This window comes from Meriones unguiculatus, chromosome 1 (assembly GCF_030254825.1).
Source record: "Meriones unguiculatus strain TT.TT164.6M chromosome 1, Bangor_MerUng_6.1, whole genome shotgun sequence".
Taxonomy (NCBI): Eukaryota; Metazoa; Chordata; class Mammalia; order Rodentia; family Muridae; genus Meriones; species Meriones unguiculatus.
In genome coordinates this window covers 28,278,037-28,342,491 of record NC_083349.1, presented here as the reverse complement: position 1 = coordinate 28,342,491, position 64,455 = coordinate 28,278,037, and the positions used below count along the sequence as shown (strand labels likewise).

General features: G+C 48.6%; 2 protein-coding genes across 2 annotated transcripts in view; one reads left to right on the top strand and one right to left on the bottom strand.

The window, feature by feature from the left end:
- Nucleotides 1-13,062: 13,062 nt before the first annotated feature.
- Fads2 (fatty acid desaturase 2) lies at nt 13,063-48,849 on the top strand. The gene is made up of 12 exons (XM_021636097.2): nt 13,063-13,615; nt 23,315-23,425; nt 26,247-26,444; nt 26,549-26,650; nt 32,556-32,681; nt 41,046-41,106; nt 41,357-41,433; nt 45,087-45,184; nt 45,358-45,454; nt 45,947-46,026; nt 46,841-46,966; nt 47,306-48,849. The coding sequence occupies exons 1-12, from the start codon at nt 13,409-13,411 to the stop codon at nt 47,355-47,357; spliced, it is 1,335 nt and encodes a 444-aa protein (XP_021491772.1). The 5' UTR covers nt 13,063-13,408; the 3' UTR covers nt 47,358-48,849.
- Nucleotides 48,850-51,443: 2,594 nt separating this feature from the next.
- Nucleotides 51,444-64,455, bottom strand: part of Fads3 (fatty acid desaturase 3) — an 18,665-nt gene continuing 5,653 nt past the window's right edge. The window contains exons 2-12 of the mRNA XM_021636084.2: nt 59,811-59,921; nt 59,119-59,316; nt 58,036-58,137; nt 57,788-57,910; nt 57,471-57,531; nt 56,935-57,011; nt 56,350-56,447; nt 55,827-55,923; nt 55,605-55,684; nt 55,317-55,442; nt 51,444-54,039 (exon numbers count right to left, since the gene is read on the bottom strand). Coding sequence (XP_021491759.1) covers nt 53,988-54,039; nt 55,317-55,442; nt 55,605-55,684; nt 55,827-55,923; nt 56,350-56,447; nt 56,935-57,011; nt 57,471-57,531; nt 57,788-57,910; nt 58,036-58,137; nt 59,119-59,316; nt 59,811-59,921 — 1,125 coding nt within the window. The 3' untranslated portion in view covers nt 51,444-53,987. The remainder of the gene's footprint in view (nt 54,040-55,316; nt 55,443-55,604; nt 55,685-55,826; nt 55,924-56,349; nt 56,448-56,934; nt 57,012-57,470; nt 57,532-57,787; nt 57,911-58,035; nt 58,138-59,118; nt 59,317-59,810; nt 59,922-64,455) is intronic.

The window sequence follows — 64,455 nt, the reverse complement described above, 5'->3', positions numbered from 1 at the left end:
TGAGCAGGGGGACTGTCAGGAAGCTCCTAAAGAGTGGGCCAGCCCAGGTCAGGGTGGGCTTGAGATGGGGAGGAAGGGCATGTTTAAAGGGGGTAGGGTGGGGAGGGAGGGAAACCATCAGGGTGCAGCTGCCACTAGAGTCTCTAGTGCCATTGGGTGAGATTGGATCCAGAGGCAAGAAGGAAAGAATTCCTCCATTCAACTAATGGATCCAGAACAGCCATTGGGTTGAGGCCCTGTCTTGGAGCTGTTACAGGAAAGGGGCTGGCTTTCGTGGACCAACCACAGCCTGCCCTAGACCTCCCAAGCTTCCTCATTCAGTGCCCAGCGTATGCTGGCAGCTTCTTACCTCAGCTCTGAGATCACAGTGAGCCAAGGAACAACATGTGGGCAGATCAGGGCCCATCAGCCTAGGGTGCCAGTGATTCACAGCGGCAAGTGGGAACAAACTTTTTGCGGCACCCACCTACATACGGGCAGGATCAGAGAGCCCCTAGTTCGCATGTCTCAGGCTGCTTTCATTATTACAGCCTGGAGGAACCATTGTAAAGATAGCCCCCTCTTTCATCATAAGCCTGTTCACATACGCAGCCAAAGCCCCTTATCTTTGGAGAATACACGCCAAACCTTCAGATGCCTGAAGCCACCGATAGTGCCGGACCCTATTAATGTTTATTCTCTTATGTATATACTCTAGTAAATTTTAATTTATTAATTGAGCTCAGTAAGAGGCTAACAGTGATAATTAGTACTAAAATGGAATGAGTCACAGCACCCTGCCATAAAGTGTCTTTTAAAACGTATGGATTGTTTATTTCTGGAGTTTTCCAGTTAGTATTTTCTGACTGAAACTGTGGTGAGTGGAGTATCAGAGAAGGGGAAGGAAGTACTGGGTCTGCTTGCACAGTGAACCCACATAGTGCTTTATTTATAAACAGGACACTTTTTGTTCCCCCTGGGGTTTAGAAATGCACTCAGGAGATAAAATTCTCCTCATGTGACAATAAGGACCCTCATAAAGTCTCTTCACTGTGCTCAAACACATCCACTCTTCAGTAGACATGATGGCCCAGGTGATAAAGATGCTTGTTGCAAAGCCTGAGGCCCTGAGTTCAATCCCCAGATCCCATGCGGTGGAAGGAGAGAACTGACTCTTGAGAGCTGTCCTCTGACTCCCGTTGCATGCTGTGGCGCGAGCCCTACGCTAAATAAATAAACAAATGTTTGTTTTAATCCACTTTTGCTTTTTTTTTTTTAACCAAACACAGCACAGCATTGCCCCTGCTCTTGAGCACTTCAGAAGACCGTACATTTCCTGAGGGTACAGACCTAGCCCTGACCCTGTCCCAGAGGCCTTGAGAGACTTAAAGGCCCTGTGTTTCCTACTACCTCACTGCCTCTGGCCTGCAGTATGCCTCACAGCAAACAGACCTCTGTCTGTCTCCCTCTGTGTCCCGGTCTCTAGGTCCAGAATCAGCATGGGTGTTCTTTCTTCAGGTCACATAGACCTCAGGAGTCCTGAGGCTGGGCACCACCAACTCTGCCTCTGTTCTCACATGGCCAAAATGATCTGCTTGACAAGTCTTCTTTCCAGGAGCCACAGGCAGATCCCCACTGGGCAGAAGCACACCTGGGAAAGCACTGACAGTCTGCTTCATTCAGACTGTCTAACTGTCCTGCCAGCGCTCCATCCCACAGATGGAAAGCCCGAGCCTTGGAGAGGCCTGATCTGGAAGCAGAGTTACTAAGTGAGGGGCTCACAGGCTTCTTCTCTTTGTTCTGCACCAAAAGAGGCAGGAGCCTCCGTGGCAATGCCTAAAGAGCGGGCTGAAGGGAGAGGCCCAGGCCTTGGGTGGCCGCATGGGCAGGTGTCCTCAACGTGTGGTCTGCAAACTACACCTCCCATAAATTGCCAGTTAGTCTGAGACTAGAAAAGTGCAGAATCTGAGAAGCATTTAGGAATGCTTCTAGCAATGTGGTGACATCACCTTACATCTATGAATGTGAATGAAAAACTCTGGGCTCAGATACTGGGCTGTTTTTACATTTCATTAACAAAACAAAACAACAAAACCCCATCTTAACTGAAGAGGTCAGTGCACCTCTTTAATCCCAGTACTCAGTAAATAAAGATAGGAGGATCGGGAGTTCAAGGCCATCTTTGGCTGCGTATCAGGTTTGAGGCCAGCCTGGGCTATGAGACAACCTGTCCCCAAAACACCAACAAAAAGAAAAAATTAATGCAGTATTAATTATATTATAAAAATTGATGCAATATTTGCATATATTTATGATGTGTAGTATGAGGGTGTGATATAATAATTTTATTATTACTGTATATGTGTTCATGTGGTATGTGTGTTAGTGTAAGCAGGCTTGTGCCGTGGAATGCTTGTGGAGGCCAGAGGATTACTTGTGGGGGAGTTGGTTCTCTCCTTGACCGTAAGTTCTGAAGATTGAACTCAAGCCATTAGGCTTGGTGGCAAGTGCCTTTCCATGCTGAGTCTTCTTGTGGCCCTTTGTTTAGTTATTTTGATGTATATCATATATCACTGGCTATAGTCATTTCACACTTCTGGCTCTGGAGAGAATTCCCCCTCATTAGCTATTCTTTTTTCCTAAATATTTATCTGTGTATGGGTGCTTTGGCTATGTATGTTTGTGTACCATGAGCATGCCTGGTATCCAAAGATGCCAGAAGAGAATGTCAGATGTCCTGGGTCTGGAGTTACAGGTGGCTGTGAACTGCCGTGTGTGTGTGTGTGTGTGTGTGTGTGTGTATCTGTTTCACACACATAAGCATACATGCTGAGAATTGAACCCCAGTCCTCTGGAAGAGCAGGCAAGTGCTCTTAATGCCGAGCCATCTCTCTAGTCCTCTCACTGTGCTCTAATCTCTGTGTCACCCCAATCCACTTTTGAAGTCTCTGCCTGACATTTTCCTATTTTATTTTCTAAAGCTCTAGTCAGTATCCTGAAAACAGACGTGGCATCGGGGGTCACCGGACCTCTTAATCTTCCTCTTCCTGGTGTAGTTATATTGGAGAAATCTCCTTTCTCTGATTTCACTATTGCTTGTCTCTTTAATTGGTTCCTTGAAGATGGGTGGCTGAATCTGGCTTTGGGAGGCTGCTACAGCTTAGGTTTTGACCCTAAAAGTTGTAGTAACACATCTGGCTCCAGAGCCTGCAATCTCAGTAATTTAGATGACCTATGAGGTAAATTTGTCCCTTACTCCAGAGCCTAGCTACCTGACCCTGGAGCTAGGAGACTTGTAGGCCAAGAAGATGCCCCAGGGCAGCACAGAAGGCAGCAGGACATTCCGAGAACTATAGATCACTTCACCTAAAGTGACATACCGTGGAATCACCATACTGCCTCTCAAATACTGTATGAATGAGTAAGAGTGGAGGAAGTACCTTGTCTATGGGCGTGCAAGAAGGGCTGAAGCCGGGGAGACAGCTCAGATCCCCCAAACCCACATATGTGGGCCAGGCACACAGAGTGGCCCACATATAATCCCAGCACTTAAGAGGCTGAGACATGGGATCCTCCAATTTGTTCTGTACCTCATCAGCCCAGCTGACCTTGGGCCCAACAGACACGAGACAAGCCTTTCTATAGACTGAGTAGCCATCACCCACCTTTGAGGTGACCTGGCTATGTGATAAAGGCTTTGTTCTACAGTGGCTCACACGTGGGCAGAATAAATGAGCTCTGGGTTCAAGTAAGAGACCCTGTGTCAGTATATAAGGTAGGAACCAATCTAGGGACACTTATGACATCAACACCTGACACATGGGTACCAGTGAACATACATACATGTGGGTAAATGTGCCCGTACACATGCCAACACACATAAACATTGTGCCGGATGCATGATTTCACCTTCTTTCCCAGAGTTTTCTTTAGCACCGAATTCTACAAATGTTTGACAAGCATCCTCATCAAGAATTTAACTCTGAGTCAGACTTAAGTCTCTTCCCTCTCGGAACTTACAAGTGGGTGGCGAAGATGTCTGAGCTATCTTGAATACTACACACAGAAAGATTTTGTTATCCCAGGGCTGGGGACACGATTCAGCTGGCAAAGCGCCTATCATTCAATGTGAGGACCTGAGTTTAATTCCTAACACCCATATAAAAGCCAGATGCTGCACAGGGTGTCTGCAACCTCAGCTCTGGCAGGGGCAGCCTGGAAGGTGGTGATAGACCTTGTCTCAAAAAAATAAGATGGAGATAGATAGATAGATATGCAAATACGTGAATGTGGACTCTACAATACATTTTTAATTATACTGCACACACACACACACACACACACACACACACACACTCACACAGTGTTTGGGCATCCCAAGGAGGAAGCTCTGGACTTAGCAGAGTGGAGGCAGCTTCCCAATGGGGTCTTCAGGCGGAGTAGGAACTTCAGGCCAGCAATTCAGAGCCCTAGACCTAGGGTATGAACTGGATTTCGAAGACAGGAGGAGTAAGACCAAGGACTAAGAGGTCACTGACATATCTGGGGACTGTAAAAAGCTACATGTGCTTGGAGGGTAACATTGGAAAAGAGAGAGAAAAAAAAAGCCGTGGAAGTGAGGTGGGCACCAGGCTGTGGGCCTTAAACACAGGATTATAAGGAAGGCAGGGAGGGTACCGGTGCTGGGGGAGGGAAGGGCCTCGAAGTTAAAGAGAAGAAATGCACTTCAGAGCCTGTTAGAGCTGAAGTTGTATCTCTTTGGGATTGTGAGCGAGTTCGGTTCTGCCTGAAGGGTTTAACAGAAATGATAAATGGATGAAGACATGTCCCTAGTGTCAACACCCAGAGTCATGGCCTAAGCAGGATCAAGGAGATGTGAGTCCCTCTGTCTGTAGATCCAAAGCAGGTTCTACTACAGGGAGGCAGGCCCTCAGCATCTGCCAGCCTGCTGGGACCAGACAGGACTCCCAGTGTGCCTGCACCTGGGATGGTTTGGCCCCTGAACACACTAACTGCAGCCTCAACCAGCCATCTTGAAATAGGATAGGTGATGACTTGAATTTAAAACCACCAGTAGACTTAGAGGTAAGAAAGGAGATTAGCAGTGACCCGCTCAACACCATCATCTTTACAAGAAGGAAAGAACCAAGAGAGGCACAGTGAAGGTGAGGAGCTTGGAGGGAGACTACCTCCATTTTGTGCCCTTAAAACAGCACACTGGTCTCCTGCCAGTAGCTCCACTTGGCTTCCAGATGAAAATGGTCAAGGATATTAAATGATTGGGTTGGACAGGATGCTGTCAACTCTAGGGGTAGGATCTGAAGCTGAGCAGTGCAGCTGGCTTTGTGGGGATCTGGACAGGTCATGGCCTTTGTGCCATGGAAGAAGTTGGTGCCTGATGCATGTTGGAGCATTTGTATATTTTACTCAGGATCTGTATGTTTCTTCAGTAAGAGAGTGGTGGGTACAGGTGCCTAGACCATTCCGTTCCTATTTGCTGTTAGCTTCAGAACAGACCATCCTGTTATTAGGCATGAAAAACCTCTTAGATTTTCTAACTACTATAGACACTAGATCCCTGATCTACCTGTCTGTCTCTCTGTCTCTTTCTCTCTCTCTCTTTCTCTGTGTGTGTGTGTTTGAGGACCTTGTCTTTTTTGGCCCTGCCAAGGCCATGTGCCCTTGCAGGCTCTTGTCCTGCCCCTGTGGCTCCCTTTCCTCAGCAGTACTTCTGAGCTTCTCAAAGTTGTGTATCAGAGCTCATCTGTTTCATAGCACATATAGAAAGAGAGAACCACTGAAGCATGGGAGTGACATGTGTGCCTAGCTGTTTGCTTTCCTGAAAGCTTCCCTGGGAAATGAGCACTGGCATAGAAGTCAAAGACACACATCCTGGTTTTCATTCTGCAGCCACCCAGCTTCATGAGACCAGGTTTCTATCTAATCAACCAAATGATTAGATTAGATGCTAACATGCTTCTAGCTCCAACAAGTTGGCTGTGTGCACAGGTCATATCTCTATCTAGATGTGCACGCACAATGTACTTTGCATAACTGTACATTGAATCACACAGTTGTCACGAAAGCCCTTGGAAGCACCAGAACACATCAGCAACTCCTATTAAACCAGCAATTTTCAACCTGGGGGCCAAAACTCCTGGGTATCAGATATTTTATGATTCACAGTGGTGGTGAAATTACAGCTATGAAGTAGCAAGCAGATTGCTACTCCAGAGTTGGGGGTCACTACAACATAAGGGACTGTATTGAAGGGTCACAGCGTCTTTTGAGAAGGTTGAGAACAATTAGACTATGACTGAACTATTACCAGAATTAAGCGGCTTCCTTGAAGTCAGGCCAGCTCAGAAGTAAACTGTTCATTGGAGTCATACCTGTGAGTCAAATCTCAGCTTTGCCAAATTCCTCACTGAGCTTCAGTTTATCCAAACATAAACTGAAGTTGATAAAGCGGTGCTCAGTCTCTGTGTGGCCCCTCTTTTAGTTGTCACAGGCTTGGGCACCAGGGGCCATAGCTGTGTGAGAAAACAAGCAAGAAACCTGACACCTACCTCTGGCCTTCGCATATTCATGCCTGTGCACCCACCCACACCCACACCCACCCACCCACCCACCCACACACACACACACACACACACACACACACACAAACCCTCCACCCTCAGGACTTAACAGTTCACGCAAATCCTTTTTCTAAGGACATTAGAACCCCAACAGAGTTCTAGCTCGCTCAACAGAGTCCAAAGGTACAGTACATGAGCAAGGTAGCCGAGTCTCCTGACTCCAGATCCTGACTCTAGATCCTGACACTAGATCCTGGCTCTAGTGTACACGCATGCTTTGTGGTGTCGGGTCTGGCCTTGCCACCTGTGTTTCCCTGCAGTTATCAATAACTTACTGACCTTGAGAGCTGGGGAGATGATTCAGTTGGTGAAGTGGTTCCCTCAAAGGCATAAGGACTTGAGTGCAGATCCCCAGTATTCACAGAGAAGCTGGGTGTGGTGGTGTGTGTCTGTAACCCCAGGGCTCTAGGAAAGAGTCGGATGGTTCCTGGGTGCTGGCAAGACAGTTTTAGCCAGAACAGCAAGCTCGAGGTTCAGTGAGAGACTTTGTCTCAAAAGATGAAGAGAGAGATTGACCAAGCAGGACAAGTCATGTTTACCTCTGGCCTCCACACGCACATGAATGTGCATATAAGCACACGCACGTGCACAAGCTTGCGTGTGCACTCACACATACACACACATACACGCACATGCACGCACACACACATGCACACACAAAGACATTGACCTTTAAGTCAGAACTCTGACTCAGACTTTCTAGTCCTTGCCCAGCTGTTCATCTCTTGTAGCCTTGGTTAAGCTCGTCATTTGTGCTGGCCCTTCGCCATTTTAAAACGAGGCCCTTCTAGCTCTGAAAGCTATGGTATTTTGACATGAGCAAATGCGTATGAACTTAATGCACTTGAAAAGAGAACCCAAAGTTTACAGGGCCCTGCTTTCTCCTAATGAAGGCTGTTAGATCCACAGACGTTGGCTGCCCTTGTTTAGTCTGTACTTGCCGTTGCTGGAAACGCAACAAATATCCCTGAGTGCTTGAAAGAATATTTTAGAGCTTAACCATTTTCCTGCTGTTCAGATCTGGCACTCAGGCAGACAGTGTGATTTGGTGAAAATGGTGTGGATTGTGGACCACACAAATCCCCTCCATGCTTAGAAGCTGTGGGACTAGGGCAAGCTCTGCAGCCTCTCTGAGCCTTATTTCTTATTGGTAACAGGAGAATAATGGGTCCTGCTTTTCAGCGCTATTTTGAGGGGAATAGATGAGTAGTTTAAAGCTCTAAACAAAGTCCTTGGTGCATAGCGGATGTTAAAAAAAATCTTAATGGGAGAAACAAACGTTAGCACCAACACCGTGCCACCAAGGATTATAGTAACAACAGTAGATGGAGTACTCTGTAGACTCAGTGTTTTCAATTTTCATTTAATTGTCTGATTCTACCTTCATAATCCTATGGGAGAGGTGTTATACCCATTTTCCAGTCGAGAAGACAGAGGCCCAGATAAGCCAAGTGACCTGGTCCAGAATGAAGTGTCCAACAAGGACCAAAGTGTAGACAGAGATCTGGGTCTCTGGTACCAATAGTCAGTCTCTGGCCTACTGTCTGTCCATCATGTCAATGTTCTCCCATGACAGGGACATCGGGACATGTGAAAAGCAATACTCTTGACTGATGTGAGGACTACAGACTAGGTGTACCTCACCAGGCCTGGTCACCCCAAGGAGTGAAAAGTGGTCACTATCCATCACACTTGGATGTGTTTGCTCGCAGGTGAGAGACACCCCTTTAAATCTGTGCAATTAGTTTGGTACTCTAGGATTTAGTACCCCGTCCCTCATTCCTACCCATTTCTTGTTCCTCTTTCTTTTAAAAAAATTTTGTACAAATTTGAAATTTTTTTATATTTTTAATTAAATTATAATTATATCACTTCACCTCTTTCCTTTCCCCCTCCAGCCACTTTCCCTTCAACCCCTTTCATGTCCCTCACTCAAACTGATAATGTTTTTTTTTATTATTGTTACATATACACACCCGTGTATGTGTATGCAAAAATATATAAATTCAGCCTTATGAGTCTGTCCTTGTTGCTTGTGTGTATATAGTTTCAGGGCTAACTAGCTTGTGTTGGATAACTATTGGTTCGTAGGTGTTGCAGCTGGGTAGGATTATCGATTGTTTCTCCCCCCTTGGAAGCTTGCATAGTGTTTTCCAGTACCAGGACAATCTTCAGGCTAAGAGGTGCATCTTTTGGTTGTGGGGGGAGGGAAGCATTCCCACTATAATTTACATAAAAATAAACTCACTTCCTCCCCAAATCCTGAGAATATCACCTATCAGCTCACAGAGATCTGCCTGCCTCTGTCTCCTGAGTCCTGAGATTAAGGTGTGTGCTACCCCAACCAGCACTGAGATAAGTTCTTGCAGGTCCAGACTGACCTCAAACTCATAGTGCCTCATGTGGCACTGTTGGGAGACACTGAGACCTTTAAGAGGTGAAGTCTAGTAAGGATGTCTTCCGATTATAGGAGATATACCCTTGAAAGAAATATTAAGACCCTAATCTTTCTCTCTCTCTCTTTCTGTGCACGTGTGTGCATTATGTGTGAATGCATGTGCACGTGGAGACCACAGATTAACATCACGTATCCTTTAGTATGGTTCTCCAGTTTATCCTTTGAGACAGTCTCTCGCTGAACCCAGAGCTCACCAATGGGCTAGGCTGGCTGGCCAGCCAGTTCTGGAGATCTTTTCCTCTCACCACAATCCCAGAAATAGGGTTACAGACACACCATTACACCCAGCTTCTATGTCAGTGCTGGGAATCTGAACTCATGTCCTCATGCTTGTGAGACAGGCCATCTCTCAGCCTTGAAGCCCTCTCTAACCTTTATCTCTTTCTTGCACATGTTCTGCCATGTTGTTAAACCACAAGCAACAAGCTCAACCAACATGACCTGATGCTTCTAGAACTGTAAGTCCAAACAAAGCAGTTCCATGTTTAGGTTGATCGGATGGTGTTTGCGTCTGTCATGGGAAGCTGGCTAGTATATTCCAGAATTGGAAAGTGTGACCTGAGAAGTGAAAGGGGATAGGAAGTAAAGCAAGAATGGGCTGACTAGTCAGGAAAACTGATAATAAATGAGCTTTTAGAGTTGGGGATAAGGACATGAGAAAGAGGCAACTTGAGAGACGATTTTAAAGATTAAGGGCAATGTGGCCATATCGACCAACAATAAAAAGAAGAGATGGAAGATACCAGAACGTTCTGTCTTCTGAGCTTTCTCTTTACTGGTTTTGCTCACAAGGTGCCTGTATCTTGTGTTCCCTCTTGACACACTACAAAGGGTAGGGTGGTTGAAGGATGCGGTCTATTTTCACTAGCCCCTGAGAAACTAGACTCTTCCTTCTACAGAGCAGCTGTCTCCAGCAGCCACCAGCGTCTCCTTGAATGGCAAGATGGAAAACTGTTCTTAGCCATTCAGTGAGGTCCATGCATGTGAGCACCATCCTTACAGGCCCTCTCTCCCCACACACTTGAAGGATGGGCCTAGTTATTTGCCCGTTTGGCATGTTGGGAGGGTCTGGGCTCCAGGCCACCCAAGCTGATCTCTTGTTCCTGATAAAGAGCAGTAATCACAGTGATGTCCTGGTAGGGTCCCAGGAAGTTGCAGTTCTCAGTGCTGCTGAGGGTACAGGGCACCAGAATCAGAGGGGCAGGCAGAAGCCAAAGGAATGGCGTCCCTCTGTGTCAGAGACAGCCCTTCCTAGGGTACTTTGAAAACTACAAGGTCTTCCCTGAGTCAACACCCTCATCAAGCCCATCTAAGCAGAAAGAGCAATCAGTTAGGGAGGAACAGGAAGAGGGCAGAGGACAATGTCAGGCCACATCTGGTGTAGAGTCAGCCTCCTATACCCATTGCCTAATCCAGGCCTCCTCTCCTCTCCCCAAGAACATTTAGTTTACCCTGCTTTCCCTTGACTCTGCCTACATCCCTTTCTGGTCCTAAGCTGCCTCTGTAGCTTTCTTTCTTTCTAAAAATAACCACATAAAAACTATTTTAATTATGTGTGTCTGTGTGTGGGTGTGTGCGTGTGAGTACAAGTACTCAAGGATGCCAGAAGAGGGGGTTGAATCCCCTGGAGCTGGAATGGCAGGCCCTTGTGAGCTAGCCAATTGGTTGCTGGAAATCAAACTTGGGTCCTCTGAAACAGCAGTGCCTGCACTTAACCATGGAATCACCTCCTCGGTAGTCCCTCCCTCCCTTCCTTTCTCCCCTGAACCCACTCTGTAGCAAAGATAAACTTGAACTTCGGGTGGTCCTGCCTCTACCTCTTGAGTGCTAGAATTACACGTGTGCACCGCCATTCTGGGAATCTAACTCAGGGCTTAGTACATGTTAGTCAATACTCTTCCAATTGGGCTGTAGCAGGCCACATCTACCTGTAGGCATGTAGGAATGGTCCTAACTTGAGCCTTACCCACTGCCAGTCCTTTCTATTTATTTATTCCCGATTTCATCTGGAGCCTATTGAGGTCCATTCTTGGGGTCTTCTCACTTGTTCTTTTCTCAGCCTTCAAAGGTTCTGCTGTGACACATTTATTGGGGCCCCCCTTCAGCTACCATTCATTCCTGTGAGCTTTATATGTCTAAAAAGTTTTCAGGGCTGCAGAGATGGCTCAGTGGTTAAGAGCATTGGTTGTTCTTCCAAAGGACCAGAGTTTAAATCCCAGCACTCACATGGCAGCTCACAACTGTCTGTAACTCCATTTCTAGGGGATTTGACACCCTCATACATACAAGCAGGCAGAACATCAATGTACATTAAATTAAAAAAAAAGTTTTCACTAAAGTTGTCTGTGCATTGTGATGATCCATCTTTTGAAGGAAAAAAAAAAACAGCTTTCTTGACTCTATTACATTATGTCTTTAACATGCTTAAAAACTAGTCTTGCTCCTTATTTATAGCCATGTTCCCTCCTTCTATACGATCTTGCTTTGAAGCCCAGGCCAGCCCCGAACTCATGGCAATAATCCTACTTCAGGCTTCTGACTGTTGGCCTTATGGACATGGCCACCACACCTATTTCATTCTCTCTTATCTGTTGGGCAGGCCTTTCTGTTTGGATGTCTTTTTTTCTCTCCTCTAAGGCAGAGAAGCCTCACATTCCTTGAGTCTGCAGTTTGTGAGTGAAGAAAAGATGCCCCTAATGGATGCAAGCATCAGATGAGGATACCAAGAAAGGGACTATGGGAATGGCATCACCTCCTGCACCAAGTATTTTCCTATGCACCGATGTCATGAGGAGCAACAGAGCCTGAAGTCTGCAAAGGACCATGGCAGAGGCCAAACAGGGCCTCTTGCTAACCATGTTTGTTTTGACCATTTTACCTCTCTGAACCTCAGACCCTTCATTTGGAAGTTAGCTATGACAATATCACAGGGAGGTGAGACTTCAGTGAACAGGGCCCTTCTCCCTACTCTTTTGGTATCAGTGTCTTTCTTTTTCTTTCTTGGTATCAGTGTCTTTCTTTTTCTTTCTTTGGTATCAGTGTCTTTTTCTTTCTTTGGTATCAGTGTCTTTTTTTCTTCTTTCTTTCTTTCTCTCTCTCTCTCTCTTTCTCTCTTTCTTTCTTTCTTTCTTTCTTTCTTTCTTTCTTTCTTTCTTTCTTTCTTTCTTTCTCTCTTTCTCTCTTTCTCCCTCTCTTGCTTTCTCTCTCTCTCTGTCTCTCTCACACACAATTGGTGCACTACTGCCGATTCAAACATGGGCTTTTATTGCTTCTGTTTCCCAACCAGGCTGTGTATTCTTTCTCAGTCCAAGACAAGAGGTGTCCAGTTCATTCTGGCATCCTCCCCAGTGGCCACCCCCACGGCACTTAGTATGAGTAAGAAAGCAGAGGTTCTGCAGTTCTTTTCTAAGGTGGTCTGATAAAAGGATTCAGGGCTCTGGTTAAGCAGAGATCCACTCCTGGATCCTTTCTCTAGGGAGCTTGCAGGAGAGCAACAAACAATGTGGGTCGCGCAGACAATGTGAGGGAATCACCTAGACAAGACAGCGCAGGAGGGGCTGTCGTCCCGCGGGAGGCTGTGCGTTGCTCACTACAGCCGCTGCGCCTCTTTTGTGGCGGCATCAGGTGCAAATCCCCGGAGCGCGGGCTCAGCGCGCTCGCGCTTTGAAGCGCGCAAAGAAAAGCCCCCGCTCGCCCTCCCAGTTCCTCTGAGATCTACTCCGGCTTCCCCGGCTCCAGCCGGCGAAGGGAGGAGGTCGGACACGTCGCCGGCCTCCCAGCAGGGCTTGACTCCATGCGGGCGGGCGCGAGGGAGGGGGAGCCAGGGACCCGCCGCTCCAGCCCGCTGGCCTTCGAAAGATCCTCCTGGGCCAATGGCAGGCGGGGCGACGAGCCCTGATTGGTGCAGGCGCTCTGCTGATCACTGTGGAAACCCGGGTGGCGGGGAACTCGGGAGGATGCGGAGCCCGGAGCGGGGGGAGCCGGAGGGGTTGGGGGAGGAGGCGTCGAGGCCCTGAGCTACCCTGGAGTTTTCACCAGAGGCAAAAGTCCACAGCAGGCGGACCGAGGGTGGGCGGAGGAAGGGGACCGCTTGGGGGCACTGGGAAGCCAGGGATACTCCAGAGGAAAGGCAGGGATACTGGCTAGTCAGTGAAGGCGAGGAGGAGCGAAGGCGAAGGGAGGAGGCGGGGTGGGAGGAGGAGTAGAAGACAAAAGCCGAAAGCGAGGAGGCCGCCGACCGCACACTGCGGCCGGGAGAGGGACCGTTGGTGCTGGGAGCCGCAGACGCCCGGAGGCCGTAGCGCACGGGGCATCCGGGTAGACAGGCAGCATGGGGAAGGGAGGTAACCAGGGAGAGGGGAGCACCGAGCGCCAGGCTCCGATGCCCACCTACCGCTGGGAGGAGATTCAGAAGCACAACCTGCGCACCGACCGGTGGCTGGTCATCGACCGCAAGGTCTACAACGTTACCAAATGGTCCCAGCGGCACCCGGGGGGCCACCGGGTCATCGGACACTATTCGGGAGAAGATGCTACGGTAAGAGTCTGGGGGTGCCAGCCACTCTTGTCTGCTGCAGGCCGGTGTCAGGAACCCAGAGTCCCTGGGCGCCAAACAGATCTCCGGTTCTTAATGGAGTACAGGACAGCAGGGAAAGAAAGTGTACCTACTACTCTCATCTCGCCCCTGGAATTGTCCTACTCTGGGCCAGCTGGGCAGACGTGGGCCGAGCCTTTGGACCCCAAACCTTAAACACCTCTGTGGAAGTCCCATCAGTAGCAAACTGTGCTCGGTGCATGTCCTCAGCGCGTGCCGCGCGCCGGTCCAGCCAGGGACTCTCCCAAGGGGGCGCTCGGGCCTCGGTGCTTCGGGCGCTCCCCATGTGGAAGATGGCCACCCTTGGGAGCCGCGGAGAGGAGCCTGAGAACGGGCAGCCATATGTGGGACTCTCCTGCCAGACCAGGGGGGCGGAGAAGGAAAGCTGGTTCCTGGCCAGGATTCGCTCCTGCTTGGACTCTTGTCTGAAGAAGGTCCACAATGGCTGCCCAACGGACTGCCTAGTAGCTCAGGTTCCCACGCTCCCGAGGATTATCCCGACTCACTCCAAGTGCCAGCCTTCTGGGAAACCCTGGTGGGGCATTGGTGGAAGGCGAATGGGCTGGATTTTGCAAAGTCCATGTCCAGAGGGGATCTAGAATGTGAATTTAGTAGCACCGAGACTGGTTTGGCAACAGGTCCATCTGCCTCTGGGGTTACTCTCGGACATTAAACTCAATAGCCCTCTGTTTTTAGATTCTTCCAGGATTGCCCTTTCCCTCTTGCATTCCTGGAGGTTGTTAGAATCTCGGGGACCTCTGGTACTTTTAAGCACATCAAATGTGTAGCAACCCCACATTTGTATAGTACCCCACGCCGTGCCTGCCCCCCCCCCAACTATAAAGAATTGTGTGGTCCCTTGAGTAAGAGGAAAAGTCAGGGAGGAAAACGGGACCTTTCTTGGCGGTGGTGGTGAGCTGAGAACAGAGGAAAAGGTCTAGGTTGGGAGAGATGAGTGGAAAGAGGCTGAGAAGAGGGATAAAGTCAGAACACACTCCACCTGACAGTCCAGGATACAGATCTGTTGGTCAACTTCCGTGTGCAAGTTTGTTAGTTTCAATTCTTAACTTCTCCCTCTTTTCTTTTCTCTGAGATCAGCCTAGGTAGCCATACTCTAATCAATGGACTGCAGGCTTTGATGAACAGGACACAATCTTACTCAGACTGAGGAGAGAACTGGCCATATTCATACTGCCTAAAGTCTATTTTCCTCCTTTGTGGACCCTGTCTTTGCCCAGGTGATGCTAACCAGTCCTTCAGAGGGTGTAGGCTTTTCACAGTCCTTGTGTGTCCTTGCTTGCTTGGACCTTTTCATGACCAGAGAGGAACTTGGTTTCCCAGGAAGAAGACTTTCTGGCTCCTAGTTGAGGTCTTTCCATTGTTTTGTGGTACATGACTCCGAAGGTGAATTGCAAAGGCTCCTTCCCTTTCCAAGCTCTCACCAAAAAGTTTCCTAAAAAGTAAAACGGCAGATGTGATAGGTTTGATCTCATTATTCTATATTGTGAGATAAATAGCTTTTCTTGTGTGGAAGCTCAGTCTGACAGCTGCCTTGAATATAGTTTACTTAAGAAGCCAGATGTGTTTCATCTTTGTTTTGAAAGTTCTTCATGTTCTCTGGCCCAGATTCCTCCAAATGTCTGTGCTCAGATCTAACCCATCAGATACCTGGATGGCTTGTTCTTGTATGCTGACTGCCTGCTGTCCTCTTCACTGCTGATCTGGCCTTCCTGCCCTCAGTGTCATTTTTGTTGATTGTGAGTCTGGTGTCTGGGGTGTTAATTGTCCCGTGATAGGAGGGGTAAGGTGGGACTCTGTCACCAGGTGGAGACACCTCACCCCATTGGTGAGGAGATATATCCACACCTATTCCAATAAGATGTGTGTGGCAAAGCTTGTCATAAACAGTGAGCACCAGATAGACACTAAAAAAAGTTATGAGACAAACAAGAGGAATGAAACAACTTGAACAAAAAGTTCTCGAAGAGAAATGGAGAAGAAAACTAAGTAAATCAAAACAAGATCATTTATTATCACAACACCAATGCTTACTGTTTTCCCAAGTAAGAGTTTGGAGGCACAAAACACACTCATTGGAGACAGAATTGGAGAGCAGTGTAGTAAGCAGTGGGGTTTTCTTTGGCATCCCCCACCCTTTTCTTTTTAAACTGTCTGCGATCAGGTTGACAAAGGGCTTTGGGCAACAAGGAGATCTTTGAAGGGAACATCAAGAGATGCAGGCTGTTTTGCAAGGCCAGAAGGCCAAAGACGCCTTTCTGAGGACAACTGAGGTATCAGTCAAGAATTTTCTTTCTCTGAAGAAAACACCTCAGCAGTGCTCACTTTTTTCCTAGAAGGATGGAGCAGTTGTCATTTGGTCCTTCTGTAGTCAGTCACTTCGGGGCATATGCTCAGAATCCCAGCTACAAAGAAGGCTGAAGCAAGAGGATCATTTGAACCCAAGGTTTTGAGGCCAGCCTGGTACCGTAGTGAAAGCCTGGCCCTAAAAAATAAACAATGTAATTTTTGCAGTCCGAAAACTGCAATAATTATGCTATCTCGTTTCATTCTCGGATCAGTCCAGCAGCTGTTCTGTCTTGAGGCACAGAAATCCTGCCCAGGTGGCATTCAGGATCTGCTGGCAGCAAGCCCTGCAGTCTCACCTTCCCCTCTTTCTCCTTGACTCTTATTTCTGTATCATTAGTCATTTCTTGCTGGTCCTCCAGAGCTTCTCCTGTCTTAGATTCTCTGTAGCCACAAAGAACTGTCACCCATGCCTAAGCCAATGTTTGCACTTTTCTTGGGAATGTGGTCAGTACAAAATGAGCCCACTTGTGAATTTTCATCTTCAGCAAGAGCTCATCAAACATTCATTGAGCATCTCCATGGCTCTGAGCTGGGCTCTGAGCACGGCTTCAGCACAAATATGAATAATTCACGGACAGTGGCCTGCATCTACTGTATTTGTGTCCCTCTTTTTCTCTTGCTTCAGCCTGGATCCTGCACTTACTTCCAGGCTCTTGCCTCTTCTCCAGCTTTGTCTTGTTTTGTCTATGCTTTTTGTCCCATCTGCCTTACTTACTTACTTCTTAGAGGCAAAGCAAGGCAGAGAGGACCAGAGGTCGGTTCCATCTTTCAGCTGCTCCTATACTGTTCTTGTGAAAATGCAACAGTTGATAAAATGGAATTGTGCCCTGGTAGACAAGGCAGGAGGGTCAGGGTATGAAAAAGAGAAGCTGAGTTGGGAGTTTCTAGGCCTGGTGTACAGCTCTGTTTCTTCAGCTGAGTAGGAGCCATCTTTCTGATTCCTGCCCGCTGCAGTTTGGTGGGAGAAAAACCCCATATCCAGCCCCAGCATCCCCTTGTAGTGGTTCTCGTAAATCACAAATAGAATCAGGTTGGGGAAATTGCTTAGTAGTTAAAACACTTGCTAGTGAGAACAAAGTTCAGATCCCAGAACCCACAAAAATTCCAGGTAGAGTGGTAGCTGAATTGTAATTCTAGCCTCTGAATGCAGAGGGAAGGGATCCTCATAGCAGGCTGGCCAGCAAGGCTAACCATGCCAGTGAACTCTGTGTTTGATTGAGAAGCCCTGCCTTGATGAGTAAAGTGGAAGAGCAATTGAAGGTGATTCTCAGCATCAACCTTGGGCTTCCACATGCATGCACATGTGCATATACACACATGAAAATGGAAAGGGTGCAAATGGCATCATGTTTTTTTGTCCTGCCTGCCTCTGTGGGAACTAAATTCTTGTGCAGCCAGGGAAGTCCAATATCCTGGGTTAGCAGATATTCTCTTACCAAGAGGCTTATGGACCACAGAATGTCACCTACCTCCTCAGCCTCTTCTCCTTGGAGGGGACAGGACCAGTGGGTTTTCTGCCCTGCTTGCACCTATGTGCTGCAGAAAGGAAGTCAGAAGTCAGTATCCTTGGTGCCTGCCATCTATTTAATCTCTACTTGTGAACTCCCAGATCCCTCCTGCTTCTCCTTCTGCTTTGAGCAACTGTCAAAGAACCCTAGACAGCTGCATGAGCCACTCTGTACCCTTATTTTTTGAGCCTGTACTTCTCAAATCCTGGGCTAAATTCCTAGATGTGGAAAGCTAGCTTACTGTGGCTTCGCTGTGCAGAAGAATCTGGGCGCAGTCAGAAACAGGGTTTGGTACCCTGCGCTCAGTGCAAGGGCAGGAATAGTCAGTTCTGCCCAGAGATGTCAGGAGCAGGAAAGCAGTGCCCAGAGAAGTGACTGTCATGGCAGCTGAGAAACAACAAGTTCGCTGCTTAAGGATCTGGGCTTCTGAAGCTGCCTCCTGCAGCCTGACCCCACTAGGTGGCTGTTCGGATCTCCTCCTGCACCTGCTTGATACTCCTCTCACTTTGCCCATGTCTTGGCCTGTTTCCTAGAAAGACTTTGGCTTCTCTCCCTGTCAGGGAAGGGAAGCCTGCTTCTCACGCTCGTTCCAAAATCATCATTTGGGTTGGCCCTGCTTCGCCTTGAACTGTGGCCTACTTTGCAACCTGACATTCCTGTAACCAGACAGCTTTTGGGAGCCATAGCGTTCAAGGTACAGCTATGGTCCCTTGAAGCAGAGATACATGAGGAAGAGAAAGCTCATTTCAAGGCAAGTCTTTGTCTTAATGGCAGAAAAATCTACAGTTAGCCCATCGTGCCCAGGCTCTGCCCAGCCAGTTCCTGAGGTGTGACCATGGACAAGCAAGGTCACCAATCTAGGCCTCTTCTCATCAATAAAGCAGGACCAGAAGTGCTAGGATAGTATATTGCTTGTTTGGCTTGTACAAAATCCTGGGGTACCATTCCTAGTACTGCACAAACCAAAGGCAACAAGAAAACAACCTACCTCCCAGAGCTGGGAAAATAATGGCTGATGACACAGGCCACTCACATGGCTTGCTGCCTAGCCTAGGCAGAGAAGTAGACCAACCCTGAGGTATGAGTGCCTAAAGTGACCAAGAACTCTCGGGTTCCAGAAGTAGAAATCGAGTTGCATGAAATGATAGAGGGCAGAGTCTGTTCTGGGCTACAGGGTGGAGACATTAGAGGGTCAGAGCCACTGGGCCCTGGGGTTCTTCAAGCACTGTGAACTCTTGTGAAGCAGGTGCGGGGATGGTAAGGTCAGGCCAGATGTGGTCCCCTCACCTCTAAGTGGCAGGTGACAGGCTTTACAGTGCATATGCCACACAACTTATGCAGTCTTAGGTGTTGTTTTTTCATGTACTGCAGGCTGGCCTCAAACTCAGGTTGTAGCTGAGAACAGCTTAAACTTCTAATACTCCTGTTTCCACCTCCACACCTAGTTTATGCCATGCTGGGGATTGAACCCAGGACTGCAGGGCTTCAGGCGCATTAGGCAATATATATAACAACAACAACAACAGCAAAATATATATATATATATATATATTACATGTGTGTGTTCAAATGTGTTGTGCTAGCATGTATGTGTGGCTGAGTGTATGTGCATGTACTTGCAGAGGCCACAAGTTGTATCAGGTGCTTTCCACTATCACTATCTACTTTATTTACTGAGGCAAGCTAAATCTTGATGAATCAGCCAGTCTAGCTAGCCAGATTGCTCTGAGGAATCTCCTGTCTTCGCCTCCTCAGCACTGGTATTACAGAAGGTTGAGTTTTATGTGAATGTCGGGGGTTCCAAAACCAATCCTCATGCATGGCAAGCGCTTAATCCACTGCGCCATCTCCCCAGTCTCCTGGGTGGTGATCTGACTTGGGTATGAAGAAGAGAAAACAGCAATGCCTCTGGGAAGCCTAAGGCTGGAGAAGATGTGTGGGGAAAGTTTCTTGGAGGTAACACTGAAGCAGGGCCCACACCTCTAGCACAGGTGTGGGAAGAAAGTTGATGCGTTCAAGAGCGTGTTCTGGAAGCTACTACGTCTGCCAGGACAGTGAGCTGGTTCCAGGGAGCATTTCTTTTCTGAGCTGGTAAGAGGCTTTCCAGGAGGCAGGTGAAGTGGATTGAAGTCTGGCTGCGCATCCCAGCATTCAGGACCTTACCGCCTCCGGCTTTTCGGTGCTAAAGGGCACGGCTTGGCTTGTGGCTATGTCCCTCACCTGATTCAGGGAGCCCCGTGCAAATGGCTGAGGAGCAACCAAGGGCAAGACAGGGCCCTCATTTGCCCCCATAGCTAGACGCATCCTGGATGGAGGAGGGGGTAGTGTGAGAGGGCAGGAAGAGCTGAGGTGAATAAGGCGCTTGCTGGCTACCAAACTTTATCTTTCAACAAGTACAGAGGAAACTTACAGGGGACTTCCTGTCTATAGTGAGGGGACCCAGGCCTGAGCCCCAGAGCTTTGGCAACTCTTGCTGGACTCTTTTCTCAGAGTCTTGCTCCGTGTGTGTGTGTGTGTGTGTGTGTGTGTGTGTCTGTCTGTCTGTCTGTCTGTCTGTCTCTCTGTCTGTGTGCACATGTGTGTGTGTGTGTTGTTTTGTAGAGAAGCCAGAGCCTGAGACTAGCAGAAACTGGTCCTCCCTCCTCACTGCCTGCCTAAGGCTCCTAGGACAGCAGGCTTGTCTCTGCCATTGTTCTCTTGTACAAAATATGACTTTGCAGGTTCATATAATGGCCTTGCTGGGATCGCTACAGATGTGACCCTCTTTCTGACTATAGAGTTTGAAAGATAAATAACCACCATCTCTTCCGAACCAAGATCACTAATAGCAATGTTTAATCTCATTTGCTTGCTCCTTACGTGTAGACAAATTTTTTTTTTTTAATTAAGTCTTATCAAAGCCAGGTGTGGCAGTGCATGCCTTTAAAACCAGAACTCAGGAGGTTGAGGCAAGAGGATCAGGGATTCCAGGCCAACCTTGGTGACATAAGTTTGAGGCCAGTGTGTGTGACATGATGCATGTCTCAAAAGAGCAGCGCAGGGTGGGCAAGATGAATCGTCAGTTAAAGCACTTGCTGACAAGCCTGATGCCCTGAGTTCAGTCCCTGGAATCTATATAGTAGATGGAGAGAATGGATAACCCAAACATTGTCCTCTAACTTTCACATCTGCTGGGTGCACATACATAAATAAATGAACAAATACATAAATAAATGTAAAAAAAATTTTTTTAAGGTAAAACAAGTTGGAGAGAGGATCTGGGTTCAATTCCCAGCACTTGTTCAGTGGCTAACAACTATCTGTAACACCAGTTTCGAGGGATCGGATGCTCTCTTCTGACTTTCTTGGGCCCCAGGCACACACATGGCATACATACATACATACATGCTAGAAAAATACTTATGCACACAAAATAAATGAATCTAAAACTTTTTAAGAAGTAAAACAGCAAAAATGTTGCTGCATCATGTGCCCCTAAATTCTTTAGCATCTTCTTCCAAGATAAGGATGTTCTGTGATTATCATAATACTTCTATTACACTCACGAAAAAATTATTAGAGGCTGGTGTTGTTGTCCACCTGATAGAGTGTTTGCCTAGCATGCTCCTTGATTCAATTCCCAGCATTGCATAAACGAGGCATGGTGATACGTGCCTGGGATCCAAGCACTTCAGAGGTTGAAGCAGGAAGATCAAAAGTTTAAGGGCAGGTGTACGTGGATCTCTGAGTTTGAGGCCAACCTGGTCTACAAAGCAAGTCCAGTATAGCCAGGGCTACACAGAGAAACAGTGCCATGGAAAAAGAAAAAAGAAAAGAAAAACAAAAACAAAAAAAGTTTAAGGTCATCTTTGACTACATATGAGTTTATGGGCAAGCCTGGATGATATGAGACCCTGCTTTAAAAAAAAAAATTAATAATCCCCATTGGATCAAACTCCCAATGCTCATTTTTATTTTTATCTCTACCTCCCAAAAGTTTGTATAACTTCTGTATTTTCTCCAAAAAGGAGCCTCTCGAGTGAAAGTATATGGTTTACATGTCTCCATTTAGACCATTGTTCCCACACTCACATCTCTCTCTGCCTGACTGTACTGATTTTGTGCTTGTTTTTCCTGGTACCGTATGGCTTGTTCGACTCAACCCTCTGGTGCCTCAATGTGAGTGAGTGGCGGGAGGCAGGATGCATGTGAAATTGGAGCATCCAGTTGCATACCCCGGGGCACCTGGTGCAGACTTGCCTCTAGGACAGATGCTTGGTTTTGGGGAGGTAATTTTTGTTGTATATAGTCTGTGGAGAAGAAGCTGGCACAAATGCTACAACCTTAGCATTGATGGACTTCCACATGATGGTTATCTTTCTTCTTTATTCTGGGCATTTTCTAATGCTCCAAAATTAAGCATATTTCTACTTCATGTAGAGTATGAGAAAGACTGAGAAAGACTGAAATGCAAAGTATAATAGCAACGTTAGAAAGAGTTTGTAGACTAATGAAAATAAAACAAGTTATAACCTGTGTCTTTAGTAATATTTTAAATCCCCCCAGCCTTGCTCCTGGGTTTTTCAGGAATTCTTTTACGTAGTTCCATGTTATATTCATTTTCTGGTGTTCTTTAATGTCATCTAAGCACATTTTTTTTTGTCATGCTGTAGTCATTTTCTAGATGTCAGGGATCCAGTTGATGGCCTCACACATGCTGGGCAAGTATTCTTGTCACTGAGTTCAACCCCTACCCTGGGTCTTATATCTTGCTGATAATTGTGGCCATGTGGACGAGGCGATCTTTGGAGTGAAGGGTGCTGTAGTTTGTGCACTATGAAAGACGCTCAGCTCAGGAGCAGGCCACGGCTATCTCCTCTGTGTTCTGTGCCTACCTGTTCTCCCTGGAGACCCATCCGTCCTCAAACCCTTGACCAGCCCAGCAGGCCTGGCACGGGTACAGAGGCTCGGGGTGGTTACTGTTTGTAGTTGAAGTCCTGCACACCGAGTCTGCAGTGGAGCATTTGCCGCTGGGTTGGGGGAAGACCCACTTGGAAGCTGCAGCTGCTGCATCCTCCTGCTGGGGGTAGAAGTCAGCAGAGGTTTGGGGCTTGGTCTTACCGCTTCTTCTACTTCTTTTTTCCTGTTTATATCCCTTTTCTTTCTTTTTCTTGACTTATTGCCCTAAGTAAGTCTTAAAGTAGTATATTGAATAAGAGGGTAGAGAGTGGACATCTAGTGGACATTTATTCCAGGAAATGCTGTCAAGTTTTCTCCATTTGGTATAATGTTGGATATATATTGTATTGATGTATATATCCTTTATTATATATATTCTTTTTAAATTTTTATTTATTTATTCACTTTACACCCTGATTGTAGCCCCCTCCCTCCTTTTCTCTTGGTTCCTCCCTCCTTGTTCCCGGTATCTCCCCTCCCCTACTCCTCAGAGAAGGGGAGCTCCCTCCCACCCCAGCATATCAAGTTGCATCTCGACTGAGCACATCCTCTTCCCCTGTGGCCTGGCAAGGCAGTTCCCACCAGTGAAAAGTAATCCAAAGCAGGCAACAGAGTCCATGTCAGAGTCAGCCCCCGCTGTCCTTACTAGGGAAGTCACATGAGGACCAAGCCGCCCATTGGCTACATCTGGTAGGGGGCCTAGTTCCAGTCCATCCATGGTCTTTGGTTGATGCTTCAGTCTCTACAGCAGCCCCCTGGGCCCTGGTTAGTTGGCTCTTCCAAACCAACGCCTGGTCTTACTGCTCTTATCTGCTTCTCTACCTCCTAGGATGCTTTCCGCGCCTTCCATTTGGACCTTGACTTCGTGGGCAAGTTCTTGAAGCCCCTGCTGATTGGTGAGCTGGCCCCAGAGGAGCCCAGCCTGGACCGTGGCAAGAGTGTGAGTGAAACTTGTAACCTTGATGTGGGTGGGATGAAGCTGGGTAGACGGTAGGGGTGAGAGAATTTTCTCCCTAGGAACCCACTGCCAGGGCTGTGGCAGGAGGGTCTTTGAGCCAGTCCAGAAGGAGGCCCTGAGCACCTCAAAGTGTCCCCTGGGTGCCTCCAGCTGGGTGACAGTGGTAACCCCTCTCTCCCAACTGGTCTTTCGCTCCTTCTGTCCTTTACGCAGAGCTGCCGGATGTTGGTCTGCTACATGATCATCTAAGAAAGGGCAGAAACAGTGAGACGGTATCAGCTAATGATAAGTGTGGCTGCTTTGGAATGAGTCACTTAGAGAATGAGTGACCATTTGTTGCTTAGTCAGACACCCTACTGGGTGATGGGCTTCAAAGAGTGGTAAAAATAACTCCGCAGGCCTCACCAGCTGAGTGTTTACTGGTGACACAGCTTATACACCAGACCTAGCATACATGATGGAGTTGTTTAGAATAGCATGTTATAGAGTCCTCTAACCTGAGAGTCCCACCCCTTCCCTCCCCTCCATCCTTAACTTTCCTGACTGGAGTCACTGGCCCTAAGTAGGCCGAGAGTACCCATCCCTGTGTCCTGAGCCTTTTGGCCTGGCATCTTGTAGGAAGAGATGGTTGAGGTCCTCAAAGGCACACCATGGTCTCAGAGCTGAGGCAATTTCCTCTTCAACAGGCACACTATGTGAGGCCTTGGTGCCAGCAGGAGAGTGGGCCACCATCACCCCTGCCTGTTCTAGAGAGGTGACATATCCAATTGTCATCCAGGGCAGAGAAGTTTCCTAGGGGAAACCAGACTAGGCTGTTCCTTGCCTGAGCCGGAGTAATTCTTTACCAGCCTGTACCCTAGGGCCTCATTCAGCAAAGCAAAGCAGGGCACAGGCTCCGGCCTGGGTTCATGGTTGGTTCCCCACAGAGGACTCTGCCTCCCTGGCCACTGTGCTCAACAGTCAGCGAGGCCTCTCTGGCATCTTCGCTGCTCATGAGCAGGACCCCATCCTGCACCTCCACAGTAAGGCAGTGAAAGATGCAAGAGCTCCCTTCTGAGGCGTGGAGCCCAGTGGCGTGTGCAGCATTCGCACTCTTGCTGAACCATTCCCACCATCCAGTTCTAGAACACCTTCTCCAACTGACATTCTGTGCATTCTGTGCACCATCTCCTCACCTCCCTTCAGCCTCTGCCGAATGCCATTCTATGGCCTCTAAACACTTGGCTCCTCCAGGCACCTCATAAACGAAATCATACTGCATTTGTCCTTTACAGAGTTTTATTAGTATATATTTCCATCATTTTTGTATTCTTTGTTGTTTTGATACAGTCTTGTACGGCCCAGTCTAGCCTTGAACTCCCAATCCTCCTGCTTTCCCCATCTCAGTTGCGGGATTGCAGGTGTGTGCTGCCACATCTGGGCCACCATGTGTGTATTGATGTACAGAATAATGGGTTCCTTTCCGGTATCTTCATGGAAGCATTTATCCTTTTCTAGCTGGCCTATTTCATTTAGCACAAACTTCATTCATGATAGGACACATAATCTGGCACTATGCCAATTTCCCCTTTGTTTTTAAAGCTGAGCAGTCTGTTACATGTGTGGAACACAATCAGGCAGACCCAACCTGAAGCCTAACACAAAGTTGTAAACTTACTTAAAACATTAGAGTGTGTGCTCTGTAACTTGAATTAGGGAAAGTTCTCAAGTATGGACTTTGCAAATGACAGCATTGTGTTGCAATGTCAAAAGGTTAGATACACGTGGAATTTAGCCTCTCACTCATCATTGAATACTTGGATTGTTTCTATTTTTTTTTTAAGTGGTGTTTGTGTTCGTATGTGTGTGTGTGTGTGTGTGTGTGTGTGTGTGTACATGTGGTGTCCATGAAGGCCCAAAGAGGGTATCAGATCCCCCAGAGCTGGAATCACAGGCAGCTGTGAGTGGCCTTACTTGGGTGCTGGGAACAGAGCTTCAGTCCTCTGTGAGAGCTACAATCACTCTTAGACACTGAGCCATTTCTCTAGCTCCTATTTCTATTTTTGTTTGTTTGTTTGTTTGCCTATTGTAAATAAAGCTTCTGAGGACACTGGTGTAGAAGGTACAAGGTGCTTGTTATTAATTATTGCTATTGTTATTACACAGGGTTATAGGAGGCCATTTTCACACACATATACTTCCTCCGCTCTCCTCCTAACCCCTCCTTCTACCACCTTTAGTCCCTTAAATTTTTATGTTTATTTTATGTGTTTGAATCTGCTGCCTGCATGTATGTCTGTGCATCAATGCATGCAGTACCCTGGGAGGCCAGAAGAGGGTGTTGGATGCGCCTGGGACTAGAGTTACAGATTGTTGAAGCCACCATTTGAATGCTGGGAATGAACCCTGGTCCTATGGAAGGGTAGCCAGTGCTTTAACTGCTGAGCCGTCTCTCCAGCCCTGTTATTCCCTCTTGCCCCCATACAGCCTTGTATGTTCACTTGTAGTTTAGTGTATCTGTACATACAAGTTGTTATATATCTACAGTAGTCTGGGATCTACTAGAGAACTGAGAGAAAACATGAGGTAGTTGTCTCTCTGAGACTGACTTAATGCACAGAGTATGATTAAAAGTACATGCTTTCAAGTCCAACTTTTCTTCTCCCACTTATCCAGCTATCGTAAGGTGGCTGTTGCCACACCTGGTGTCTGAGCTCATGAAGGCTTCAAGGTGCTTGCCATAGCTGTAGTGTGTACTGGGCTCAAACACATGTTCCCTTGGAGGGTCTAGAGGCTAACTCTCTTCCATGTCCTTGCTCAACAGTCTCAGATCACTGAGGACTTCCGGGCCCTTAAGAAGACTGCTGAGGACATGAACCTGTTCAAAACCAACCACCTGTTCTTCTTTCTCCTGCTATCTCACATCATCATCATGGAAAGCATCGCCTGGTTCATCCTCTCGTACTTCGGCAACGGCTGGATTCCTACTCTCATCACTGCCTTTGTCCTTGCTACCTCTCAGGTGAAGCATGATACCCTTGACCATGATTTGAACATCCCCACCCCTCAGATCCCTCATGGCTGTTTGCTGATGCTGCAATGACATTCACAGCCCTCTTTCCCCAGGCCCAAGCTGGATGGCTGCAACATGATTATGGCCACCTCTCTGTCTATAAGAAGTCCAAATGGAACCACATTGTTCACAAGTTCGTCATTGGCCACTTAAAGGTAAGTTTGGGGGTGAGGGGTGGTGGCTCAGTCAGTTAATCACTTAGGAGAACTTGAGTTTGATACCCAGGACAAGAGTAAAAATGCTGGTCATGGTGCTGGTTATGTGGAACCCCAGTGCTGGGGAGTCTCGGGGGGCTCACAGGCCGGGCAGTATGGACCAGTTGCTGAGCTCCACCCCAGTGAGAGGCTGTCTCAAAGGAGGTGGACGGTGCTCCTGAGGATGCTACCTAAAATGGGCCAGCCTCCGTGAGCATGTGCATACATGTGAGCTTCCCCTCAAACATGCGGCCACATGTTCACACACGCTGAAAAAAGAGGGTGGGGAGACTTGGAGCTAGAGCGATGGCTCAGTGGTTAAGAGCATCAGCTGCTGTTCCAGAGGACCCAGGTTCAATCCCTGGCACCCACATGGCAGCTCACAACCACCTGTAACTCCAGAGGATCTGGCAGCTTCATACATGCATGTAGACAAAACAAATGCACGTGAAATCATTTTTTGAGAGAGAGAAAGAAAGGGAGATGGGGGTGCTGGGGGATGGAGGGATCTATCAGCAGCCTGGGTGACCATCCCATTAGATTAATTCTTTGTAAATAGGAAATATCCAATGTCAAAAATGTATGTCGTTCACCTCGTCCAGCAAACTTCACAACTTAGCAACAGAAGGCACTGCTGCAGGATGTTAGAGTGCAAAGCCATTGTAAATCAGGAATTGTAGATCACCTCTACTGCCATGTTAGATAGTGACAACAAACTGTGTAACACTTACCTAAACTTACCTAAACCAAAGGGCAAGTTGTTTAAAATTCTCATGTGAGTCACCTACAGGCAGAAGGGTGAGAGTCAAGCAAGTACAGAAAGCCAGGCGTACCAGTGACTTTGAGCTGATCTGATTGGCATCACCTGTACTTGGGAAATCGTTTCTTGCCAACTGTACTCGATGCTATAAGAAAATACCAGATGTAAACAGTGCAGGAGAGGGAAGACTTCTTTGAGTAGCTTATGGTTTCAGAGGTGTCACTCCACAGTCCTCGGCTCTGTTAATTCTGGGCCCATGCTGACCCTGCTGGTAGGAGCATGTTACAGAACCCACTTAGCTCAAGGCAGGCAGGCAGGAGACTTGAAGGAAGAAAGGGAGCAGGGAGCCGACAAAACCTTCAAAGGTGTGCACCCTTCCATTGATCCACTTCCTCCATCTCCTCAAGTTCCTACCATCTACTGAAATAGTGCCATGGGCCTCAGACTAAGAATGCAACTTCATGGTGATCTGCCATACTCAAACCATAGCATACTCTCTCCAGCAACCCCCCTGTCTTCCATAGTCAGTCCATCCCAATAGCATCTGTTTGCTTCCTCAGAGAAGCTGGGTCCCTAAGCCCTCCACCCTCCTATGCTTGGCTGGAGAAGAGCCCTGGGTCCAGATTAAATATCTCTGTGGCCATGACCCCACTGCATCCTTGGTTCGCCGGCTGTAGCCTGGATTGTGGGTGAGCCAGTAATGGTCTGCTGTTCCCAGCTAGCGGTTCCCTGGCCCTGAGCCCCAAAGGGCTGGAAACCTGGACTCTCCCCAGAACCTCAGGAGGGATTTATACAAGTGCTTTGTCTCATTCTGCACTCTCCTCTATGGCATAAAATCCTCCTCTGCATAGGAAAGAAACATTTTATGCGCTACCCCTGTTCTCCCCATGCCATGAACAAAGATGGACTGTGTCTTGTTTCCAGGTTTTGGCAGGGCCTTAAGGGCCTTTCCTGCCCCAAGGCCTTGAGTCCTTGATGGATAGCTTGAAGCACAGCCCTTGCATCAGACAGACAAGGGCAGGACAGAGGGCTGGCTTCCCTATAAAGAGTCTTTGCTTGTGCAATGGGAACTCTGGGGGCTGGGCATGTAGCTCAGTTGGCAGAATGCCTGCTGAGCATCTTGAAGCCCCAGCACCATATAAACTGAGTGTTGTGGTGTACACTGGTGATCCCAGTGCTCAGGAGGTGGAGGAGGATCAGAAGTCAGAAGCCATACTATATTACATAGCATGTTCAAGGACAGCCTGAGCTAAATGAGGCCTTCTCTCAAAACAAACATGTACTCCTATGAATGTGTTGTTCTTTTCTTTCCCTTCCCCTCTCCCCTCTCTCAGGGTCTCACTATGCAGGCCTGATTGACCTACAGTTCCCCATATAGATCAGGCTGGCCTCAAATTCACAGAGGTCCACCTGCCTCTGCTTCTTGAGTTCTGGGATTAAAGGCACACACCACCACACACAGCTATGATACACTGATCATTTTTAAATGATCAATTCTTCAGCTCCAGAACACCAAAATATAAAATGTCCAAAAATTGAAAACTCTGTTGAAATTATTTAAATATAAATATTTTATTTATATCAAAACAATAAACTTAAGCCTTTCCTTTATTAAGAAAAAAACAAACAAAAACAAAACAAAACCTTTGTGGTGCTGGGGATTGAAGCCTTGCACATGCTAGCTAAGTGCTCTACCACCAAGCTACAACTCTAGTCCTTTTGTTATTTTTCGATTAAAGCAATTAAAAATGTTTAAGTACGTCAAGCTCAGGGAGTGTCTCACTTGAAAGCAAGATCAACCCCAAAGAAGATTTAGAAAGTTTTATAGGTGCATTTGCCAGAGTGCGTACTCTTTCTTTCGCCCCAGGCGATATGACGACCCAGTTCTGCTGGCTCTGCTAAGGAGTCTTCTGGCCAGGTGTGGTGGTGCACCCAGTGGCCCAGGCCTAGTCTATGAGAGGCCAAGGAGTACGAGCCCAGCCTGGCCCAGATAAACTGTCTTGGCTCACCACTGCCTCCCCTGGGCCCAGTCCAGCATCTGGCTTGGAGCAGGCAGTATTCACTCCTCATTTAGAGAACACAGAAGGCTCCTCTTTGTTCCTCAGGCAGATGAAGCGTCACTGTGCCCTGGAGGAGGAATTACTGAAGGATAAGTAGGGTTTTCCCTAGTGAAGAAGAATGGGGGAGACTCAAAGCAGGGATGACAAGATGAACAGCCTAAATATCATGGCTTCTGGTCCCAAGTCCAGGGAGGGGGTGTGTGCCCCACTTTCATGGCCCTTACTCCTCATTTCACAAGCTTGGTGGGTGGTCAGCTGGCTTACTTGCTCCATACCTTGCTCCTCAGTGTCTCTGTGTCAGGGACTTTTCCATTGGATGCTTTTCTTGGTAATTTTGTTCCTTCTGGCTTCAGATGCAAATGCATCATTTGACTCCTGGGAACTTCCCCGCTCTGACATGTTGCTTTTTGCTGTGATGGATTTTCAAAGCCTGCTGCTTTAGGGGCCAGAGGTCACTGCAAAGACCAGAGCTCTTCCTAGCTATCGCCATCCATGCTATCAGGGTCCAGACTTTGTGTTTGTGTCCAAAATGCTCCCCAAGTGAGAAGCTTGTTTTGAGCAAATAGACCTCTTTGCAGATGGTCAGACACTGCCAAAGCTCAGAGCCAGCCATGGGCCAACATTTTACCTGTTCCTAAAGAGGCAGAAGAGACCTGTGTGTTGCTTGGGCCACCTGGCAACTTTGTTGAGTGACACATCTCCAGAGAAGGCTTTGAGAACTGGTGGCGTAGTAGTCTGTGGCATTCAAACAAATACATAAATCTCCTTTCTATGTTTCCCGTATTGTGGGACTACAGTACTATCTAAATGTTAGCTCCTCTCTGGCTGTCAAAAGGAAGGGGCTCATGGCAGGTGAGTACTGTATCAACTGAGATACAATCCCACCCTGGGAAAACTTGGGATTTCCCCACTCCCACCTTCAACTCTTTCTTTCCTTCCTTCTTTCTCTCTCTCTCTCTCTCTCTCCCTCCCTCCCTTCTTTTTTTCTTTCTTGTAGACTTATGTTAATATTTCAGCATATGCAACAAAATATTAGACCTTATCAGGACATTTTAACCCATGTGTACAAAATACTTGTTCTTACTCATCCTCTACACCTCCTCTTGCTGCCTTCTCCTCTCACTCTGGTTCCCACTCCTCTCCGGACGTTCTCACTTCTATCCTTCATGTCTATTTTTAAATCTAGAGTCCATGCCTGACAGAGAGAAAAAATGTGTAGCATTTGTCTTTCTGAATCGGGCTTGTTTTACTTAACATGATCTCTATTTCCGTTCCTTTTCCTGCAAACGATGTAATTTCATTCTTTATGGCTGAATCATACTCCATCGAGCATATACCATGTTTTCTTTACCCATTCATCCATTGAAAAGTGCCTGGGCAGATTCCATAACTCAGCTATTATTTATATCAGTGTATCTGGTAGCTCAGGCTGGCCTCCCACATAGCTGAGGCTGATGGCGAACTCCTGATCTTCCTGCCTCTTCTCTCAAGTGCTGGATAGGATTACAGTGTGAGCTACCATGTCCAGGAGATGTGGCTGTTCTTAATAGAGCTTCAGTGAACATGAGTACCATCTGCTGACTTAGAATCCATATGAGAGATATGTCTCCAGAGTGGTAGAGTTGGATCATGTAGTAGTTTTTGTTTTAGTTTTTTGAGGAACTTTGATTCTCTTTTCCATAGTGGCTGGACTAATCTACTTTAGCCTCCCCCCTTATCTTCAGCAGCATTTATTGTTTTCTTAATAGCGACTATTTTGATAAGGATTAGGTGGAGTCTGTGTAGCGATGATTTGCATTTCCTTTGTTGCTAAGGATGGTGAGTGTTTTTTTCATAGATTGGCCATTTGTACTTACTTCTCTGGCAACAGCCTCATAAATTTATCTGTCTACTTAAACTGAATGGACTATTTATTCTCTTGATGTCTCAAATTGTAGCCTTTTATGCATTTCGGCTATAATTCTCCTGTCCGATCAATTGCTGACACAGCTTGTCTCCCATTCTGTCTCATTCTTGCTATGTCCTGTCAGAAAAATGGCTGCCTGTGCCTAGACCTTGACGTGTTTCCTTGTAGTTTCCTCGTAGTTTCCTCCAGTAGTTTCAGGTGTTACACAAAGGCCTTAATAGTAGTTATGACATATAATGCACACAGAGGACCATTTGCCCACTTAAACAGGAGTAACTTGCAGAACATTCAGTTTCTACCTCTAGCATACCATTTTAGTGCATCTTCATCACCCACAGATTAATTCCCCACAAATCTCCAGCCCCTTAGACATTGTATCCCAACCTGTTTCCTCCTCACTGCTCACTCCTATCCCTGGGCAGCCACCAATTTTCTTTCAATGGGCTTCACATCACCGAGATCATGAGCAGTGGGATTTGGTGTTTTGTTTTTTTCTTTTCTTTTACTGGCTTCTTTTGTTTTGTGTGGTGGTTCTAGGTTCATCGGCGCTTACATCATGTGTTAGTGGTCCACTGTTTTCTAAATAAAACGTTTTCACATTTATTTATGTATTTATTATTTAGGGAAAGGGGCACCGCAGCATATATGTAGAGGTCAGACTTTCAGGAGTCTGTTCTCTCAACTGAGGTCGTCAGACTTCACAGCAGGCACCTTGATGGACATTTGAGTTGTTTCTGTCCTGTTTGTTTGTTTGTTTGTTTGAGAATGCTTCTTTGAATGCTCGTGTGTGTGTGTGTATATATAAACATGCTAATTTCTCTGGCCCACAAGTCAGGTCAAAAACTGCTGCTCCTGGTAGAGATAATTCCATTGTTCTTGAAGCCCTTTCCCCTTGCTCAGTCCTGGGGAAACTGAGGCCAGAGAATTGACTTAACATCTTTCAGAACTGACTAGTACTCTGGGTCCAGAAGTGGTAGGGTTATAGCATGATTTTAGGAATTCCAGGCACATATCTCCATATATGATGGAGAAGCTGGCCGTGGATATTGGCGGTACCAGGACCTCGTTCCCATTAGGGCCCATTGCAAGCTCAAGGACCCATCGTCCCCTGTGGCTCATCTAGCTCCTCTCGCCTTACAGGGTGCCTCTGCCAACTGGTGGAACCATCGACACTTCCAGCACCATGCCAAACCCAACATCTTCCACAAGGACCCTGACATAAAGAGCCTGCATGTGTTTGTCCTTGGTGAATGGCAGCCTCTTGAGGTAAGAGTGAGGGGATGGAGTTGATTAGGAGGTGTCATGAGAGGAGGGAAGGAGTTCTGTAGGATCAGCATTCAACCCATAAGTCCGCACCTTCTGCCACCCAGAGTCCTTTCCCAGTCATCCCGAGTCACCCCAGCTGCAATCTACATAGACTGGCTGTCCTTGAGAGTTCTAGGCACAGAGCCTCACGAGCAGACTCGTGTTTCTTTCCGGCCCACAGGAAACTGGGTCAGTTTTTTCAGGGAGGCAAAATTCTAGGCCTCCAGGATGGGTCCAGTGGGCCCGCTTGTCTGCAGGAAGCTTAGCTGGAGAATGACACCGTGTTCAAGTGGCCCCCGCCAGCAGATGAGAAAGTAAGGCTTGAATGGACAGGAGGTGATAGGAAGGTCTGGGCTCTGGCCATTTACCTGTTAGTCCGGGATGTGCCTTCAGACATGTGACGGCTGGGACACTTCTATTTACCCACACTTACTTTAGTATCATTTTATTTATTTATTTTATTATAAATATAGAAACTACTTGGTACAAACACTGAAACAGTATAGAAATGTATATTCAATGTCTTAACTCTGTCACCTCTTGGCCTCAAGTTTAATGGACCCAACAGTAACCACTGTTAATGAGATACCAGATAGCTTTTCAAGTGCCTGTCACAAAGCCCTGACTCCAGTCTTTATATGCACATACACACATTTTTTTTTTTCTTTAAAAACAAAACTAGAAAAGAAACCCTGTCAGGGGAAAAAATAAAAAATAAAAAGCCCTAGAGATAAAGTATGCCCTCTATTCTACAGCTCACTTTTTCTCTTAATGTGGCCTTGTTCCAGGAGTGCAAGGAGATTGGTCTCATCCTTCTTGGGGACTGTGTAGTATTCCATTCCATTTTTATATTATTGTGTGATTCACACTATTTAATTTGACAGTGCAAATGATCTTAATTTCCCTCTTTGGGGGAGTGTTGGGCTTCGGTGCCTGGCACATGCCAAGCACATGTCCTAGCACTGAGCTCTTTAGTTTTCTCCAGTGAGTCTTCACCCAGTCACTTCATTTGCTTTTAATAAGAGCACACCCGGTCAGGCATGGTGATAGTGTCAGCACTCAGGAAATAGAAGCAGGAGGATTTCAAACTCTAGCTTAACCTGGTCTACATAATGAAACTTTTGACAAAAACAAAATGAAGGGCTGTTGAGGTGGCTCAGTGGCTGAAGGTGCTTGCTGCCAAGCCTGATCATCTGAGTCTGATTCCTGGAACCTACATGATGATGGAAGGAGAGAACCGATCTCCCTAAACTGTTCTCTGACCTCTGCATATGCACTGTGCAGCATGGCGCGCGTGTGTGTGTGTGCGTGTGTATGTGTATGTGTGTATGCGTGAGCACACACACACATAAAAAATGGGGAGACATTTTTAAAGAATATTAATTAAAAAAACAATAAAGTAGGGCTGGAGAGATGACTCGGAAGTTAAGAATACTGGCTGCTCTTTCAGAGGAACCAGGTTTGATTCCTACCACCTGCATATGGCACCTCACAACCATCAGTAGGTAACTCTAGTCTCAGAGGATCCTATACTCTTTTCTGGCCTCTCCAGGCATGCCAGTAGTACATAGGCATACACACAGACAAAATATCCAAACACATTAAACAAATAAACAGCTAAACAAGTAAGCAAAATAAGGTACCTTCCATGCATTAAAAAACAGGGCGAGGTAGGTCATTCCATACTTTTTTTTTTTTTTTTTTTTTAACTAGAGCCTCTATATTATGGTTTAACTTACAAAAAGGAAGAGAAAAAAGCTACCTATGTTTCTGTCTTGGAAATACACTGAGGATGGAACAAGACAAACTGTGGGTATAGCTCAGTGGCAGAGTCCTTGCCCAGCATGCTCAAGGCCTTGGGTTCAATCCCAGCACCGTGATGGAAAATTACAGTTCTGGGAAGAGCAGAGCCTCAATAAGCAGTTATACAAGCTTGCCCTCAGTGGTGCCATCCAAGGCTTGTAACATAGACAAGAAAGAGCCTGTCTCCCTCAGTTCTGGTATGTAGCCCTGTCTGATCCAAGATGCACAGGACCTTGGCCACAGTTCTGAACTTTGGCTACGCAGGGATTTCGTTTTCTGCCCAACAGCTGTCTTTGTTACTCTTCTGGGGATCGGCTGTTAGCTTTGGTTAGAAGTATTTGGGTAGGAGAGTTGATTACCTAGAGGCCTTTTGATACTGAGGACAAAGGCTTCCTTAACATCTGTAGTAAAGCTGTTAGCTGTATTCACCAGACAATCCTAAGTCCCTAACAAATTAAGGAAAGCCAGGCTTACCAGCTCTTCAGATTCTGTCCCATCTCATTTCTCAAATGCTGGCTGGCTTTGGGAGGGAGGTTGTGGGAGGCTACTTGTCCCGTTGGCGGCGACATTTGAAGATGGAGGCCAGCATCACAGCATCACCATGGAAAGTCTCTCTTAGGCATTCAGGTGTGTTCACAAGGGAAAGCCCACATTGCTTGGGTTCCTGACTGACCTGTGTACAAGTGCCCAAGAGACCATACTGGCCTGAAAGGAGCCCTGGTCTCTACGTGAGGTGACAGCCTGAATCCAGCACATCTCAACAGAGCCCCAAACATCTCAACAGTCATGCCTCAGGGGCCTGAGCCTCTAGTCTAGGCTCCAGAGTTGATGCCTGACAAGGCCTTTATCTCAGTAGATGACCAGAGCAGACCAGCCACAAGGGCATCGGATTCACAGAAATGTCAAGAACAGTTATCCACCATCTGGTAAAACATGACTTCCAGAAGGGTGTTCTTAGTTTCTTTTATGTGGTGATACGCCTTCAGTTTCAGTTTAGCCAAGTTCTCCACACATAGTATTTTCATTGTTTTATGGCTTCACACTTCAACTTTTAGCCTTGGGATGGAGGGAGTTTTAACATGGATGCATTTAGTTTGTGTGTGGTCCATGTGCACAGGTATGGACCACGGCATGAGGTCAGAGGAATCAGTTCTATTCCTCTACCATGTGGGTTCTGGGAATGTAATTGAGGTTATCAGTCTGGTCAGCAAGTGCTTTTAGCCTCTGAGCCATCTTGCTGGACCCCAGTTTGTAACTTTTCCCCAGTAGGGTTTGGGAGTGAAATGGTCTGTTTTCACATCCTCTGGAGTCCTCAGCCACTAAGGGGCTCTATTGCCCTTTCCAAACAACAAAGTGAGGTCTCCTACACTCCTGCTCTAGACTGTTGGTCCTTCCTCAGGATGCTGGCTGTGTAACCTGGACAAAGCTTTCTGCTTTGCATAACACCTCATGCATGTGCTTTTCTAAATGTGCATTTTGCCCTTTAACACCGGAACTTCTCCAGTATTCAGAAAGCAGTGGATGGCTGGCTCCTTGTGCCCGAGGAGTAACGCCTGAGGCCTCTTCATAATTCTAGTTTTTCCTTTAGTTTAACTGCCGGGAAGGCAACAACCAAACAATCATACTCTTACAAATAAGGAGGCCAATGTCTTCTCTCTACTGGCACTGCTCTGCTACTCTGCTTGGAGTTTTAGCATTGGGTGGGAACTCTCAGCCTAATTAATCTGTGGTATATGCAACAATCTTGTTTGCTCCCCCTCTTTGCCATGTCACTATCCCCATAGTAAGGTCAATGTGCTCTTAGAAGTGGGAGCACACCAGTTTACCTGCCTGAGGGCGTCCTCCTCCACTCACCTAGGAAGCATTCCTGCTTTCTACTTATCTTTCCATTTATGCTTTCTGCTTCTGCTTCCAGCAGACCTTGAGCCCCCACCCCATATCCTCGGACATATGTGGCCCTCTTCTTAAGGACCTGGATGGGCATCTAGCATCCTGCCAGTACCTGCTGTGGTCATGTTGCTCATTGCTCTGTGTATGAGCATGGAGTTCCCAGAGGCAGCAACTGGGCTTGTGGCAACTCCTGCCAAACCAGCCCTCAGCCCTAGACAGACAAGGAAGGCCCTTGTCATTCCTCAGACCCTTCATTTCAAACCTGAAACATGACCTTGCCTGTATCTGACCTATTTATTTATTTTCCTTCTTACTGCCAGAAAACGCCTGACAAGAAGCAGTTGAAAGAAGGAAGGGTTTAGTAGGACTTGGAGTTAAAGGTGATATATTGCATCACGGCAGGGAAGGCATGACAGCAGGAGCAGGAGGCTGGCTCGTCACTGCATCCGCTGTCAGCAGGGAGATGGATGCTGATGCTCGGCTTTGCTTGGCTTGCTTTTTCTGTTTTCTTCGGTCTAGGGCCCCCGTGTGCGGAATAATGCCGCCTACAGTTAGGTGGGTCTTCCCACATCAGTTAACCTACTCTAGATAATCCGTCGCAGGTGTCCCCAGAGGCTTGTTTCTCGGTGAGTCTAGGGAGCTTGTCAAGTTGATAATCAATAGTAACTATCACAGTGCCATCTCTTAATGCCCAAATACATCTCTTCTATGCTTTTAGCCTTCCCCCACTTGTTCTCATAGTCTTAAGACATCTCAGAGTGCAAAATGCGATCACCACAACTTCGACAGTTTCCATGTCCTTAACATTGTCTAGGACCATTCATAAGTGTAAGCACAGGGGCTGGTTAAGATCAGCTGTTCCTTGTGAAGAAGACCCAAGTTCAGATCCTAGCAAACAATGTTGGGCAATGCACAACTATTTGTATCTTCAGCTTCCAGGAGATCTGACACCCTCTTCTGGCCTGCATGGGTGTCTTCACTCACACATGCACAAACACATAGGTAAAAATGGAAAAAAAAAACAAAAAAACAACACATTTTTAAAAAAGGGCAAGTGCAGCCAAGCAAGTGGTGGCACATGCCTTCGATCCCAGCACTCGGGAGGCAGAGGCAGGTGGATCTCTGAGTTCGAGGTCAGCCGGGTCCACAGAGTGGACCTTGTCTCAAAAGAAATAAAAACAAAAAATAAAAAAAACCAAAACGAGTGTAAGTGCACAGTCTGTGAACACCTGCAACAGCAAAGCCCCAGTCCCATACTCCCAACATAGACTAGCCCAAAGTAAACACTCATATCCCCAGATGATGGGCACAGCAACAAGGCAGGCCAGTACCCACACGGCAAACAACAAACTCTAAAGCTTCATTTGTAGCACTCGCCACTGCCGGTGGTGGCCTGGCCATGTTGGTGGGTCACTCTGGGATGCTGAAAGTGCATGTGAGAGCCAACAATGCTTGCCAGCTGGAGGCAGCCCTACCCTCTTCGTTATCACTCACAGTAAACCAAGGTTTTCTTGCTACACAAACAACCTTCAAATGTTCTCCCCTGATGGCCCCCCTCCCATCGGCCTCTACTGACCTCTACTGACCTGAAGATTCTTCTTAATGCTCAGTCTCTCAGTCTCAGGGTTACTATTGCTGTGATGAAACAGCAGGACCAAAGCAAGTTGGGGAGGAAAGAGGTTATTTGACTTAATGTCCACATCACAATTCATCACTGAAGGAAGTCAAGATAGGAACTCAAGCAGGGCAGGAGCTGATACAGAGGCCATGGAGGAGTGCTGCTTACTGGCTTGCTCTTCATGGCTTACTCAGCCTGCTTTCCTTTTTCTTTTCTTTTTCTTTCTTTCTTGCTTGCTTTTAAGATTTATTTATTTATTGTATGTGAGTGCTCTATCTGCATGTATACCTGCATGCTAGAAGAGGGCATCAGCTACCAGTATAAATGGTTGTGAGCTACCATGTGGTTGCTGGAAATTGAACTCAGCACCTCTGGGAGAGCAGACAGTGTGCTCTTAACCACCAAGCCATCTCTCCAGCCCTCAGCCTGCTTTCTTACAGAACCCAGGACCACCTGACCGGGAATGGTACCTTCCATAAAGGTTGGACCCTCCCACATCAATGATTAATTAAGAAAATACCTTGTTGGTCTGCCTACATTGAGGCATCTTCTCAGTTGAGACCCCCTTCTCTCCAGTGACTCTAGCCTGTGTCAAGTTGACATAAAACTAGCCAGCACAGTCTCAAGCAGGAACAGATAAACTGTGGCCTTGGATGTGATGGGGAAGGGAGGTTACCAAGGCTGAGAAGCCTGCATTCTGGGGCTGGACCTGGGTGTCAGTTCCTTGGCTTCTGGGAGGAGGTTAGAGCAGGACCCAGGGCCTGTCTACACATTTACCTAGGCTGCTGCTCTCCCCACTCATTGGGTACCTTGCAGGGGTGGGGAGGGGCTATCTCTCTTCCCTTTCTGTCAGCCTTTCATATTCCCTCTCTTTACTGGGAAACCATCAAAAGCCCCTCTGAGGCTTCCCTGGCTCCAATCTCTCCAAGGCCAAGGCCAGACTGACCCTAATGACAGACTGTGTGTACAGAACATACTTTCTGGAAATGCATGAGATCCTTGCCAAGGAACAGGAGGCCTCGAAGAACAAAGGGATCATTTTTGGTTATCCTTCAGCAGGCGTGTGACCATGGCCACTGACACCAAGACACATGTTCTGGTGACAGGCTGGACTTTGTTCCCACCCACACACCCTTCCTTGTGGGAGCCTATGGACCTCTGCGATTTTGATACACACTTCTCACTCTGTGTTCTCCTTTGGAGGACAGAAGTGTCAGCCTAGGGGACATCCAAGTTTTCTTCCATTTGTAATTCATTTTGCTGTACTGACCCCAGAAGGTACAACAAAAGAACAGTGTTCAAGGAGGGTGGCTTAAACCTTTGGGTCGGGAGAGGGGAGGATGGTGTTGTCCTGGAGTCCGAGTTCCCACTGACAGTGCTTAATGACTGATGACTTGGAAGTCAAGCATGCCCAGAGAGGCCTGGGAATCTGCATGGGCTCTACACTGGCAAGAAGCAACATCTACGAAGTTTGGGTCTGTTGACCAAGCCCGGGCTTACCCTGACCCACCCTCTCTGCCCAGCGTTGCAAGCAAGCAAGAAGAGCAGGTGCCTTTGATCGGAGGCAGTGTTGGCTGGGCTGCTCCCTAGGGGTCAGACCCTGGAATTAAAGGGGGCACTGCTGCTGCTGCTGCTGCTGCTGCTGCTGCTGCTGCTGCTGCTGCTGCTTCTATTCATTTCCTTTTATGCAGTATATATATGGCTGGTTTGCCTGCTCATGGATCTGGGTACTGCATGAGTGAACAGTGCCCACAGAGGTCAGAAGAGGGCATTGGATCCCCTGAAACTGGAGGTATATATGGTTGTGAGTCACCATGTTGGTGCTGGGAGCCAAGCCTGGGTCTTCTGGAAGAACAAGTGTTCTTAACAGATGAGCCATCTCTCCATCCTGCTGGCTTCCTCGTGTGTCAGAAACCTCTGGGAAAAAAAAAGCGATTAGCCTTTAGAAATGACTACAAGGTCTCAGAGAATTGATGTTCCCAGGATGGTGACTGTTAAGGATTCCTGGTCCTTGTCTGGGTTCTCTTAGCAGCCGTGGATAGTCTCCAGGGAGAACTCCCACGGAGACTTGGGAGCCTGTGTCATTCCCAGGGCAGTAGAGACAGCCCTAGAATCTCCCTGTGGGTACCGAGACTTATGTAAGCTTTTTCATTGTTCATCCCCACGTTGGCCCAAGGGCTAGGTATGTAGCTCAATGGCAGAGGACTTGCTTAACATCGCTTAGGCCCTGAGTCCATCCCCAGCCTTCCCAACAAAACCACAACAGAAGAAAACAACAAAGAGAAGGCCTATTTCTCATGGCCTTGGGCAGTGATTAACCCTGAGGCTGAACTTCGGCCCCCAACCTGAGGGCTGCCCAAGGTTTTGGCCTCACAGTGCTGGAAGGAATGAAGGTATTCTAAAGAGAACCTTCTGCCCACTCCCTTTCACTCTCAGACTATCTAACAATAGTTCAGGAATTGCATGCTGGGAGAAAGAAAAGGCTGAAGCCCGGTGCCAGCCAGGGGAAGAGCTTGTCTCCCAGCGAAGAGATCTCACACAATTCTGAGAACTTGTCAGACTTCCTTGCAGGAAAGACTGCAACAGAGACAAAGATGGGTCAGTGATGGGCAGGGCCACATCTTGACCAGTCCTGTCTAGTTATATAAATCTTGCTTTTGGTTTAAATAAAAAACCTCATTTTAGGATCCCAAAGATGCTTGTGTGTGTGTGTGTGTGTGTGTGTGTGTGTGTGTCTGTGTGTGTGTGTCTGTGTGTGTGTGTCTGTGTGGTGGGGGCATCCTCAGTCACTGAGGATACGTGACTGAGCATAGCATAGCTCACAGGGGCTGCCAACACCAAGGGTCAAACCTGACCCTAACAAGCCCAAGGAAACTGGCAGCTGTTAGCCATGCTGGACCCAGATACAAATAGATGGGAAAGAAACAAGGTCTCTGTTGAGGAGGATGGTGCATAAAGTGGGTTGGAGGTAGGGGACAGGAGGCTGGTGTTCACTCTCTCTCCTCTCTCCTCAGTATGGCAAGAAGAAGCTGAAATACCTGCCCTACAACCACCAGCATGAATACTTCTTCTTGAGTAAGTGCAGGTACCCAAGGTCTGCAATGCTGCTCTCACACCAGCATGCCCATCTGTCCCACTTCCTCTCATACCCTTTTCAAACCGAGAAAATGACAGCACACCTATTCAAGAGAGGGTCAGCTTGTGCAAACACTGCTGGACCCTGTTGCCTTCATCTGGGCTCCCGGGCACCTGACTGTCCAGCTTCCCTGCTGGCGGCGTCTAGCTGGCTCCTTTATCTCTGACGGGCCATCTGTTCTCTCTGCAGTCGGCCCACCGCTGCTCATCCCCATGTACTTCCAGTATCAGATCATCATGACCATGATCAGACGCAGGGACTGGGTGGTAAGTCATCCAGCACAGCCTCGCTGTGGGGAAGCGTGGGTAGGGCACGTCACCCTAGGCAAATGCCCCTGTGGGCCTGCGGGTCCCCAGACATCTCCCCCAAAGTGTAGCTGCTTTGTCACTCTTGGGAAGGGACTATCTCCGAGGCCACCTGAGCCAAGAAGGCCACATGTCAGGCCCAAAGACGCCTGGCACTCATTGCCCTTGCAGAGTCCCTTAGTTCCTGAAGGCAGTGTAATGAGAGGCCAGCACAGCCCATTGGTAGTGGAGAACCTCAGCAATAGAATCATATTCTCTCGCCCTCCGGAGGCCAGAAGTCTAAAATTAGTTACCAGCAGATGGGGGGGGGGGCATGGGTGTGAGGTAGAGAGTGGAGGAGGAACCTGGTTCTCTTTGACTCTCATCATCTTCTTTCTAGGCCTTTCCATATTTGTGTCAGGTTTCCCCCCATTTTTCTAATGTGCATTTCTGTTTGTCTATGAGTGCCTATAAATGTGTGTGCATTTGGAGGCCAGATGACAACTGTCTTACTTGCTTTTTTATTGCTGTGACAAGATACCATGTCCAGGGCAACTTATGAAAGAGTTTATTGGGGGATTACAGTTTCAGAGGGTGAGAGTCCGTGACCAGCATGGTAGGGAGCATGGCAGCGGGCAGGCAGTCCTGGCACTGGAGCTGTAGCTCGCATCCTGAGACACAGCCATGAAACAGAGTGAATTTGGAATGGCGTGAACTTTCAAAATGTCAAACCCCACCCCCAATGATGCACCTCCTCCAAAAAAGCCACACCTCCTAATCTTTCCCAAACAGTTCCGCCAACTCTGGACCAATTCAAACATACGAGCCTGTGCAGGAGCATTCTCATTCAAACCACCACAGAAACCTCAGGTGTCACCTCCTTTCACTGGCCTAGCTAGAGCTTAGAGATTAGGCTAGACTGTCCATCAAGGAAGGCCTAGGGTCTGCCTAACTCTGCCTCCCCAGCACCAGGGTCACAAGTGTGTGCCATCAGCTTTTGAATGTAGATTTTAGGCATTAAAATTTCAAGCACTCCATCAACCGAGCTGTAGTGCTAGCTTTGTTCCTTTCCTATAGGATGACACTAGTCCTACTGCACCGAGACCCATCTGAATGACCTTGTCTTAATGAGTTCTATTAGAAAGGACTTTACTTCCAAAGACATTGTCTTTTGAGGAGCTGGGGGTTAGAATGTCAGGAAGTCTGGAAGGCATGTTTCAGTTCTCTAAAAGAACAGAACTCATAGAATGAACACACACACACAGGTTTACCAGAATGACTTATAGACAGTGGTCGGGGTAGTACAATGGCTGTCTCTTGATAGAAGAGCCAAGGATTTGTTAGTCCTTCAGCCCATGAGACTGCATGTCTCAGCAGTCCCAGTTTGGTGCTGGAGTCCCAGAAGATTCCTGGAGAGTAGGTTCTAACACCAATGAAGGAAGGCTACAGCAACAGGGTAGACAAACTTGCCAGCAAGAGTGAGGGCAAGCAGGCAAAAAGCAAAAGCTCCATTATTCTGTGATTCTTTTAGTTGATTCCAGAAGTATTCAAGACAACCAAGATTGGTCCTAGCCAAAGCTTAGAGTACCTCCAGGGAGGGAGGCGGTTGTATGTAGGTTTGAGGAGGCTAGCTTGGGTTTACATAGAGGTAGAGTTGTGATTTTTGTACAAAATGAGTACCTACCCATGGTAGAGTAAGCTCTAAGGAGTAGTCACTGCAAGCAGAGACTTCACTGTGACGGAACCATGGTCTCCCCCCTCAGGAGAGAACAGACAAGTTTACAGCCACTTAGTGGGTGTTCTTAGCCTTATAAACTCCCAGCAATGGCTGGGTGTGCTAGCACACACCTTTATTCCATCACCTCTTGGGCTTTTCCTACAATCATTTATTTAGTTACCTAATTTTGAGACAGGATCTCACTATGTTGCCCAGATTAGCCTTCAACTCAATCTTCCTTCCTCTACTTCCCAAGCCATGCCTGGCCATACATTTGTGTGTGTGTGTGTGTGTGTGTGTGTGTGTGTATTTGTGTATTTGTGTTATACCACATCCTATGTATGTACATACAATACACACACATACATACTACGCAGTGCATTTATGCAATAGATTAAAGTTGGGGGTGTGGCTCAGTGGCAGAGTGCTTACCTAGTATACATGAGACCCTGAGTTCAAACTCAGGACTGTCAAAAAAAAAAAAAAAAAAAATGAAAGCAAGGATGATCGAAGTATGACTAGAGCTTGCTGTGCCCACTTCTCAACCAAGAGAGCCTTCTTGCTAGATCTGAGCATGTTGTCTTCATGTTGTCTCCCTGGCTGTCACAACTGTTCCTAATGCAGCCCTCCTGCTTGACTGACCACACTGACCATCTGGAATGGTGCCAGGGCCCAGCCTCAGTTCCTTACAATAAATCAAGCACAGAATGGAACCTCCCTTGTCCCCTAAATTGTTCTGGAATTTGCCATGTCTTCACCGTCAATGTGGGCCAGGTTTCATTCTCCAGGACACCAGTGTGCCAGATTCTGTTGTCATTCCAAGATCTTTGGTTTGGTTTTGTTTTTAATTTCATGTGTATGTGTTTTACCTGCATGTGTATTTGTGCATTGCCTGGTGCCAACAGAAGCCAGCATATAGCATCAGGTCACTGGGAAAGAATTACAGATGGCTGTGAGCCTCCACGTGGTTTCTGGGAGAGTAGCCACAGCTCTTAGCCACTGAACCGTTTCTCCAGCCCCTCTTTGGGGGTTTGTCCATTGCCTCAGAGAGGCCCGTCCTTGATGAAATAACCTTGTGCATAAGCATATCCTGGGCATTAGCATTCCTGACTCTGAAAACAGTCTGTGCAAAGACCCTGAGAGAGCTGGGTCAGGGTGCTGAGGCAAAAGGACTTCTGGATCCTGTGGAGCTCTGTGGCCACTTGGCTTCCATGGGAGGTGTTGTAGCAGACTTGGGATATGCTACAGGTCATTGGTTGACCTGAATGCATGAGGACCATCAGCAGGAGAGCAAAGGGAAGCTCTTGTGTGGTCCAGCCAAGACACACAGCTTGAGTGGCAGAGGAAATGGAGAGACATGGATTTCTCTGCAGAATGACTGCCTGTGAGCCTGTGACAGAGAGCAGAGGCTTCCCAGAGAGCTATCTGAGCTCAAGGCCTTGCTACCAACCCCAAGAAGGGACAGATAAAGTGAGGAGGGGAGAGGGCCCAAGAAGAGAGTCCAACCCGAGAAGTGGCCTAGTCTGGGATGCCAGGAAGGATGGTGTATGTCCCTTGGCTTTTCCTTCCTCAGAAAGGAAGGAAACCCAGGTGCCTGAGCAGGGGTAAGGCTTGAGGATGGACAGTGACCATCCTCATGTTGGGGGCACATATTAGAATCCTCTGCACCCACTGGCTACCTGCTAGCCATTTCTCTCCCATTTCTCTCTGAAACTCACCATGCAAACCCCATGCAAATAGGTAGCTTGGGCAAGTATATAACTGTGGACCCAGTGTCCAGCTTCCTAGCAGCCTGCTGTGGTTTCTTCTGAATACCTGTGCCAAGCAGTGTGAGCTATGTGTATACATGCTTCTGTGGTTGGGTGCACCATGCCAAGGAGGGTGGAGCAGGTTAAGCCTAATCTTGTTTGCCTTGCAGGACTTGGCCTGGGCCATCAGCTACTACATGCGTTTCTTCTACACCTACATCCCTTTCTATGGCATCTTGGGAGCCCTGATTTTCCTCAACTTCATCAGGTACCCCAGCTTTGCTGGTTCACCCTGTGCTTTTGAGAGCACTGTCTTTGATGGGGCTGTGATGTGAACCTTGTACCTGCCATGGGGGTAGGGTAGGCACAGTGGGTCTGGGTATGTGTGGCTGCCTGTCTCCATACCCTGAGGCTTCAGTGCTGTGCTGTGCTATTTTCTAGGTTCCTGGAGAGCCACTGGTTTGTGTGGGTCACGCAAATGAACCACCTCGTCATGGAGATTGATCTTGATCACTACCGGGACTGGTTCAGCAGCCAGGTGAGGGAAGGCAAAGGTAGAAATGGGGACCTGCAGAGCCTGGAGCCTCATGCCCACGCCTTCATCCAGACTTGGCTGCCTCAGTAGTTCCAAGGCTATATGGACCTTAATTAGAGGTATTTGTTGCTAGTGGCAGCCTTAGCGTTAAGCAAGAAAGGGTAGTAGGAAAGTTGGGGATGTAGCTTGCTTGTCATGCATAAAATACTGGCACCCAATAAACCCAGTGTGGTGGCCCATACCTGTAATCTTAGTACTTGGGAGGCAGAGATAGGAGGATCAGAAGTTCAAGGCCAGAATGAGTTTTTAAAAAGAAGAAGAAATGGAAGGAGTAATAGGAATCTCAGGGTATCTGGGAGGGTTAAAGCTTTCAGGTAGGGCCATGTGACCTAGAGAATGACGCTGAGACCCTAAGTAAGGTGACCTTTGTGGGAAAAGTCCAGGTCCTTTGGTTTTCTTCTTACCCCCATCCACCTATCCCTGTCCCCTCTGCAGCTCGCAGCCACCTGCAACGTGGAGCAGTCCTTCTTCAATGACTGGTTCAGCGGGCACCTCAACTTCCAGATTGAGCACCAGTGAGTGCAGCCCAGCAATGCTGGGGGAAAGGAGATGGAGACAAGGAGTGGGAGGGCAGCAGCCACCAACCCACAGGCTAAGGGTGCCATGCAATTTATCTTCTGTCAATGGCGAGACCACAGCCCCATCCTAGAGCTCGGCTGAGCAGGAGAGGGGCTCTTAGACCAGCATGTCCTGGAGGCATTGCTGTCTAGGCTCTGTACCACATGGCCATCCTGGGGACTGGGCTCCTTTGTGTGTGGCCTCTTTGTAGACACAAACGGCTTTCAAAACCCTCCTACAGACCTATAATGCTCCCAGTTTATTGGTTGGGAAACTGAGGCCCAACTAGATAGCATATCTGGTACACAGATGGCCAAAGGACTGTCGCTGCTGCCTCTGCCTTTGTCTTATCTTGTACCATTCCTTTTTCTCATCTCCCATCTGTTTCTTTCATTTCCTCCACCGCCATCCCCCAACCCCACCCCCTGAAGCTGGGGGTTGGACTTACAGGAGTCTTCTACCTTGGCCTCCTAAATGATGAGACCGCACATGTGAGCCATGATACTCAGCTTTGTTTCTTTGTTTTTCCTTTTTTAAAAACACAGACCCTTCTTGTCTCTGGCTGTCCAATACCAGTGTGGCTTTCTGGAGTGCCCCTGATCATAAATTGCCCCTCTAGACACCACTAGTGGCGTCTGCAGCAGCTGGTAGGAGCCACATAGTCTTGCCCTGGTTGCAGAGAGGCCTCATACCTGCCTGCCTCCCTGGGCTGTAGAGAGGGGGAGAACATGGCTCCTGTGTCACACTCACTCTGCCCACCTGATCCCTCAGCCTCTTCCCCACCATGCCGCGGCACAACTTGCACAAGATTGCCCCACTGGTGAAGTCTCTCTGCGCCAAGCATGGCATTGAGTACCAGGAGAAACCTCTGCTGAGGGCCCTGCTGGACATTGTAAGGTGAGGGGTGAGCTTGACAGGGGCTGGGGCTCTGGGGCACTCACCAGAAGGGACCAGAAATAAGGTGATGCTGAGGACGTGAGAGGCACATGGCTCGACTCACTGACAGCGGGGACTACTGACCTCTGGTCCACCCTCTCTCCTTTCTCAGGGGTTTCCCTGGGGAGCATTAGTCAGTAGCCCACAGTCCCTGTGGTAAGTGGCAAGGCCTAGTCAGTAGCTGAGAGGAAGCACCTGCCATCCCCAGCATGACTTCCTACATGTTGCACTGTCTGGAAGCCTTGGCCCCTTTCCATCCTGGTTCCTGAGCTCTGGTCCTCTCTTTCTCTCTCTTTGCAGTTCCCTGAAGAAGTCTGGGGAGCTGTGGCTGGATGCCTACCTCCATAAATGAAGAGCAGTCCTCGGGGCGTCCTTGAGGAAGGGGCACAGTTGGGGTGACGGCCAGAGGGAGGGGAGGGCTTTTGATCTGAAGGGTTCTCATGAGACTCAAGTGTCTGCTGGCTCACATTCTCCATGATTGGTCTTTCATCCTTGTTCTCTCCCACCACACCCCCACTTAGCCTATCCTCATGGGGTGTCCCCTTTGTCAACTCTAGCCTGTCCCCTCCACCTCCCAGTCCCTTCTCCCACGGAGCAGGAGAGAGGTGGCTGTAGCAGACAAATTATGTCTCCGCCCCTAACTTCTGCACCTAAAGATCCCTGGTATAAGACTCTGCACCTTGCGGCATAGCCACCAGGCCCTAGTCCCCACCCCTTTCTGTCCCACAGACACTCTGGGGGTCTACAGGTCAGGGTCCAGGATTTGGCTCTACACTCCCTGTCAGCCTTATGGCCTAGTCATCTTGGTGAAGACCAGCTTTGCATTCTGGGTGTCCTTTCCATGGCTGGGATCGGTACCTAGGGCCTCCCTCCAGCTGCCCAGGGCCAGCACAGACCTTGAGGCCCAAGGAGAAGCCCTCCCATGCCCACCATTGCAGCTCCAGGCCCTGGGGGTTGTGCAGGTTCTATTTCACCATCTGCCCCAACCCCAGAGACCAAAGGGAGTTTTCCTTGTGTGGGATCAGTGGCCAGGTTAAAGGAGAGACTGGCTAGCCTGGAGCCTTAACCTCTCCCACTCCAATCAGATGCTTCTTAGTTGCAAGGCCCAAGACTCGAGAGGGATCAGGTCTTTTTTCAAATCCTCTAGTCAGCCCCTGAGGCTTGGTCTAGAGATTATGGCCCTTGTAGGAGAGCTTCTGAGCAGCTCTCCCCAGAACAGAGCTGCCAGTCTGGCCAGCACTTGGCCTCTCACCAGCTCTTCCTTATTTTTACAGATATTTTATTTGTTCATTTTAGCTGTTTTGTTAACACTTCGTACAGAATGCTTTTTTATAGAGGGCTGGCTGGGCCTTAGGACAATCTACCTTACCAGCTGTCCCTTGCCAGGTCCCCCTAAGTCCCTTCAGGTAGAGCTAGGCTCCTACGTCAAGGCCACGATATAAGCTGTGGCTTGAGAGTACTGCTTTCAGGAGGGCAGGAGAAACAGGGTGGGGTGGGGTATCTCAGAAGGACTACTGGGGGTGCCCCACGAGGATCAAGCAGAAGTGTAGAGGAAGGGGAGGCCAGGGAGGCTGAGGGCATAAGGGAAGTGTGAGGGCGGGTGGAAGGGGGGACGTTGGCTCTATCAGGAGGGGACCCATGCTGTGTCATTCTGAGATCTAACTGGACTAACCAATATTTAAATTGGAGGAAGAGGTTGGGCCTGTACTGGAGAAGCCCTTGAGGACCCCCTAGCTGGTGTTGCTCCACGGAGGCAGTGAACCCATAAGGACCTGATAGTCATTTGTATCACATTGTTCCCCACCTCTACTTTTTTGGGAAATAAAAAAGAAAAAAAAAAGTAATTTTATTCTCACTTGCCTGTAGCTCAGTTATGCATAGATAGATGACTAGTGCTCTTGTATGCTAATGTTGAGAGTGAGATGATGCAGGGTTTGGGAGGAAGTGAGGGAGGCTCTGCCCCACAGGAGAAAGGCCTAACTGTTAAGGCAAATAGCAAATAGAGCCCTGGCCTTCTCTAGGAGAGACAGTGAAGGTTCTGGAGACCAAAGCTTGTATTTTGTGATGCTGTGCCCACCCATGTGGAATGCTCAGTGAATCTCCATAGCCTGAGGGAGGGCCTGTATCACCCCAGCCCTAGTTACAGTCCATGTGCAGGAGGCTCTGCTCCTAGGGTGTCTGACTTCCTGGGAAGCTGGAATAATCTACATCCGAGGTACTCGCCCAGTTCCCTGTGAGACTGGACCCATGCTGCTGCTTTCTGAGCAGCTATCTCTCAACAGGCTCAGCAGGCCACATCACTCCAGATCTGTCAGGGAAGAGCCATCAGCCATGGGGTGGCCAACATTCCAGGGGGTCTTTTTTGGCCTTGTAGCTGTTCCCAGTAGGCTGGGGAGAGCTCCAGAAGAGCTGTCCATCTCCACGGGTGATGAGAACCTAGCCAGATAGCCACTGTGTGGGGGTGATGCCCAAGTCAGTACACTGTAACTAAAACATGGCCTGGAGTGGCAGACATGGTCACTGATCCACTGAGTGACCCTGGATGAGTCCTCTTCCACCTCATCTACTGGACCTTAGTGACATAGTTTCCACAGTGAAGAAGAGAGAAGCTGCTTGGGACAGAAGAACTCCAGGGCTGTTGGCTCCTGTCAGTCTCCACAAGCCTTAGTCTCAGTGGAGATCCCAGAGACTTTGTTGAATACATCTTCAGAACTTACCTATTTGTCTTCCACCTACTTCTGGGGCCAGACCTGGCCCCCCAATACCCAGAATACCTCAGGCCAAACTCTGCCAACTATGAATCTGAGGTCTACAGTTTCGGACACCCAGAGATCTGGGGAGTTTAGGAGGGTGATTGAAGGGAACACTGCAGAACAGTCTCAGCAGTGAAGGTACCAGGGAAATCTAGGCCTACATCCTTGAGCTTCTGGTTTGTCCTGTGATAATTACTTTACCATATCTCTCTCGCACACTCCAGGCTCCTGCCTTCCCCTTGAGCACTACCTGAGGTCCAGAGCTGAGGACACCCATACCTGCTATCTATGTTGACAGTTCCTCTCATGTTACAGTGCTCGGCTGAGGCACTTGACCAATATCCCCAAAGTTGTGGGGTAGGTCCTGCCCCCTAATTTTAAAAGCCCAGACTAATCAAACCCTAATGCCTCACAGGCCAAAAGGCTGAGCCCAGAGATGGGAAAGAACTCACCCTGAGGCAGCACAGTGACAGCAGATGAATCAGAGCACGCATGGGGAATTCATGCTTCTATCCCAGTTGGCTTGGCCATCTCTTCCCCTTTCCCCCATAATGCCGAATGTCATACTGTGTGGGTAGCGGCAGCCAGTGGGATGGTTAGTCCAGGGGGAGGAGATGATAAAGAATGGGGTGCTACTGAAGAACACCCTGCCAGCTTTGAGCCAGAGGTGGGGCTGCTGGAACAGCCTGCACATCTGTGTGCATCTATCTGTGTGGATAGCTGGAGGCCCAGAGGTGACTAGCAGCTTGACTAGTTCCTCGTACACATATCCTGCCCTGCCGAACCCATGGGAGCCCCCGAGGCCATAGGAAGGCCTCGGGCAAGAAGGCATGAAGCAGAGGTTGCAGCCACTTGGGCTAGCTTGGGCCCACTGAGACTCAGCTGGCTTTGCTAGGCTAACTTGGAAAGGACGGTTCTGTGGACAGCTGCTGTGAGATGTACCAGACAGCAGGAGTCCCCGCAGATCATCCGGCAGCCTGGGAATGGGCTGTAGGGAAAGACTTGTTGGACACCGACGTTCTTTTGATTGACAGGTTTTTACATTTCTGGCTTCACAGATAAATGAAACACCCAGCCACCCAGTGTTTTAGGACATCACAATGGCGCTACTGCCTTCTGCCATAATCAATACTTTCGTTTGAACTTTGAAGGCTCTTGGGGCTTTCTTTAAACCATTTGGTTCAAGAGCTGATAATGTGCCAGAGACCTAGGAACAGGAAACAGGGCTTGGAAAGTTGAAGTCTTTAAGGACACAGTATGTTTACATGTTATCCTTTCTCAAGGCCTTTATCTCCCCACTGCCAGCCACACCCACAAAGGCAGAGGCTGGCTCATGAGCTGGCCACTGGAGACTCTTAGCTATTGGTGGACTGAAAGAACAAACAATCTGTGGCTTCTCTCAGGAAGCCTAATTTCTGGGTCCAGGTCTATAGTGTAGATAATTAAAGGAGAGACAGTGGAATCTTTCAAAGGTACCACCAAGGCCTTTTCCTGTCCCCTTGATAAGTGTGGTCTATGATCTCTGCATCATTACTCTAAGAAGCATACAGGCAGGGAAGTAGGACTCAGCTGAGTGGAGGTGACCCACTGCCAAGAGTAATAGCATAGATGACAGGGGAAGGAGGGACAAAGATGACTTACCATCTTTGGGCTCCAGGTAGAAGGAAGAGATCTAAAGGCAGGGGTCTCCGAAGGGTATTTTATTAGACAACTCTGGATTTGGAGGCAGAACACATTCCCCATGGCCACCACTAGGGGAAGCATGGAACACAGTTCACATTGCAGTCCTGTGGGTACCCCTGGGTGGTGCTGCAGGCTCAGTGATTCCCCTGAGCAGGTCCTGTCCCTAAGCATGTCAGAGATACCAACAGAACTCTGACCACTTGGCAGTGTGGAGACAAAGTGCTGCCAGACAGTATGTGGAAGGAATGCCCTCCAGAGCCCTTCCCAGATTGGCCATACCTATGTGGCACTCAGGGTCGTCAAGATTTGGATGGGAGAGGGGACTTCTTGTAGTGGGAATAGTCAGTACAAAAAGACAATGTGACAAACTCTGGGCATAAGAAATTTGCTTTTGAGGCAGGAATTGGTGTGTGTGTGTGTGTGTGTATGTGTGTGTTAGGGCTTGAACTCAGGGCCTATACATGCTGGACTAACAATCTTACCACGAAGTTGCATCCCCAGACCCTTAAAATATTTGCTAGTATCATCTTGAGACAGGATTTTTTAAGTTGCCTCGGCTTTCTTTGAATTTGTGATCCCTCTACCTCACCCCAAGTGGCTTGGATTATAGGTGTGTGTACAGGGCTTAGAAGTGCCTTTCATGGGATAGTCAGCCCTTACCTGAGGAGAAAAATAAAGTCCAGAGAAAGCAAAGGGCTTGTCTCAAGGCACAAAATAGTTAGCCCAGGGGCATGGGATCATGCATGCAAGGCTTATAAACACACTTCTGAGCCCATCTGAGCCCAGCCTTTTGCTAACAGCCTTCCTGGGACATCCTTTTTATTTCTCATCACTTTGGAAGTGATACTTTGGCTTTGAGAGCTTGAATTCCTTCCCTGAGGTCAAGCAGCCTTAAGCCCTGGTGGATGTATGACTTAGCCCTCCACTTGCCCCCATCCACCTAATCCCAGAGAAAGGGAGAGCATCAAGGTGGGTACCGAGCCTTTGCTTCACTAGCTTTATCCAGGAGGCTCCTGCTGGCACTTCCCTGGGCAAGGAGGTCACAGGGAGTTTTATATTGCCTACTGCAGCCTGGGAGGTAATGTAAATGGAAGACCATCATTTGCTCTCCTGGCCCAGGGTGAGAAGAAGGGCACCATACATCCAGTCTCTCTGTTATCCTCTTTGAAAGCAGGCTGAGGTCTCGGGCCAGGGTCTGGGAACCCACCAGTCACTGACCCTGAGCTGGGCTGGACAGGGGAGGAGGAACCCTGTGAGGAGGATATCCTAGAGGGGAAGAGATGCTAATCATGGTCTCTGTGAACACTAAGGGGCTCTGGGTCTTGGAACGGTCAGGTTCCATGGAGCAGGCCCAGGGAAACATGTGACCAGAACTACAATATTTGTGCCCTTCCCACCAAAGACACCACAGTCTAGAGCAATGGGAGCACTGGACAGAGAGTGGAGCAGTCCCCAGCTTGGCATTTTTGCTGGGTTTGCTACAGCCTAAAGCTGCTGAGATGTCCTTAAAGGAGATCTGGAGCTGTGGAGTGTCTGCTGTGGGTGAAAGGGTCCACTGTCCCCTCTCCTTTCTCACCAAGCTTGGGCTTAGGTCAACAGTGCGGTACTTGCCTAGCATGCCTAAAGCACAGAGTTTGAATGTTTAGCAGTAGTGGAGGATGTTTAGCTAAGCCCTCCCAAACTGGGGTGCTTAGCGTGGATAGAAGGGAGCATCCTTAGCACTTTGTGAGGAGAGCCAAAAATAAAGCAAAATCTCCCCCTAGAGCCATCCAAAAGTTGATAGGTAGAGTCAACTGCACCCATTGTCCAGATAAATACCCTGAGGCCCAGCAGGAAGCTAGCTCTTGCTCAAGGAGCAGGCCTCAGATCCCTAGACTTAGGGACAGGATGGCCACACGAGTCCCCAATCATCGAGCACAGCAACTGTTGTTCCATGCCAAGTCTGGCAGAGCTCCCCACAACAGGGCTGTACAAGGCCATACAGAAACATACATAGGCTTTCCTCATCCCATAACCCAGAGGCTCCTGCAGATATGACCCTCCACCTTGGACTCTTGATTAACTCACCCCCGGGGTGCTGCTGAGTGTAGGAACAGGAACCAAGCCCTGAGGTGGAGCTGAGTTGGAGTGGCTGTGGCCTCCAGGACCCAGATCACTCAGGGTGGAGGGGAACTCCTTACACTCCATCCCATCTCAACACTCTGATGCCCCCTCTGGGAAGTCTGAAGCAGATTCGGCTCCACAATCCATGAAAATCCAACACTTGCCTCCATGTGTCTGGGTTACTTTTTATATAAAAATAACAAGTTTTCCTCCAGTTCTTGCTCTAGGAAAACATGCTATGCTCACCATTTAGCTCTAAGTATGTTCCCTCCACCCCTGTTCCTGTTGGACATGTGCCACGGCCATCGGGCTCTTGAACAGAAAATGCTGAGGGCTGAGGAAAGCCAGCAGGACCAGGCAGGCAGACAGGCTGCCCCAGCAGGGGGTGAGGAGGGCTGTCGATCTTGCCCTTACCCCCTTTGCCACCCGTGAGAGTGCTGCCTTCACTGATGAAGATACGCATCCAGCCAGATGTCGCCAGACTTCTTCAGGGACCTGAGGGGTGGGATGGGGGATCAGGGACTCAACGGGGAAGGTATTAGTATCCCCCTGAGACCCATAAGGAGTGGTGAGTGAAGACATATCTGTGAGTTCCCATCCTCCCAGGCCATGCAGCTGTGTGGGGCCAGATATTCATTAACCAAAGTGGAATCTGGACTGTAATAAGGAGGTGAGTGGCAGGTGGCCAAATCCAGTTGTGAGCCTCAGTGGGCCTGGACGTCATGCACCTGGTTCTCCCTGTTGGACTCTGCCACCCAAAGCCATGGGACATGGAACCTGCCCCATCAGGATCCCAAAGTCAAGTATAAATGCCAGGAAAAGAACAATGTACAGACAGACATCTACAGGTCTAGAATCCAACCTCTGTTCCCGCCTCCGAGGCTGCTGGTGGGGCCTGAGCCCTCTCACCCCTGCCTGGACAGTTCAAGCACCTTGGCCTTACCCTTTCTGCTTCCACTCTTGCTCAGAATGCACACCCGTCTTGAGCATCTTTGCAAGATTTGAAAGCCAAGTGGTCTCTCCTCCACTTAGTGGCTCTCTCACACATCGGCATGCTCCTGCCTTGGGGCCTCTATCTGGATTACTCTTCGGCCAGGTAGCCCCTCCCCAGTGACCAGCTGGCTCCCTAGTTCTTGCCTCTGCTCACACATCAGCACATCCACACCTGGTGCCTGCTGTGCCATAAACAATACCACACCCTCTACCTGACCCCTGCATGCTCCCTCCTGCCTAGGTTTCCATCCTTGTGACGTTAAGATGGCTTTCAGGGCTTGTCATTTACTCCCTGTCTAAGCACTAACCTCCCATGTGTGCTTGCCTCTCGCTGAACCTGAAACTCACTGGCCAATAAGCCCCAGGGACCCCCTCGTTTCTCCCTCCCCAGTGTTGGAATTACAGGCATAAGCCATCATTCCTGGCTTTGTACATGGGTGCTGGAAGTCTGAACTTGGGTCCTTATCATTACAAGGAAAGCTCTTTACCTACTGAGCCAGCTCCCCAGCCCTACAGCTACTTGCTTTCTGGTTCCCCAACGAGCACATCAGCTTCAGCTCCTAGGAGGTAGGAACCTCTCAGCCTGTCTGACACACTGCCATTTTTGTAGGGCTCCATGAGTTTTCCATGTTACTGGAAAAGGAGAGCATTGGCTGATCAGGAAAGGACTAGAAAGTCAGTTCTTCGGAAGGGACCCCCTCTGAGGGCCAGGCGCTTGCAAGATGCTATTGGGGAGTGAGCCTGCGTGTGCAATATGAGGGGCCCAGACCCAGCCTTACCCAATGATATCCACCAGGGCGGTGAGAAAGGGCTTCACCTCGTAGTGCAGGCCATGCTTGGCGCAGAATGCCTTGACCAGGGGGGCCACCCTGCGGTAGTTGTGCCTTGGCATCGTGGGAAAGAGGCTGGGAGGGCAGGCCAGATCTGAGTAGGGAGCTGTCAGAGGGAGCCCACCCACTCCTCACCTCCCAGGCCACATCTTCAGGGACCCCACAGAGGTGAGTTTTGGGCTGGGCCCTGGGGTTGGCCTCACCCTCTACCCAGCAAGCCCTCCAGGCCACACTCACTGGTGCTCAATCTGGAAGTTGAGGTGCCCACTGAACCAGTCAATGAAGAGTGAAGGTTCCACATTGCAGGTGGCTGCCAGCTGCCAGGGGCAGGAGGGGTACAAGAGAGGGAGGCTGGCTCAGAACCTTGACCCCACTACCTGGAAGCCTCAGCTGGGCCTGCTCCCTCCCAGTCTGATCCCCGACCTGACACATCCTTCTACCAGGCTCCCCAATGCCTACCTGAGAGCTGGCCCAGTCCCGATGCTTTTCATGGCCAATCTCCTTGGGGATGTGGTTCATCTGTGTGATCCACACAAACCAGTGGCTCTCCAGCACCCTGTGAGGAAGGATTCAGTACTGCCACACATCCAGCTCAGAGTGGAGACTGGTGTGCAGCTGAACCCAGACCAGGGCCCCAACTTCCCCATCTGTACAATGGGATTATAGAATTATCTAGTTGCTCCCACTTTGGCATTTAAAGAAATTTCATAGGGCAGTGTCTCCAGTGAGGCTGAGCCCATGTCAACCTTTCTCAAGAAGGCCACCCACAGAGCCATGACCAAGCCAACCTTCTTTCCCAAGACCTGCCAGCCCCAGGGCCTGCCTACCCTGCTAGTGTTTGATTATCCTAACGGCCACCTGAAGAGGTGGTACTGCCACCCGTCCTGCAGAGGGGACAACAAGCTGAGCAGGAAGGGCTGTGGTCAGGCCCCTGCCACCCGTCTGAGACCGCCCCACTCTGTCACTCCGAATCTGACCATACCTGACAGCAACAAAGAGGAGCAGTGTCCCAGTGACACCGTAGAAGGGAGAGTAGGACAAGAAGAAGCGGGAGTAGAAACTGGCAGCCCACAGCAAGTCCTACGAGGAAGACCAAGGCAGTGCTAAGTGGCCTCCATGGGTTAGGGGAACTGGGAGGCAGGAGGAAGGTCTGGGTTCATTCAACTCTCTTTCATTTGCCTCAGGGCTCTGGACAGGCTGCTGGCCCTCACTGGGCTTCTGCTTTTGTGACTGGGTAAAAGAACAGGAGTCCTTGTCTCGTCAACAGCTAGGGCTGACCATAGTGGTGGCCCTGAAGGGTGCATTAGAGCAGCCTGTACCTGGGTCACAGATGCCTGACAGTCAACCCAGAGGCATTCCTCCACAGAAGAGTCCCAGCATACCCAAAGGTACATACTGTCTTCTTACGCACACACGAATCACATCAATGCGCACACACACACACACACACACACACACATACACACACACACACACACCCATTCATACTCAGGGACGAACAGCACTATCCCCTGAAACCCTCTCCCAAAAAGCTGTATGCTCGAGGTCCTGAGCAACCCCCACTCACCGTCCATTGCATGCACACCAGCATGTATGCCAGATTTTCAACTTCAAAGTTCACCAAGGTGAGCAGCGGTGGGCCAACTGCAAGAAGGGAGCATAAGGGCCTGTAGAAACAGGCCTGGGGTACCCAGGTAGGTAGGGAGAGGCGAGGAGGAGGCTATTCCTCCAGGAACCCCCACAGGATAGAAAGGCTGACCTCCCACTGAAGTGACCTCACAGCTCCCACAGCTTCTATTCATACTCAGTCCCTTGGTGGCTGGCTCTCGGCCCTGTCTCCTACCTCCCTTGTCCCTTGTATAGGCCAGGAGCCAGCCTTACGCATCCCTGCCTTTAAGTCTAGCCTATCCCTGTTTGCAGAGGCAATTAGAAAATACTGTAGGACTCCAGAAAACCCTGACTTGAGGGCAGAGGGACTTTGAGGAGCGTAGGGAAGGGTGAGGACAACTAGAGCAGAAGGTGGATGGGGTCCCTCAGGAAGGCAGCTTAGGCTGAGGCTTGGCCCGGCTACCTTCCCACCCCGAAGGGCCAGTAGGTACTCACTTAGGAAGAAGTAGAGGTGCTGATGGTTGTAGGGCAGGTATCTGCGTTTCTTCTTGCCATACTGTGGAGACAGGCGTCGGCTGGGGAGAACAGCTCTCCAGGCCAAGATCAGGGGGCTGGCTGAGGCCAAGGTCAAAGGCAACTCTAGATTCTAGCCACTGAGCCACTCATCCCCAGGTGGCTAGGAGATGGGAGAGGGACTGGAGCTAGACCTAGAATGCAGGCTAGGCTGGGGGGCAAGCGTGGGGTCTCAGGGCCTACCATGTCCCCTTAGCTGCAGGCCTGTCCTGAGAGTGTCCATGTCCCATCCTACCTACCTCCACAGACGACTCCCCCAGGAGAAAGACAGGTGCAACGGTCACATCTGGGTCCTTGTGGAAGATATTGGGCTTGGCATGGTGCTGGAAGTGGCGGAAATTCCACCAGTGGGCAGAGAAGCCCTGTGGGGAGAAGGAATCTCAGGGGTAGAGTGAGGCTGTGCCCCTACTTGGTACTCAAATGCTTGAGCAGACCCGGCATAGAGCCCCAATTCCATGCCTGGCTGCCCACCCCGCTCCACACTCACTTTCAACTGCCCCATCACGAACTGCTGGGCCACATGGTTCCACCTGGAGTTAGTGAAGATGGAGGCGTGACCTAGGTCATGTTGCAGACACCAGCACTGGGCCTGGAGAGAGAGGCAGGTCAAGAGCGGGGGAGGAATGCAGGAGTGATGGAGGAGGCTGCCTGGGTCCCTTCTGGCAGGGGTCCAACCGCTGCTCCACCTACTACCAATGCTCCACTGAAACCAGCCACCTCTTTAACTAGACCAGTAGAACTGAGTTTGGTGGTGTGCGTGCATACAAATGTCAGGACTCAGAAAATCATACCTCTATATAAAGGCTTCAGGAGCAAGCTTTCTGTCTCCTGCTTCCCTGCATACCCCACGGCAAATGACAGAACCTAGAACTCTCTACCCTACCTAAGGCAGGCCTTAGGTAGACGCAAGAGCTCCTCTCTCACAAGGCCTAAAGTCACTGCTCTATTTTTCCCTTTTGTCTTGGTTTTGATCATGAAGAAGGGCTATCTAATCCGATAAGAGCGCATCAGACCCCCGTTTCAAAAAGCATTCCACCCCAAACCCCAAGACTGCCTTAGAAAGAGGTCAAGAAGAATCTGAGCAGACAGGCCTTGCCAGGTTTCTGAGCCAGTCAGTCTTCACTGGCTTACACCCTCTTGTTCTATTCCTATTACACAGATCTTTCATGTCTGACCCCTAAGGCTATTTCTGCTTCATAGAACCTACATGTAAAAATATGAATAGTTCACCCTAGTCTTTTGCTCTTTAATCTGAAGGCTCCTGTGACACAGAAGTCTACTATCAGATAAACTTTCTAAGTTTTTTTTTTCCCTTGCTAATCTGTCTTTTATCGTAAGAGTGTTAACCACAACCTTCATGATTACTGTTTTCTTCGCCTACGTAAGTATCGTCATATGTAAGGCTGTGACATTCTGGGTCTGCTGTATTTTAAAGGCCTCTAGCATTTCGCTTTCTCATTCATCCATCTACCCATCAATTTATCCATTCTTTCTTTCATTCATTAAAAAAAAAAAAAAACTGTCCTGAGATATGCTGGACCCTATATCTGCTGCATGGTCTTAGGGTTACCTGAGAGATGGCCAGGATGAGGGCTGCAAGGATGCTGGACACCCAGCCAGGGCCTAAGAGGTAGATGATAAGCCAAGCCAGCAACTCCATAGCCAGGATGTGGCCCAGCAGGAGTGCGAAGAAAGTGGTGTCAGCTTCAAACAGCTTCATGTCCTCAGCTGTCTGGCGCAAGGCTCGGAAGTCCTCAATAAGCTGGGCCTGTGGCAGGAAAATGGTCCAGCAGATGAGGAAGCAGGGACTGCTACAGTTTCCAGAAACTTCCCATTGTTCCTCAAGACATCCCACTTCCCATTGCTGGGTCCTTGGTAAAGATGATGGATAGAGAAACAAGAATACCAGCCAGGATGTGGACTGGGGAACTATCTGGTAGCTAAATCTCTCACTGGACCCAAAGATGTGAGGTGGGTGGTAAGCAGAGAAAAGCAGAGCCTACAGAGGAAACCTTTAGGCATCAAAAACATCCTCATGTACAACTGGGGGCCGAGGGGTTTATTGGGTCTGGAGCAGGAAAAAAGCTCACTCGGAGACCTACAGCAAGCGAATCCTTACTTCTACAGGACATTTCTATGGTTTCACCTTTGACTGTGGTCCCAAAAGGGATGCAGACCCAGCCCTACCCAGAAGCTCCCAGGAGTAATACAGAACAAGCTGCTACTGGCAATATCCCCGGAGCCCTCCAGCTGCTCTCTCACATTCTGATTTCCATCCTGGCTGGGCTCTTCTGGGGCTAGCTCTCCAATCAGCAGGGGCTTCAGGAACTTGCGCACATAATGGAGATCCTGGTGGAAGGCGTGGAAGGCATCCTGAAGGAGGACATACAGTCAAGTGAACAGACAGCCAGCTCATGTGACACCCAGGAAGAACCAACAGAAAGGGGGTGAAAAGGCTGTCGAGGGGCTAGAGAGATGGCACAGTGGATAAGAGCACTTGTTGCTCTTGCAGAGGACCTACATTAGATTCCCAGTACCCATATCCTGGTTCACAGTCATCTGTTACTATTTCAGGGGATCCAATGCCCTCAACTCACTTCCATGGACACTAAGCATGCATGTAAATACATGCCAGTAAAACTCTCACACATAAAAATTGAATAACTCTAACTTTTAAACTAAATAAGAAGAAAAGGCAGATGGACAGACAGACAGATAGAAAGTCAGCTAATGTTGGGCATTCATAGACATAAAACCAGAAGGGTCAGCCTTACCTGTGAGCCCTCCCTTGCCCTCCGCAGGACCCAGGCACCCTGTTCAACACCCCTCACTTGACACCTGCTTCATTCAGTATAGGGTTTTCGTCTCAATATGCCTAAGAGAACCCCAGAAAGACTGAGTCCATCCATGAAAAGGTTTAGCTCTTCTGAAAAGCTCTCTGTGTGTCCTAGCCTTTTCTGCTGCATATAAAACAAGGTTTGGCTCACAGATGCTAAATTCACCCAGTTCTTACCAACCCAACAGTGGGTAAAATGTGTCGGGGAAACTTGTCATTAAAGACCTCAGGGCCACTTGGGGTGGGTCAATGATGGGCCATACCCATTGCCTTCTTGGGTTTATGCAAGGAAGGTAGTTGAACAGCTACATTTACTTCTTTCGCTTGTGGAGACAGGGTCTTATGTAGCTCTGGATGGCTCAAAGTTGCAAAATAGCCCAAGAGAAAATAGCCTTGGACTGATCCTCCTGCTTCAACCTCCCCAGTGCTGGAGCTACAGGCATGCCCACCCAGTTCATATAAGTGCCGAGAATTGAACTCAGGGCCTCCATGCATGATAGGGAAGCATTCTGCCAACGGAGCTAAATTATCTCAGCAGATAATATAGTTTCCTTTAAGTACAGATAAGCCTGATACTCTGTGTCTTTCTATAATAATTGGGGCAGGGGTAAGGAGTAATACAGCACAAAGATAAAAGAGGGAGATAAGATAAGGAGAAGGGTGGCCAGGCTCCCTCATCCTTCCTGTCTCAGCCTTGCTCTTGCTCTTGCTCTTGGAGTTTACCTAGACCATTCATTGTTTGCATATGATATCACATCTAGACCATTTATTGGTCGCAGCTAGTCAACTGATTTTTACCGTTGTGATTTCAAAAGCAGAGTGGGTGACTGGACGGCATTGTCCCCATGGCCCTGGGAAATCAGATTAAAGGCCCTTTCAAGATGCTAAAAGGAAATACCTTTGCAGAAGTCTGACAAAGAACAGGGGCCTCCTATTGTCCAAGAGTCTACCAGCTTGTGTAGGTTGAAACAGAGATGAAATTGTTAACTACTGTCACCCCACTGTGTCACCGAAGCTAATTATCCTGATCATTGTACACTGTAGACAGGTGTTGAAATAGCACACTGGCCCCAGGACCAGGGGCCTGATTACGTGTCTATTAAAAATAAAAGCCTGGGAAGATGGCTCAGTGGGAAGAGCACTTGCTGTGAAAGCATGATGACCTGAGTTCAAATCCCTAGCACCTAAGGCAAAAATCTTGGCATAGCTTTGTGAGTCTGTAACCCCAGCCCTGGGGCGGGAAGTGGGGGAGGGCAGAGACAGGAGGATTGCTGGAGCTTGCTGGCTGCCAGCATGGTTCCAGGGTCAGTGAGAACCTGAGAATTGAACTCAGGTTCAGAAGAGAATACACATATACAGATAAAATAAGTAATAAAAATTAATATTAAAATAAAATGAAGCAGGAAATGACTGTAGTCCCCACAGATACTGACAGGACATTTCTGAAGACTCCTTGGAGGAAGGAGGCTATAGCTAGAGTCTACCCTAGGGTCACTGACCCAAGGCAGCTAGGGACTGAGGAGCTAGGAGGGTGTGGCTTCCAAAATAACCCAGGCTGGCTGGTTCCCTAGGGCTCATCCAGCAGTGGGGGATTATAAAAGCATAGCCCTCATTTCCTCTAGGGATGAAGGGAGGGGCAAGGTCACAGGAAGAGAGCAGGAGACATGAGAATGGGGTTCCACAGGAAGCTGCCCAGGCCCAGGCTCACTGGGGACTGGTCTTGGGGTTCTGCCGACTACATTTCCATGTGACTTGTAAGCTAGTTCATTCTCCTGCAGGGCCTCTACTTCCTGACTTCAGGGCCCTTCTGATACAGGACTGCTCAGCATAAAGTTTATTATTGTCTTTGTTTCTAAGGCAGGGTCACGCATAGTCCACGATGGCCTTGAACTGAATATGGAGCTGAGGATGACCTTAAGCTTCTGATTCTTTGGTGTCCATCTCTGAGTGCTGGAATTACAAATGCACCACTACTCCTGGTTTCAAAGTGGGATTGAACCCAAGGATTCTGTGGGTACTAGGGAACAAGCTACCAGCTGAGCTACATCCTCAACCTTATTTATTATCATTATCATTATCATTATCTGTAAAAAGCACACCTACGCTCACTACCCTTAGGTATAATGTCCAGTTTCATCGAGGACCTTCATGCTGATTGTGACCATTCATCTCCAGAACTGTCTCCTCTTCCCCAGATGAAATGCTATACCCATTAAACTGCACATTCTCCTTCCACATCCCCAGCTCCACCATTCTACTCTTTGTTCCCTAACCTTGTACCAGGAGCCTCATTTAAATGGAGCCAAACAGTATTTTCTCTCTCTCTCTCTCTCTCTCTCTCTCTCTCTCTCTCATAGAATCACCCACTACCTCAACAGCAAAGAGATTCTTAGAAATGCCTAGGGTCATGACCTATATGAACACCAGGCAGACACGGCCCTCCCTTGTGTGCACGGTAGGGAGGTGAGCAGAGCCAGGCTCACCCAAGGGTCTTCCAGTCAGTTCAGTCCACTAAAGCGACAGGGAAGGTGTGAGTCCCCTTGAGACCAGGTTCAAAATTTCCACAGTGCGTAGATCAGGGCTCCAACTGGTGGGAAGGGGAAGGGCAGGTAGCCCTAAGCCCGTGGACAGAGGCTTGGTGCTGTGTGGAGACTGTGTTTTATCAGGAAGCACTCACAAGGTAGACTCAGAGCACCAGCAAGGGACTTCCTGGAACTCTGTGGTCATATGGATTAGTCCAGTGGTTCTCAACCTTCCAAATGCGGTAACCCTTTAATACAGCTCCTCATGTTGTTGTGAGCCCCCAACTATAAAATTATTTTCATTGCTACTCCATAACTGTAATTTTCCTACTATTATGAATTGTAACATAAATATGATATCTGTGTTTTCCAATGGTCTTAGGTGACCCTTTTGAAAGGGTCATTCATATCCTCCAAGGGGGTCGTGATCCACAGGTTGGGAACCTCTGGGCTAGTCCTTTCTGAGTTCAAGGACCAAGGGCCAGGGGAAAGGGAAGACTCAGAAAGGCTAAGGGGTGCGTGTGTCTGACTTTTTTTTTATCTCACCCAACATTTCAGAAGAGTAAAAAAAAAAAAAAGAAAGAAAGAAAAGAAACTGGGGGTCTTTCATTGAGTCTCAGAGAAGAGTGCGTAGAAACTGCTGGAATCCAAAGGCATGCTATAGGGGCCAGAGAGATTGCTTGGTGGTTAGGCACACTGGCTAGTTTTGCAGAGGATCCAGGTTTCCAGCACTTACACGGTGCCTCACAAGCATGAGTAACCACAGTTCCAAAGGACTCAACCCCTTCCTCTGACCTCCATGAGCACCAGGCACACATGTGATGCACATATGTACATGCAGGCAAAACACACGTACACATAACTTTTTAATCTAAAGAAACAAAACAAAACAAACAAAAAGGCACAGCAAACCGAAGTTTCCAGTGACCCCTGTAGGCTCTGCTTACAGACATACCTGGCTTGGAGCAAGTTTTCAAGTGCAGATGGTAAGTAGACAACCACTCTCCCCATCTCCTGGGGCAGAGCTGTGAACTGATTTTGGACGAGCCCTAGCGAGCCTGCTTGAGACAGCTGTCTCAGTGGGAGAGTCTGCAGTGGCAGAGCTTGGGTTTGAATTTGAGTCTGCTCTCTATAATGCCCACATACCCTGAGAATATGGAAACCTCAGACCACCGGAGCCCCTGCCCTGACCCCAGCCTCACTATGAGCTCCATGTAGCAGCTGACTGGGGGCTGGGGAGGTGGGGGTACAGTCTGGAGCCAGTCCTCCTGCAGAGACAGAGCCGTGATTCCATTTAGGAGCCCCAGACAGGCTTGCTCTCCTCTTCCCTCGGCACTTTCTTTTCAATAAAATGGGAAATATTAACATACATCTCACAGGCTGCTGGGAAAACTGAGTTGATCAGTAAAACACTTTAGGAGGGGCCTAATGGCTAACTTGAGCTCCACTGACCAGCTCTCCTGTGTCCCAGGGCCCTGATGTGCACCTGCTGCTGACAGCCACGGGCTGCAGGTATGAGCAGGGGAGTGAAAATGTGATGTATTTCGTC

What these genes read in the sequence shown, in the direction of transcription:
- Fads2 (XM_021636097.2), top strand. Translation starts at nt 13,409, where the DNA reads ATGGGGAAGGGAGGTAACCAGGGAGAGGGGAGCACCGAGCGCCAGGCT. An exon ending in TTGTCCTTGCTACCTCTCAG is followed by an intron (nt 26,445 to 26,548) that starts GTGAAGCATGAT and finishes CTCTTTCCCCAG; the next exon opens with GCCCAAGCTGGATGGCTGCA. An exon ending in ATTTTCCTCAACTTCATCAG is followed by an intron (nt 45,185 to 45,357) that starts GTACCCCAGCTT and finishes GCTATTTTCTAG; the next exon opens with GTTCCTGGAGAGCCACTGGT.